Raw genomic sequence first — 72089 nt, 5'->3', positions numbered from 1 at the left:
TTACCACTTCCATTGATCTTAACCGCTTTTGGCCGTGACTTCTCAGTAGAAAAAGTATAGAAATCTAAGATTATCGAGGAATTTGAGAAATAATAAGCCTATAACACACCTCAGATATTGTTCTGCCGTTTGTGCATATTATATTTGCATGAAATATCTTGATTTTTAATCCTATTAATGTCAAAATCAGACGGGAAAAATGAGTACATTTTATATATATATATATATATATATATATATATTGTGACGATATTGAGATATGTCACTATCGTATTAATAAAAATAAAATAATTTAGTGGTTAAAATTTCAAGAAAAAACGCAAAAAAACGATATTGAGATATGTCAATATCGTATTAATAAAAATAATTTAATGGTTAAAATTTCAAGATGCGAAGGAATTAAAACGATCAAGTGAACCGTCACCATGACAATGACGACGAGAACGACGAGTAAAACACACAATATATACTTAAAATACGGAAAAATATAATCAGCGTAGTGATGTAAGGAGCGCAACTTCGAGAATTATCTCTGTTGTACATTTGTCTTTCTTTTTCTTTTATTTGGAGTTGGTATGCAACATATATATATATATATATATATATATATATATATATATATATATATATATATATACACTTGTGCCCGATATTATTCATACCCCCCCCTTTAAAATTGAGTTTATTAGGTTTAACTTTGTAAGAATTTATTGTTTACGTCCATATTGATACATATTCTTAATAAACCTCTTCTGATCATTTTCGTCATTTTAGAATCTCGGGATACTTGTAATAAAAGAAATATACAGCTATTTATAAAATCTGAAATGTTCAAAAATAATCATACCCCCTTATTTTTTCAGTATTAATCGAGTTTCTGACTGTTTGTTTCTTGTTTGATTCTTATTTTGAATGCTTTTATACAACCTTTGACTAATTTCATTTCGTTTTTTGCATTTTTCAGAAATTAAAATGATATCAACTGAAAACCAATAAAAGAATAAAAATTATTAGAATTGGGAAGAAAAAAGAGCTTAGTAATGATCTTAGGACTAAAATTGTGAATTCACATAAGGATGGTTTAGGTTACAAGTCAATTTCCAAGAAATTTGAGGTCCCTACAGCAACAGTACAGAGCATCATCAAAAAATTCCAGAGCCACCACACAACAAACAACTAGATTGGTAGAGGAAGGAAAAGGAAACTGTGTGCTAGAGCCACCAGGAATATTGTAAGAAGTGTTAATGCAAATCCAACCACCACTACTAAGGACATTTTAGAAAATCTGGAGTCTTCTGGCATAAAAATATCAAGGCAAACATTGCAAAGGACTCTGCATGAAAATGGTCTGAAAGGAAGAAGACCACGAAGGACTCCACTGCACACCGGAAAACACCTTGCAGCACGTCTAAAGTTTGCTAGGACCCATGTGAATTCTTCAGAGTCCGTTTTCTCAAGTATTTTGTGGACTGACGAAACAAAAATTGAATTGTTTGGCCATATGGATGCTTCTTACGTTTGGAGGAAGAAAGGAGAAGCTTACAACCCAAAGAACACCATACCCACGGTGAAACATGGTGGTGGTAGCCTAATGTTTTGGGGCTCCTTTTCGGCTAGTGGTCCAGGTAGTTTGATCAAGATAGATGGAACCATGTAGAAGGAGCAATATTTGGAGATACTCCAGAAAAAACATTAGACAGGATGCGGCGAAGCTCCATTTAGGACCAAACTGGGTCCTTCAACAGGATTATGATCCAAAACATACTGCCAAAATAGTCCAGAAATTGTTTGAGGATAATCAAATTAATGTTTTGGAATGGCCTAGCCAGAGTCCCGACCTGAACCCTATCGAAAACCTCTGGCACATATTGAAAACTGAGGTTAAAAAGCGGAAACCTAGAAATTTGAGGGATTTGGAGTACTACTGCATTGAAGAATGGTCAGAAATCAGTGTTGATGCTTGTAAAAACCTTGTTGATAAATATCCAAAACGGTTACAGGCAGTTATTAAGAATAAAGGGCATGCTATTGACTATTAGTAAGAGAGGTATGAATAATTTTGAACTAGTGCCATTATTGTTTTTCTTTGTATAATGTTTCAAACTTGCATAATTTATTTATTTGTTGAGTTTAAATTAAATGCTTATGCTTGATTTATTGTTTGAAATCCCTTTAAGATTGTCTACCTTCTGGTTTGAGCAATATTCTTATAGAAATCTCAAAGATCCGAGGGGTATGAATAATATCGGGCACAAGTGTATATATATACATACATACAAAAAAGAAATGAAAAGGAAAAAGAAAATAAACAGTTTTGAATTTATATTTTTATTCATATACAAAAAAGGATAAAGGAAATGAATTTATATATACATATATATATATATATATATATATATATATATATATATATATATATATATATTATCATTGTTTGAAATTTGTATATATTAACTATTCGTTCTTTGATTCTGTTCATTATATATAAAATAAAAGGATATACAAAAAAACAGAATATATATATATATCTACATGTCGAATTGGCTGTCTTTTCATACATGCTGAAATTTCTTACAGCGATAGACCAGCTGATTTCTCAATACGTCCATTCATTCATCTGACATCTATTTTATAAAACCACAAGCCTAGAGTTCGTGTTTAAAATGGAAAAGAGCAGATAATTGTTACTCCCATTTAAAATGTTCTTTGGGCAGAGGAAGTCAACAAAATATGGGCTGGCACGTAGCTCCTTGCGTCCTTCCACGCAAGCCTAGTAAATCAATTTATCATGATCGGATAACAAAGCTAACCCCAGAAGGGGCACGTCACACTTATGAAAACAACAGTTCGAAAAAAAAAGCATTTTGGAAATAAGTAATTCTCCTTCAATAAGGTATTTTCTATGCTGAGAATTTATGTGCATGAGGCACGCAGTCATGTTGGTGATTTCAAGTCCCACAAGACAGAGTCGGGCAGCGATGATGTCTATTCATAGAACATCATCCTGAACTTGACTGGACTAGTTTGATTTACGCGCGCAAAAACTTATATACATGTGTTCTAAAAGATTCCAGACTATTTGTTGTATCACTATGCGTGGGATGTGACATAGTTCCTTTATCGCATGTGTGTGAATGAGCAAATTATGATGTACGCTTGTGTGTACTTCATGCGCATGCATATTGAAAATGGTGATTGCTATGAAATGTCTCTACCAAAGATTTGCTCCGGCCATATACATAACGGTCACTACAGCCTAAAGTTAATTTATTCCACCCCCCCCCCCGCCCAAGCTGAAAAAATATCGGAGAATCAGTCTACCAGGGCCATCTCCTCGCTTGACTAATTCAGCTAAATTTTTAAGTTACATAAATTCATTGTAAAAATCCTTAGAAATATAAATATTAGTTTTCTGGGTATATTCCAAAGATAATTAGTAAACTCCTAAGATATTAAATTAAATTTTAAAAAAACTATTTGTACAAAAAATAGCTTAATTAATAAAATCAAGAGATTCTAGTTTCTCTAAGCAAAAATGAATGAAATCGCAAAGGCTTCAAATGACGTCAAGTACTTAGAGGGTGGAAGGGAGTGCTGTTTTTCATCCAGCCTGCATATATTCTCAACGTAAACGTGTGTATATTTTATCATTTTTTACTTTAATTACATTGATATGTTCCTACTTTTAAATTAAAAAAATATATTTTTCAATATTACATAAAAATCATGCCGAAAGTTTTCCGTTCATTTAAGCAAGGTAAATATTATAATCTTACATATGAAAATTATGCGAAACATATAACTTCAAAAAAATATTTTCAAGATTACATAAAAATTATGCTATGCCGAAAGTTTCACGTTCATTGAAGTAAGGTAAATATTATAATTTTACATATTAAAATTATGGGAAACATAATCTAAAAAAAGTAGAAATATTTTTTCAATTATAATTTTGTGTTAAAATATTAAATAAAAATTCAATTATCATATTGGTAGTCCGAGAAATTAATTTTTCTTTAAGTTATATTAAATCTGTTGATACGGACGTTAGTGGCTTTTTTTAATGTTCCTGAAAAAATAATCTTTTTTATTACAATTTACAATGCTTTATTTTTAAAAGATAGCAAAAAAACGTTTTTTTTACAAATGAAAACCACAACTTTATTAAAGGTGCTGTTTTTTGTTTAAATAAAATAATACATTTCCACTAAGAATCGAAAAAATAGTGGGTTCGTAATCAGTATTTGATAAATACTGCAAATGTCATTAAATTCATTAATTTCCTGATTTTTGGTGAATTTTAATGTAAAGAGAGCGGACAAAATATTTATACATGTTCATTCATCGGCCATTCATTTTGCACGGTATCACACACACAAAAAAATGAAACTACCTAACATATTTTATTATAGTAATAATAATATTGTTCTTTTTTATAATAAGTAAAAGAAAAAAGTACAAACAGAAAAAATTTTACTCAAAGTTTTAATATTTCAACCAAAGCGTATTTATAAAAAAACAGATTAACAAATTTTGATCATTGTAAGACGAACAAGCAATCACTTTTATCAAGTAATTCTTCAATATTTAGTTTTAATTGTTTGATTAGACTGAAATATTTTTTGAAATATTTTTTAATTCGTAACTAAGCAATGCAACTAATAACTCGTAATACCTATCTACAATGTGTCCATCGGAGCTGCATTATAAGTGAATAATATATCACGCATAAGTGCATTCCACACTATTCGTTTTAATTATCACATCCAATTCTCTGCATCAAAGAATTATAAATATTGTTTTGGTTATGGTGATAAAAGCGCGCAACAGTTGTCTCTATTGTAGAGAGAAGTTTCTGTTGAGCATTTATTTCCCTTCTCTAAACCAACAATGTAACGACGTATACAATCTCTGCAAGGAACTGCCACCCATTGAAAACACGCACAGAAAACTCTGGTAAAACACTAAGGAGGGACATTAATACAGTAGTTTTTGAAGTCGCTGTGTTTTCGGTCTTTGTGCGTTCAAGCACTGTCTTCTTTCAAAGCCTCTTGTCTGGATTTTAGTGTTCGCTTAGATTTATCGATATTGGATTCAAACTTGCCTAGGTTTGTTTTTGCTGTTCCTCCACCAAACGTTTACACTGTAGAGCTGTAGATATCAGCACAAGTGTAAAGCCACGTCTATTCAGCATTGTAGGCTACTACAAGTCTTTAAGATCGCTTTCGATAGCATAAACGAAACATTTGCTCAAGACAGTATTAACTATCAATTGTTTGGTTTTACTAAACAAATTTATTTAGTAGAACAGGAATATTAACGTAATGTCTAGCAAGATGACGAAAGGGTGAAACGACAAATTTTTCGCCCTAAGAAAACAATACTACAGATTTACTTGAAAACTTTTATTTGAAAGATCAATTCAGGTAACTTGATTATGTACTAAAGTTGACATTCAATTCGCCTCAATTACTAACTTGATGTGGGTCTGTAATTGGGGACATACCTTTTTCCACAAACATCAATGGGAGCTCGGCGAATACTCGGCGGATGGCTATGATCAGGCTGGCTTTGTTGCGGTGGAAGGTCATGTTGGCGATATTCTCGACATTTGACCAAATGGAATAGTCCAGCGGCTTCATGCCGGGGAATGAGGGGGAACTTTGAGAAGGGTACAATGTCTTAGCACTCCTTCTTAAACCAAGCTCGAATCTCTCTAGACTTGGAGGCCGGCGCCGAGTCTTGCTGCGATACTTAGAATCTGCCAGCGGCTACTTGACTTCACAAGGGGATCACTACACTCTTAAGCACATCCAGGTACACCTTGGTGACTTTCAAGCTGATTTCGAAAATGTGAGATCGCATGATTTAGCGCTCACTTAAAACCACACCAAAGACCAAAATCGTAGATAAAAACTTTGTTTTCGTCACCCTGGGCATGCCCCTGTTATACCTGGCAATCCAACGATATATTTTGTGGGTGCTGGCAATGGCCCCGTTGTCATAAATTGCATCGGTAGGAAGCATTAGTTGTTAAACATTGTGTTACTTTCAGACATGTTAGAATGTTTCTATCGGTCTTGAGATTTGTACACAATTGGTCACCTAGTAGATGGTCTGCAACAAAAAAAATGAATCATGTTGTTTTTTCTATGGCGCCAATTTTATCCTTTATAGCGACACCGTTTTATCGTCTTGATGGCTATTTTCACAGCAATCTATTAATGTAAACATACTGGCAAGAATATTGGGGTTGTCAATTATTTTTTAACTTAATTTACGGAAACTGGACTATTCATATTATTTACAGAAACAAGAATCCCACGTGATGTTTACGTTTTTTGATTGTTGTTGTTTTTACATGAAACAAAGTAAGATCTCTCTATCTGTCTTTTTATTTATGGGTGGTATTTTGGAAATTTTTTTAGTTAAAAATATAAACAATAGTTTAAGTGTATTATTATATAAAAACGTATATCAATTTCTATTAGAACTTTTAAAAAGAGGAAAAACAAATTTTTACTTGAGTAAATTAAAATTTTCTATTTAAATAAGCATGCCCTTTATGTTCAAGCAAATTTTGATACAACGAAATCATTATAATTCGTGTGATCCATATATTTTTTGAAAAGTAGAGAGAATTAATAATTGCGTATTAATAGTTATGCATTTGTTAATTTTAAGAGTTCAGTGTTCTTACATATGAATGAAGATGCGTTTAAACTTCAATCACTTTATTCTTCTTTTAAATATTTATGTATTCTTTTAGTTTAAAAAGTACATTTTTATTTTGTTCAGATTATAATTCAATAATTATCATTGAACCAGTTTCATAACACTGTTAGTTATTTTTCCATAGGTTTTTAATTAAGATTTGAATGAATTTTTGTTGTTTTTTTCAACACGTGTCACTGTAATGTTGTTAGTATCTCATATATATTTCTTTGTTTAAGAGATTAACCTTGTTCTGTCATTTTTTGATTTTCCCCTACCTACGTCAAGTTTCCCGAGTAATTAAATCGATCATTTTTCTTATACAAATGAAATCCACGTGAGAAAATGCTTTTATTGATTCATATAAATATTAACAAAACTAAATTATTTATCCTAAATGTTCCATCTATGATTAATAAGAGAACAAAGGTATACATTGGTAAAAGAAGTTTATGTTCAAATTATTGAGATTTTTTAACTGAGAAATAGTACAAACACATTATGAAAAATTTAACAATTTAAACATGATAATCAAATTAGAAAGCTTTGTGATATTACAATATATATATATATATATATATATATATATATATACATATATATATATATATATATATATATATATATATATATATATATATATTACATGACGATCTAATTAAAACGCTATTACAATAGTTGTAGAGAAAGTTAAAATCCAAACTATTACACAGCGGAATAGTTAAAAATCTAATTGAAAATACATAATAAAAAATTACCAAACAATTGAACCATGAAAATACAATAAGAAATCATGGTTATATGACATTAGTTGTAGAGAAATATTGTCAAAATATCGATGTTATCAACAAGCTATTTAATATATAAATCATTATATAAATGTATAAATATTTTTTTTAGAAATCCAAATCACATTAAATAATTATTCAGAAAGAATTTTAAGGTCAACATGTGTGTAGCATTTGTAATAAAATCCAAATCACATGAAAATAAAATGCTTTAGCACATTATAAATCGTGATGAGAATATTTAATTAATAAAATATGTGCAATATAAAATATACAAGGTTTAATAATCTCAGCAAACTTTGTCGATTGTAGAAAATAAGAAAAATTAATAAGGGTAAAAATATACCCTACTTCTCATCATGGTAAAAATACAAACATACCTAAAGAAACTAATATTAAATGAGGTTACTTCCATAATTTTATATTCACTTTCATCCAACTTTCTCGGATTACTGTCAGCAAACTGTCTCCTTTTTAGCTATTATTCCTAAATTATTCAATTACGATTTAACAACCACTCCGTACCCACAAGTTGACTTTTCCCACTTTCAGATTCCACCCGTTGCCCTATTTATAAGAAAAATAATTAAAACAATTAACTTAATCACCAACCACAAATGGCTTTCCTAATCAAGAATTTTTAATATGTTACAAATGCCATTCATCCAACGATTGTTCATTCAAAAACAAAAACTTTAACGAACTACTATCTTCACTCGCATTCCATCTGTACACAAGAATTTACGCTTATCATGTACAACGGTGTTTGATGATGATTCTCTAACAGTATTTACAAAGCAAAATATTTCTCTATTTCTCAGCTTTTGAACATAAACGTGTGTATAGCATTTGTAATAAAATCCAAATCACATGAAATTAAAATACTGAAGAACTTTATTAATTGTGATGAGAATATTTAATTGAAAAAATATGACAATTAAAACAACAAACCGAATAACCAACCACAAGAAATCTTATCGTGTACAACTGTGTTTGATGATATTTTTCTAGCAGTACCTACAAAGCAAAATATTTCTCTATTTCTCAGCCTTTTCATCTTTTCTTATTATTCTCAACAATGTGAGGATCACAACAATTAATGACAATTTCTGTCCTCATCTGAGAGACAGCCCTGACCAAAATGCTTGGCCAGCTGGGTGAATGATGTTGTTCTGTTGGCTCTTGTCTCTTGATGTTCATATACTATTGAGAGGGTGTCATTCTGGGAGCTTCTCAGATACTGACCGGTGCTCACAATAGTTGCCCTATGTTGATGATTAATCTCTGAGAGTCCGAGACCTCCTTCTCCCCTGGACAAATACAGCCTTGGTAGACACTGATTTCTGTATATTATTTTATGAAGCGTTAGTAGCTTCCGTGTCTTTACATCTAGCTGGTTGACGTATTTTTGTGGTCAGTCAATGATACCAAAGCTGTAAGTTATTACTGGCATAGCAAGCTGGTTTATGGCAGTAATTTTATTTTTATTGGTGAGCTGGGTCTTGCATATTTTCCTCACCCGACGTACAGATTCTTTACTAATCTTCTCCCTCATCTTGGCATGTCGTATGTTCTCGTTTTCCTCAATGCCAAGGTACTTATAAGACTCATGCTCTTCTAGATCCCTGATGTCGATGTTTTCATTAAGCAGCATATTTTCTGTGTGGGTCTTCTTCCCAGCTCTGACTGTACATTTGGCACATTTATCCAGACCAAACTTCATTCCGATGTCACTGGAGAATGTGTGTACTACCTGCAGAAGGTGGCGCAGATCGGTGTCAGAGCTAGCATACAGCTTTAGATCATCCATGAAGAGCAGATGGTTTATTCTCTTGCTTGGATCTCGATGGCGTCCCTGACTCAAATTGTAGGCGCTCGGATTGTTATTCAGGAGCTTGCTTAGTGGGTCTATTGCCATACAGAAGAGTAAGGGAGATAAGCTGTCACCTTGGAATATTCCCCTCTTTACTTTTACTTCAGGGATGATGGTTTTTCCTCCATTGTGATTTAATGATATTGTAGTTTTCCACATTTGAAGGTGAGCAGCTAGTGTTTCTCTGATTACCGGGTGGACTTTGTATAACTTAAGGCACCGAAGTAGCCATGAATGTGGCACGCTGTCAAATGCCTTCTGATAATCAATCCATGCCATGCTCAGGTTTTTGTGTATCTTCCTACAGTCTTCTAGGACGGTCTTGCTGAGTAATGGCTGGTCTTTGGTACCGAGGCATTTTCTTCTGCATCCTGTCTGCTCTTTTTCAAGGTAGGTCCCAGAAGATAGATGGTCATATATACCATCGGCTATCAGACCAGAGAAAAGCTTGTAGGTAGTTGTAAAGCAGCATATTGTATTTATTTGGCCGTTGTGTCTCCTTGGTCTTGGGTATGAGGCTGCTGTCCCCTCTGTCAGCCAGGGTGGTGCTGCTTCTTCATCTCTTAGCATCATGCTGAAGCAATCACTGTAGTGGTGGTGGAGTGCAGTCAATTGCTTCAGCCAAAAGTTTTGGACATTGTCGATGCCAGATGCTTTGTGGTTGGATAATTGTGCCAGTTTTCTTGTTATCATACCAGGAGTTATGACTGGTTCTGGCATCTGAGGCTTGGTTTCATTGAGCCTAATAATATCTTCAATCCACTGGGCCTCTTGATTATATTTGCCTTTGGCTTCAAATAGAGGCCCCCAGTAGTTTTCCAGGGAATCCTCTGCAGGGGGACTATCTACAGTAATGGTGTCCCTTATCAGCTGCCTGTAAAAAGTCCTTTGGTTTGTTTTAAACTGCCTATTTTGAATCTGGGAGTTGATCGTGTTCTCCTGGTTTTTAATTCTCTGGGCAAGTGCTGGTATTTTTCCTACCAACCCCCTAGCTGTATTATGTAATCCCTCAATTTTCTCATGGTGGTATTTGGTACAGAGTTTTTTGATGGTGGTATTAAGTCGACCCTGTACCATGGGATTTGTAAAGAACTTTTTTATTTGGCTTAGTTCTTTCCTGCAGAGGTTCAGTTGTTTTTGCAGCTTGGTCTTGCAGTGAGGTGTTTGTCTAGAGACTCTGGGCCCTATTTGATGATTGTGATTGAATGTTCGAAGGTTAATTTTTTAAATTTTTCTGTCAATATAGAGGCCAGCTGCATATGTGATATGGTTGAGTTCTGTGAGCATTACTGTTGTTGGAATTAGCCTCTTGAGAGCGATGTTAACATTGGCTATAACAGTCTTTGCTCTTCCAGCTGCTTGGACCTTGGACAAACGTGGTCTGTCCTTCATTCTCATATACCTCACCTCCTCAATTGTGTTGCTGAGATCCTCCTCCAAAGCTAACTGTTCATCATCTGCTTCTGGGAGTACACATGATGGTGGTGGATGTCTTTGTGATTGTGGCGGTGATGCAGGTGGGTGTATCCTGGTAGGTGATGTAGATTCCTGTGTTGGTGTTTGTTGGGTTTCCAGCAGAGAGTTTGTGAAGGCAGGTGTCATGTCATGCAGAGACTCAAGTGACACAGGAGTTCCAGGAGAGCTGGGAATGTGCTGGGATATTTGGATGGGTTCTGATCGTAAAGTTGGTGGTTGTTGTTGGAGTAAGTCTATTGTGGGAATTTTTATTGTTCACCAAAAGAGTTGTTATTTTTTTAGACATGTAGTCTAGTTCTCTTGTGGTGAACAATTCCAGGCTGTTATATCGTTGTGATGAAAATTTCCCTGGAGGGATGCTTGCTTTTCCAGGATAAAAATGGAAAAAGATCCCCCTCCAAGTTGCTGTTCTTTCTTTCTGTTTTTTATTCTTTTGTTTAGCATAATCCGGTTCCCATATAAGTGTCCACCTCTCTTCCCTTTCCCATACAACCTCCTGTCGAAGTTTTATTTCCTCATCCTCTACTTTCTGGTAGTCTTTTTTACATGAATAGAGCTTTCACTGATGAGTTTTCATGTGTTTGACTAAACTTGATTTCACAGAACAAGTATATTCACACACTTCACAAGAATGTGGCTTTTCCCCAGTGTGAGTTCTCATATGTTTCAATAAATTTGATTTCACAGAACAAGAATATCCACACACTTCACAAGAATGCGGCTTTTCCCCAGTGTGTATTTTTATATGCTTCACTAAATGTGATCTTACAGAAAAAGAATATCCACATACTTCACAAGAATGTGGCTTTCTCCAGTGTGAGAACAAGTATATCAAGACCCTTCACAGGACAATGACATTTCGCCCATGTGCGTTCTCATATGTTTAACCAACGACGATTTTACAGGACAAGAATATTCACATAATTCACAAGAGTGTGACCGTTCCCCAGTGTGGGTTCTCATATGATTAACCAATGATGATTTTACAGAACAAGAATATACACATAATCCACAAGAAAATGGCTTTTCACCAGTGTGAGTTCTCATGTTTCACTGATGTTAATTTTTCAGAAAAAGAACATTCACATAATCTACAACGATGCGAGCGTTTCCCAGTGTGAGTTCTCATATGACTCACTAAATTTGATTTTTTAGTAAACGAATATCCACACACTTAACAAGAATGTGGCTTTTCACTTTTTTTTATTTATTTTACTTCAGTAAGTTTTAAGAGATAAAGGGGATAATCCCTCCTGGATCTAACACTTGATTCTGTTATGACTTAAATCTATATCCGAAGGCTCTTTTAAGAATAGATGCTGTTCTCTTTATGACTGCTATTTGTATTTCGTTACAGCTTGGTCTTCCAGGGATTGCTTCTAAGTATTTATGGAGATTCTTTTTTATTAACCCAGTTGCTCCTATCACAACCGGTATAATGTTTATTTCTTTCAGAGACCATGTCGTTTTAGATCATTTTTAGGTCCTGATATTTTGTTATTTTTTCCCGTTCAGCTCTGTTAAGGCCAAAATCATTTAGGACTGTAACATCGATAATGAGCGCAGTTCTTTCAGGCTTGTTCCATATTACAATATCTGGCTTGATGGCCTTGTCTTTTATGTATCTCCCCGCCTGTATGTCTTTGTCATAGAACACAGTCATTTTCCATTTGATGTTATTGGTGGTGGTTCATGTTCCCAGATGTTCCTCGCTCTGTCAAGCTGCATCTCTCCACAGATTTTCCAATGAAGGTACTTACATACTTTGTTGTGGCGGGCAGTGTAGAGGCCATCTGCCAATAAGATTGGGCATGCAGACATTAGGTGGCTTGGACTCTCAATTGCTGAGTGGCAAAACCGGCATTGGCCATTTGCTTGTAGGCCAGCCATTTTGTTGAATCCATTTGTGAGTAAGCCTTGGTCTTGACTGGCTACAATGAGTCTTTCTTCATCAAATGGAAGTCTCCCGCTCTTGAGCCATTGGAGTGAAGCATCCCTGTCTATATATTCCTGTTTAAGCTCTTCCAGAAACTTTCCTGCTCTTTTATGTTGTTCCCATCCTTGCTTTCTTGTGTCTATTTCGATTTCGGTGTATTTCTTTCTCTTTTTTCTTGCAATCTGTGTTGCTGGATTATCATATACCTCGGCAGTATTTTCCAGTATGACACCCCCAAAGTTTTCGGCAAGCTTTGTTACTGAGGTTTGTTGAGGTAGACGTTCATGGTGGTCCCTCACTATTTCTATTGTCATATCTGTTGAGCTTTTCACCAGTGTGAGTTCTCATGTGACTCACTAAATGCGATTTTTCAGTAAAAGAATATCCACACACTTCACAAGAATGTGGCTTTTCTCCGGTGTGAGTTCTCATATGTCTCACTAAATTTGATTTTTTAGTACACGAATATCCACACACGTCACAAGAATGTGGCTTTTCTCCGGTGTGAGTTCTGATATGACTCGCTAAATTTGATTTTTCAGTAAACGAATATCCACACACTTTACAAGAATGTGGCTTTTCTCCGGTGTGAGTTCTCATGTGAATCAGTAAATTTGATTTTTCAGTAAACGAATATCCACACACTTCACAAGGATGTGGCTTTTCTCCGGTATGAGTTCTCATATGTCTCACTAAATTTGATTTTTTTGTACACGAATATCCACACACTTCACAAGAATGTGGCTTTTCTCCAGTGTGCGTTCTCATATGAATCACTAATGTTCCTTTTTGAGTAAAAGAATATCCACACACTTCACAAGAATGTGGCTTTTCTCCGGTGTGAGTTCTCATATGTCTCACTAACGTTGATTTTTCAGTAAAAGAATATCCACACACTTTACAAGAAAGTGGCTTTTCCTTCATATGTTTATTCATATTTAAACTAAATTCTCCTGGAGCAAGATTATCACTTCCAAGTTATACACAAATTTTAATCTGGAGTTGTTGATGCAATTTAGATGCTAAATAAATTTCAATTTGTATCACTTTATTTGATAAGAGATATTTCGTTGTGTAAAAGTTAAAATATTATCTTTTATAAACAAGCAGATTTTTCTGAAATGTTAAATTCGATATCTTATGATTTATGAAAAAATTAAACAAAAATTTCACAAATTGAAATATGTGTGATGTTCTTATCACTATTTGCTAAACAATCCAGATAAAATAACTCTTCACACATATATGTCTAATAAAGTTGTCTGCTGTCGTTTTTGTTGTCAGCCACGCAAGGAAATAATTGTGTATAAAATACTGTTTAAGGAGAAGGATGGTCCCTTAATATTCATTAAAAACATTCAAGCAGGAACATCTGCAAATAAAAAATAAATGAAATATTTTAATATGATTGTTTATTTTAATCGCGCCAACAAAACAGAAACATTACTTTATAAAACATTAAAAATCACAGAAATACACACTTAATTCACATTCATATTTTTTAAATGTAAAATACTATTCATGGTATTGTGTAATAGATAAAGGAATTATGCAATTATAAAGTAAAATAAACAATAATATAGTCAGAATATGTAGAAACAATAAACATATAACTACCATACTACTACTGATAATAATAAAAATATATTTCTAACAATAGAAAAATAAGTGTTTAATACAGGAAAAATGATTTCAAATACTCAGCTTTCGTTTTAAGTCGTATGAGTGCATTATTATCATTCCCATATTTTATTATCCAAATGATAAAAGCAGTATAATAATCGATTATCACAATTTCATTTTTTTTAATTAACGTCTGATAATGCATATTTGTATAAAAAAAAATTCACCGAAAGTTGTGAATTTGGTACCTTACCTAACCTTACAGAATTGATAATCTTAGTCGTTATTTTAATTTTGATTAAAATATTGTTTAATTTTTGAAATTCAAAAAATTGTTACTAGCATTCAACAAATTAATTCATCCACGTTTTTAGTGTATTTTTATTATTTATATATTTTTATTTTCTTTATGATTTTTCATCAGAATAATTTTCACCTTCTAATAGTATGAATTAGTAAAATGTATTAATGTTGAAATCTTTCTCTCTATTTTTTTCATTTTTCTTCATCTTTTTCTTCTAGGGAGTGGAACAGTCAACCAGATGTGTACTATTTACGCCTATTTTAGTGAGTCAAACCAATAGATCTTTTTAGGGTTCTAACCGTCCCTTTCAGTGAAATCGTTTGTATTTCACTTGCACTTGGTAAACCAGGTATGTTAGCTTAAAGCTTAATATGAATTTAAATATGACCTGGTAAATGAGTTTATTCAACTAATGGTCTACGAACTAATCTTCTTTCATTCTTCTGCATATTAATGTTGTATCTATAACCAGTAGATATTTTATTGTCGGTAAAGCTTTCTACTTCGTTTTAAAATTACGTTTCCCTTAATCTTTTCTTACTGGATTTTGTCTTTAAAACATTTCTAATCAGCTTTAAAATTACGTTTCCTTTTTGAACCAATAAAAAAGTGAACATTTTCTTCTTTGATGAACTGATGAAAAGTCTGATGATTTGATTGGTTTATGCAATGAAACACGTAAAAGTGTAAATCATTTTCATTGAGTTTAATAAACCGTTACAATTTTAAGATATTGATTATATACATTATAAACGTATATCTGTTTTAAGGAAAATGTGCACATGCGTGTGTGTGTGTGTGTGACAATCTTAATGTAATATTTGCCATTGTTATAGTGAGAGAAATATATCTAGGTTCATCAGAAAACGCCTGTTTCTTGCCTTCCTAAAGCAAATGTATATACTGTATATACTTGATATAGGAATATGTAAATTCAGCAAAACTCTCAACACTTTCTAAAAAGAGGCTTATTTAATGCAAAAAACGAAACTAATTCTACAGTAAAATCTGTACATTTATTTTTTTATTAGTTTTACTTGTTTTCCATATATATTTCTAAAATTTAAAGCATATTATTCAAATTTATAAATTGTTTAAGGATATCCGTTTATTGCTAATTCATTTAACATGGAAATTGTTACTACATGCGTTTAACTCATTAGCGAGTTAATATTTAATCTTTAACTATTGATTAAAACAAAATTGTTATTAAATATTTTTTAATACATAATTAACATAGTAAGGATATTAAATAGCCTACCTAAACCTTGCTAAAAAATTACATAAGAGTATACTATACGTCTACAAAGCTCAAATTACTATATGTATTATGTATTGTTGCCAAATATGGCTTCATGCAACTACCAAGACAATATTTGTCTTAGAATTCTAAAAAAAGTCTCAAGTATACGCTCTGCCGCAACGTACTTACTCCTGATCCATCGGACAACCATAAAAATCCAACCATTCTCATTTGTTAATGCTTGTAAGGCTTCTATTGTATGAGACGAAAATAGTGAAAATTGGGGTTGGAATGTTTTATCTGAAAATATTTGTTCATTCTTAATTCATCTGAACGTTAAAATTATTTGCAATCATAGACGTCTAACTTATAAGCGAGTTTAATGTTTTATATTTAAATCTTAGTAAGACAATATATTTAAATTATTAACATATAACAAATATTTAACGTAATTATATTATTTTGATTTTTAACTAAACATTTTATAACAATACAACTACGACACATAGATTGATATTTTCTCTGCTTGGGACAATTACATTTTTTATTTCTTGTGTATTTCTCAATGTGTCAATCCTATTATTCCAAACCAATGAAGAAAAATATCTGTTCATCTCTAATTCAGCTTAACATATTTTTTTAAACTTAATCACATGTAAGATCAGCACATTTAATAATAAATCTATAAAAATGGTATTACATTTAGAAAGTTATTTTTTCTATTTTTAAGGAATATATAAAAATGGTTTTATATTTAAAAAGTTTATTCTGTTTCCTATTTTTTAGGAATATAGTTTTTAGAGATTCAATAGTGAATTGTTACAGGCAATGAAAACAGACGCAATAGAGTTCCACAAGTCTACAGCTTTGAATAGAAAGGTACTGGAATATGATGATGTATTATAACGAGGTACCTGAACAGAGAATTGATGAAGAGTAACACTAGATCAACAAGTCAAACACGTTTTAAATTATTATATTTTTTAGAGTCAGTGAACATTTTACCTTTGCAATTTTATATACCTAGGTTTCGTTATGTTTTTTTTACAAAGGAGTCACTAATATAAAGGCCCTGATGCCACTCGAGCATAAGGGTTAATAAGCATACAGTGGTCAATGGAACACTGTTGTAGTGTAATGTTATGATCCTATAGGCTGTGATAATAGCGTAGTATCTGTTAACTGTGGCAAGCGGGGTCAATGGTCAAAACATTATTGTTATTGTATTCTTATTAATTGATTTGAGCGACAGATAGTCGCTGGATCAGTTATTATGATTAGAAGAATAAAGAATTAAATTGCGGAAGAAATGATTGACATGTGAATCGCAAAAGGAATGTGAAAATAGAAAATATATGAAAACATTATTTTGGTGTTTTGAATAAACAAATAACTAGCTGTGGACATTGGGTTGGTCTGAGACACGTAATTAGGTGACGTAAGAGAACACGTGATGTTGTTAGTTTTGGAGAGATTAAGAGAGTTGTGGATTTACCACAGGAGCGGACAGACTAGACAGGGGTGGACAGACAGCTAGGGAGCTGTAAGAATAGAAAATGTAGACTAACTGCAGATCCTGTGAAAACCATTTGAGACAACTGTAATAAATTTATATTATAAAATATATAAAGAGGTGTTTTACTGGTTTCACAAATAAGAACAGATGTCTCAATTATATGATGCTGATCGCTTCATGGTTTGTCACGGAGCAGCGGGAAGATACAGAAGAACTCTTCAAGAACAAAAAGGTATGAAGCATATATTATTCTTCTTACATATGAACTGTAAAAATATCCCGTGTGATAAGTCTGATACAACATGATTCAGTTTACACGTCAATATCATGTCCTCATACATACGATTTATATGTTTATTATCTGTCTGTACATACATACGATTTATACGTTTATTATCTGGCTGTACGTACATACGTACGATTAATACGTTTATTATATGTCTGTACATACATGCATACGATTTATACATTTATTATCTGTCTGCACATACATACATACGATTTATACGTTTATTATCTGTCTGTATATACATACATACGATTTATACGTTTATTATATGTCTGTACATATATACATACATACGATTTATACGTTTATTATCTGTCTAATAAAAGAACAATATCTTAAATCCACTAGATAACACATTACAGGTTTTAATATATCATCTCCTCAAATATAAACCAATATACAACAGTAGTTATTGTTAGTGGAAAATTGGTAATTACTTAAGGGAAACGACTCATTAAGAACATGTTTAGGTTGGACTTGAAAATGACCATATTATAGTCAGCTGGAAAGCAGGAAAATGGAAGAGTTCCACAGGTGTGCATTTTAAGAAAGAAACTTTGTTCATGGAATCTATGTTTATGTTTAGGCACAGATAAAGAGTGGGGGAAATTATTGATAGTTTTTTTTTCAGCTAGACAAGTTTGGCGAGGGGACTATAGATAGACTGGAGATCAGACGAGCACTTGCCATGAAAATAATGATAAAGCAGAGACAAGCTGTGAGAAAGGGCCTGCAGGGAAGAGAAAATGGCATCCCCAACTAGGGTATGGGGTCTACTATTAACTCTGTCAAGGCAGGGAACATGTTGGAATAGATACATTGAGATAATTGCCAAGACTGCTGCAAAGAAGGTGGGCTCTCTCTACCCTGCTAGAAAGTTACCTACACTTGAAAATATCCTATACCTCTACAAAGCAACAATTCGCCCATGTATCGCGTATTGTTTTGACATTTGGGCTGGTGCATGTGCTACTAGTCTCTCGCTCCTGGGCAAGGTTCAAAAGAGAGTCACCAACTTGATAGATCCTGAACTGTCATATAAGCTTCAGCCGCTGTCCCATCAACAAAATATTGTATCCCTTTGCTTGTTTTACAAGTATTTTAATGGCATATGCTCTGAGGAACTACAAGCTCTTGCACCCGCTTAATGAAAATCCCCCGACAAACCTGACAAGCAGCAAAGTCCCACCCCAACACAGTGGAGATCCCTAGATGTATGAAAGCATTCTATTCTAATAGTTTCTTCCCTAGAACTGTTAGACTAGGTGTAGACTTTGTGAAAAAATATTGAATAATTCCACTCCTTGTCTCTCCAAGCTTATAACTACTCGAAAAATGTAATTAAACGCCTAATCTTTTTTTCAATTAAAGGAACAAGGACCAAGGTTTCAATTAAAAAAAGAAACAAACAACATGTTTAAAAAAAAGGTGTTAAACTTCGGACTTAACAGGTAAATTTCTAAAAAAACACTACTTTTTTGTTTTAAATTTGAATATATTATTTATTGATCTTTTATCTTCAATTTATGATATATAACACTTGGATGAGTAAATTAATTATTAACTTTTACAAAGACATTTCAAAATAAGGGGCGTGAATTAATTCGACCCCTGTCTTTCCAAGCTTATAACTACTCGAAAAATGTAATTCAACCCCTAATTATTTTTTTTTAATTAAAGGAGCAAGGACCAAGGTTTCAGTAAAAACAAACAAGCAAATTACGTGGTTTAATAAAAGGGTTTTTAACTTCGGACTTTACACGCCAATTTCTAAAAAACACTACTTTTTTGTTTTAAATTTGAATACATTATTTATTGATCTTTATCTCCCATTTGTGATATATAACACTTTGGTGAGTAAATTAATTATTTACTTTTTAATAGACATTTCCAAATGGGAGGAGCGTGAATTAAAAAAAAAAACGTTTGTCTAAAATATTATATTCAGTTTATTTGAAAGAGCATAAAATTTCACATTGATTCTGAAAATATCGTAAAAATAGAATCAATAGAAAAATTTTGATAGATTTTTAAAGTTTAAAAATTGAAAAATACTGAACTCGTAAAACTCAATTAATTTCATTACTGTTTTTTTTTAATAAAAAAATATTTCTATTACTTTTCATACAACTTTAATGGTTTATTTTGAAAGTATAATCCATAAAGAAAATAAACAACCCACTTTTAAAGGAGAAATTACGAGTTTTTTTTAAATATTTTATTCGCAGTTTCGTGTTAGGGGTGTCAAAAATTCCTACAAAAATTCTGATACACCTACTGCTTGACTTAAAAATTCTATTCTGGCTTCCTGCTTCCCCATCTGTACTGACATGCAGAAGTTCAAGTGTAATGTAAACAAACATTTTGCTGCTCAACTCCCTACATAGTGTCCCTGCAACTTAGGTCCCTAATAGTAGCCCCCTACATCAAAGTGCCAATGTGCCGTGTTTTGTGTAATTAAAAATAACGGGTAAAACCAAACAGGAAACCCATATAAAAAGTAAATTTATTGGACTTAAGGAGTCGGAGTCTGATAATAAATTCTGACTCCGACTCCTAGTACTCTTAGAAATGCAAATCGAATCAAATTATTGTGTTTATGATAAACATTATGATTTAGCTACATAATAGATAATTGTGGACATAAAACTACATCGAAAAGAAACAAAAAAAAATCTAAAAAAAAAAAAATATGCTGGTTGTGATCGTTAATATTTAAAAATTATTTTGTTCTATATTAAGTTTCTGTTAATTAGTGATGCCCAATAAATGAGGGATCATTTTATGTAAACTTTATTGAATAAAATTATCCTTATTCGAAAATCCCAAATATTGAATAAAATATCAAAATTCAAACAATTCTCTAGCGACATATTAGATAAATGTGGACAGAAAACTCTTTCTAAACACACACACACACATACACACACACACACACACACACACACACACACACACACACACATATATATATATATATATATATATATATATATATATATATATATATAAACAGTTTCGTGTTCAGTTGTTTAACAATTCAACCAACTTCGAATCAAATTATTGTGTTTATGGTAAACATTAGGATTTTCGCAGAAATTACGTAAATTTTACTTAAATAAACACATTTTTACTCACGAAATCCATATATATATTTTTTAATGGATTGCAATAAAATTAAACATTTTTTTATGTTTAATATTATTTTAAGAATCAATACTTTTTAGGGAGATTGCAAAAAAAAATGTTTCAAATTATTTTAAAAGTTATTGAATGGGATTTTTTAAAAGCGTAAACAAATAACTTACATTTCATATTGGATTGCAATAAAAAAAATGAACTTATTTTAATATTTAAGATTATTTTAAAGTTGTTGAATAATATTGTTGTAAAGTGAAAAAAATAAACTTACCTTCCATTCCAGCAATTTTATACGAAAAAACAAAACGTTTTTCTTTTGTGTCCAACGCAGAAGATTTGTTTGTTAGGATTTCTTAATATAATCTTTAGTAAATTGATACAAATTTTGTTTTGTGTGTCCAATTCATTAAGCAATTAAATATATGAAAATATAAAAGAATCAAAATTAAAAGACAGAAAACACGATTTAAACGTGAAATTATTATAAGAAGAAAAAATTAACTGCTTCAGAACAAAGAACTTATGTTCATCATAAAACGGTGTAATCATTATTTTGTTCCTCGTTTAAAAGATTGAACATTTCATTATTATTTGGATTAGTCGAACTACTGTTTACATCCAAGATGAGAACAGTAATCCAAATAATCCAAATATAAAAAAATGCAAAACTGAATATTTCACATAAACAATTCAAAAAGGAAGGAATTGAACAAATAGCGAAGTCAATCAAATAACAAAAACTAGATTTGAACCAACAAGAAACAAAACAATAATCACATGATTACATTATGAAAATTGCGACTTATTTTTATCAGATTCGATTCCGTTAACTTTATGATAATCTTAACTTATAATTCCAGACCTGATGTTTTACATGCAATCAGCATCAAAGGATTACCAATGGAAGTGTAGTACCTGTTTCTAGTTTGTTTGCACATTTCAACGATGTGTCGCGTTATCATCATTCTGGCTTTACTTGTCATGTTTTACGCCCTCCCATGTATTACCTCCTCTTTTGATAAAGAAGTAACGCAATGTTGTAAAATGTCCTGACTCGCAGATGATACCCATATCAAGCACTCTTCAGCCGATACTCATCTCTTTTATAACCAGAAGTAGAAGCATATATATATATATATATATATATATATATATATATATATATATATATATATATATATATATATATATATATATATATATATATATATTACGAGTTCACATTTAACTCTCGTTTTGTAAAGTACCTCCCCCACATATTTATCAGATGGTGCGATTTTATTGAATTAAAAGTCTAATTTCATTTTTTTTTTAAATACCTTTTAAAAGGTAAACCGGGTGCCAGGGGGAGATAACTCCAATCACCGCTTAAAGAATGTCAAATTTTGAGAAGATTTCTTTGAAACATGAGAAGAAAAACTACTTAGATAATTTTTTCATTTATTTTACAAAGTTTTTGTGTCCTTTTTTTTTCATCCGTTTTTCATTTTGTCCTTTGTTAATTATTTTTTCGTTTAAAGCCACCCCTTACTTGTGTCCCTAAATAGCCAAATGGCGATGATGGATCGGTTACATTAAATTGTGATTTTCGTTTGTAAAAAAAAAAAATTACTTGATCAAATTAAGTTACTTTTTTCGGAGAACTTCATTCCATAACGGATACGTATAATATAACTCTTTTTTTTTTTTCACTTTTTTCATTTTTTTAATGTCTTGAGTAACTGTAGATTTAGAAGTGTAAGCCATGTTTAGTTTCATAAAAGTTTCAGATGGTTCGTTGTTTTAAACAAGTCTTGAGAGGTGACTGGTTTGCAGTAGACAGAACAGTTTCCGATGGTTCGTTGTTCTAAACAAGTTTTGAGAGGTGACTTGTTTGCAGTAAACAGTTCCACCGAGCAAAATATTCTTACCGTGTCGAGACGGAAAAAATACAATATGTGTAATTGCTCCAGAAAAAGTTAAATATTTATGAAGCAAGTCTGGTTTCTGATTGGTTGGTAGCAGAACGTGAATTAATTCGATTCGTCAGTTCCTAGCAGTATCGTTTATAAATAGAATCGTCCGACTGTGTGGGAGCATACCCCATTATACTTCTTGTCTGATGGGATGTGTCTCCTAGCGGCTTCGGCTGCAGGGAGACAGGGTAGTACCAGTCAAGGATTCGTCACTTGACACTCAGCCCAACAGGTGAGGGGCCGGGAACCGGCCCAGCACCTGTTGGACTGAGGTACACCGCCTGGGTAATACCTAGGAGGTCCACCCTCCCAGGCCATGCCACCGGGCTTTCCGGTGGGGCAAGTTTATTGCTTGCTGCCTGAGGCGCCCCGACCGGGGAATGCCGACGGGGTTACTCAGGCAATTTTTAAAATTGCAGGAGTGCCCCTTCTTTAGGGGAGCCTGCGGGGTCCCCACTTTCCGGCCTTGTGCCACATTTTGCTGAGGTGGGCAGCAAATAAATATCTACCCCATTATACCCCTGTATGATGGGATGTGCCTCCTAGCGGCTTCGGCTGCATGGAGACAGGGTAGTACCAGTCAAGGATTCGTCACTTGACACTCAGCCCAACAGGTGAGGGGCCGGGAACCGGCCCAGCACCTGTTGGACTGAGGTACACCGCCTGGCTAATACCTAGGAGGTCCAGGTCCACCTTCCCAGGCTTTGCCACCAGGCTTTCCGGTGGGGCAAGTTTATTGCTTGCTGCCTGAGGCGCCCCGACCGGGGAATGCCGACGGGGTTACTTAGGCAATTTTTAAAATTGGAGGAGTGCCCCTCCTTTAGGGGAGCCTGCGGGGTTCCCACTTTCCAGGCCTTGTGCCAAATATTGCCGACGTGGGCGGCAATTAAATAACTACCCCATTATACCCCTGTATGATGGGATGTGTTTCCTAGCGGCTTCGGCTGCAGGGAGACAGGGTAGTACAAGTCAAGGATTCATCACTTGACACTCAGCCCAACAGGTGAGGGCCGGGAACCGGCCCAGCACCTGTTGGACTGAGGTACACCGCCTGGCTAATACCTAGGAGGTCCACCCTCCCAGGTCTTGCCACCGGGCTTTCCGGTGGGGCAAGTTCATTGCTTGCTGCCTGAGGCGCCCCGACAGGGGAATGCCGATGGGGTTACTCAGGCAATTTTTAAAATTGCAGGAGTGTCTCTTCTTTAGGGGAGCATGCGAGGTTCCCACTTTCCGGCCTTGTGCCACATAATGCTCATGTGGGCAGCATTTAAATATATACCCCATTATAACTTTGTTGTGATGGGTTATATATGATGTGGGCAGCAATTAAATATATACCCCATTATAACTCTGTTGTGATGGGTTATATATGATGTGGGCAGCAATTAAATATATACCCCATTATAACTCTGTTGTGATCGGGTATATATGATGTGGGCAGCAATTAAATATATACCCCATTATAACTCTGTTGTGACCGGGTATATATGATGTGGGCAGCAATTAAATATATACCCCATTATAACTCTGTTGTGACCGGGTATATATGATGTGGGCAGCAATTAAATATATACCCCATTATAACTCTGTTGTGATCGGGTTATATATGATGTGGGCAGCAATTAAATATATACCCCATTATAACTCTGTTGTGACCGGGTATATATGATGTGGGCAGCAATTAAATATATGCCCCATTATAACTCTGTTGTGATGGGTTATATATGATGTGGGCAGCAATTAAATATATACCCCATTATAACTCTGTTGTGATGGGTTATATATGATGTGGGCAGCAATTAAATATATACCCCATTATAACTCTGTTGTGATGGGTTATATATGATGTGGGCAGCAATTAAATATATACCCCATTATAACTCTGTTGTGATGGGTTATATATGATGTGGGCAGCAATTAAATATATACCCCATTATAACTCTGTTGTGATCGGGTTATATATGATGTGGGCAGCAATTAAATATATGCCCCATTATAACTCTGTTGTGATGGGTTATATATGATGTGGGCAGCAATTAAATATATACCCCATTATAACTCTGTTGTGATGGGTTATATATGATGTGGGCAGCAATTAAATATATACCCCATTATAACTCTGTTGTGATGGGTTATATATGATGTGGGCAGCAATTAAATATATGCCCCATTATAACTCTGTTGTGATGGGTTATATATGATGTGGGAAGCAATTAAATATATGCCCCATTATAACTCTGTTGTGATGGGTTATATATGATGTGGGCAGCAATTAAATATATACCCCATTATAACTCTGTTGTGATGGGTTATATATGATGTGGGCAGCAATTAAATATATACCCCATTATAACTCTGTTGTGATGGGTTATATATGATGTGGGCAGCAATTAAATATATACCCCATTATAACTCTGTTGTGATCGGGTTATATATGATGTGGACAGCAATTAAATATATGCCCCATTATAACTCTGTTGTGATGGGTTATATATGATGTGGGCAGCAATTAAATATATACCCCATTATAACTCTGTTGTGATGGGTTATATATGATGTGGGCAGCAATTAAATATATACCCCATTATAACTCTGTTGTGATGGGTTATATATGATGTGGGCAGCAATTAAATATATACCCCATTATAACTCTGTTGTGATGGGTTATATATGATGTGGGCAGCAATTAAATATATACCCCATTATAACTCTGTTGTGATGGGTTATATATGATGTGGGCAGTAATTAAATATATACCCCATTATAACTCTGTTGAGATGGGTTATATATGATGTGGGCAGCAATTAAATATATACCCCATTATAACTCTGTTGTGATGGGTTACATATGATGTGGGCAGCAATTAAATATATACCCCATTATGACTCTGTTGTGATGGGTTATATATGATGTGGGCAGCAATTAAATATATACCCCATTATAACTCTGTTGTGATGGGTTATATATGATGTGGGCAGCAATTAAATATATACCCCATTATAACTCTGTTGTGATGGGTTATATATGATGTGGGCAGCAATTAAATATATACCCCATTATAACTCTGTTGTGATCGGGTTATATATGATGTGGACAGCAATTAAATATATGCCCCATTATAACTCTGTTGTGATGGGTTATATATGATGTGGGCAGCAATTAAATATATACCCCATTATAACTCTGTTGTGATGGGTTATATATGATGTGGGCAGCAATTAAATATATACCCCATTATAACTCTGTTGTGATGGGTTATATATGATGTGGGCAGCAATTAAATATATACCCCATTATAACTCTGTTGTGATGGGTTATATATGATGTGGGCAGCAATTAAATATATACCCCATTATAACTCTGTTGTGATGGGTTATATATGATGTGGGCAGTAATTAAATATATACCCCATTATAACTCTGTTGAGATGGGTTATATATGATGTGGGCAGCAATTAAATATATACCCCATTATAACTCTGTTGTGATGGGTTACATATGATGTGGGCAGCAATTAAATATATACCCCATTATGACTCTGTTGTGATGGGTTATATATGATGTGGGCAGCAATTAAATATATACCCCATTATAACTCTGTTGTGATGGGTTATATATGATGTGGGCAGTAATTAAATATATACCCCATTATAACTCTGTTGTGATGGGTTATATATGATGTGGGCAGCAATTAAATATATACCCCATTATAACTCTGTTGTGATCGGGTTATATATGATGTGGACAGCAATTAAATATATGCCCCATTATAACTCTGTTGTGATGGGTTATATATGATGTGGGCAGTAATTAAATATATACCCCATTATAACTCTGTTGTGATCGGGTTATATATGATGTGGACAGCAATTAAATATATGCCCCATTATAACTCTGTTGTGATGGGTTATATATGATGTGGGCAGCAATTAAATATATACCCCATTATAACTCTGTTGTGATGGGTTATATATGATGTGGGCAGCAATTAAATATATACCCCATTATAACTCTGTTGTGATGGGTTATATATGATGTGGGCAGCAATTAAATATATACCCCATTATAACTCTGTTGTGATGGGTTATATATGATGTGGGCAGCAATTAAATATATACCCCATTATAACTCTGTTGTGATGGGTTATATATGATGTGGGCAGCAATTAAATATATGCCCCATTATAACTCTGTTGTGATCGGGTTATATATGATGTGGGCAGCAATTAAATATATACCCCATTATAACTCTGTTGTGATGGGTTATATATGATGTGGGCAGTAATTAAATATATACCCCATTATAACTCTGTTGAGATGGGTTATATATGATGTGGACAGCAATTAAATATATGCCCCATTATAACTCTGTTGTGATGGGTTATATATGATGTGGGCAGCAATTTAATATATACCCCATTATAACTCTGTTGTGATGGGTTATATATGATGTGGGCAGCAATTAAATATATACCCCATTATAACTCTGTTGTGATGGGTTATATATGATGTGGGCAGCAATTAAATATATACCCCATTATAACTCTGTTGTGATGGGTTATATATGATGTGGGCAGCAATTAAATATATACCCCATTATAACTCTGTTGTGATGGGTTATATATGATGTGGGCAGCAATTAAATATATACCCCATTATAACTCTGTTGTGATCGGGTTATATATGATGTGGACAGCAATTAAATATATGCCCCATTATAACTCTGTTGTGATGGGTTATATATGATGTGGGCAGCAATTAAATATATACCCCATTATAACTCTGTTGTGATGGGTTATATATGATGTGGGCAGCAATTAAATATATACCCCATTATAACTCTGTTGTGATGGGTTATATATGATGTGGGCAGCAATTAAATATATACCCCATTATAACTCTGTTGTGATGGGTTATATATGATGTGGGCAGCAATTAAATATATACCCCATTATAACTCTGTTGTGATGGGTTATATATGATGTGGGCAGTAATTAAATATATACCCCATTATAACTCTGTTGAGATGGGTTATATATGATGTGGGCAGCAATTAAATATATACCCCATTATAACTCTGTTGTGATGGGTTACATATGATGTGGGCAGCAATTAAATATATACCCCATTATGACTCTGTTGTGATGGGTTATATATGATGTGGGCAGCAATTAAATATATACCCCATTATAACTCTGTTGTGATGGGTTATATATGATGTGGGCAGCAACTAAATATATGCCCCATTATAACTCTGTTGTGATGGGTTATATATGATGTGGGCAGTAATTAAATATATACCCCATTATAACTCTGTTGTGATGGGTTATATATGATGTGGGCAGCAATTAAATATATACCCCATTATAACTCTGTTGTGATCGGGTTATATATGATGTGGACAGCAATTAAATATATGCCCCATTATAACTCTGTTGTGATGGGTTATATATGATGTGGGCAGTAATTAAATATATACCCCATTATAACTCTGTTGTGATCGGGTTATATATGATGTGGACAGCAATTAAATATATGCCCCATTATAACTCTGTTGTGATGGGTTATATATGATGTGGGCAGCAATTAAATATATACCCCATTATAACTCTGTTGTGATGGGTTATATATGATGTGGGCAGCAATTAAATATATACCCCATTATAACTCTGTTGTGATGGGTTATATATGATGTGGGCAGCAATTAAATATATACCCCATTATAACTCTGTTGTGATGGGTTATATATGATGTGGGCAGCAATTAAATATATACCCCATTATAACTCTGTTGTGATGGGTTATATATGATGTGGGCAGCAATTAAATATATGCCCCATTATAACTCTGTTGTGATCGGGTTATATATGATGTGGGCAGCAATTAAATATATACCCCATTATAACTCTGTTGTGATGGGTTATATATGATGTGGGCAGCAATTAAATATATACCCCATTATAACTCTGTTGTGATGGGTTATATATGATGTGGGCAGCAATTAAATATATACCCCATTATAACTCTGTTGTGATGGGTTATATATGATGTGGGCAGCAATTAAATATATACCCCATTATAACTCTGTTGTGATGGGTTATATATGATGTGGGCAGCAATTAAATATATACCCCATTATAACTCTGTTGTGATGGGTTATATATGATGTGGGCAGCAATTAAATATATACCCCATTATAACTCTGTTGTGATGGGTTATATATGATGTGGGCAGCAATTAAATATATACCCCATTATAACTCTGTTGTGATGGGTTATATATGATGTGGGCAGCAATTAAATATATGCCCCATTATAACTCTGTTGTGATGGGTTATATATGATGTGGGCAGCAATTAAATATATACCCCATTATAATTCTGTTGTGATGGGTTATATATGATGTGGGCAGCAATTAAATATATACCCCATTATAACTCTGTTGTGATGGGTTATATATGATGTGGGCAGCAATTAAATATATACCCCATTATAACTCTGTTGTGATGGGTTATATATGATGTGGGCAGCAATTAAATATATGCCCCATTATAACTCTGTTGTGATCGGGTTATATATGATGTGGGCAGCAATTAAATATATACCCCATTATAACTCTGTTGTGATGGGTTATATATGATGTGGGCAGCAATTAAATATATACCCCATTATAACTCTGTTGTGATGGGTTATATATGATGTGGGCAGCAATTAAATATATACCCCATTATAACTCTGTTGAGATGGGTTATATATGATGTGGGCAGCAATTAAATATATACCCCATTATAACTCTGTTGTGATGGGTTATATATAATGTGGGCAGTAATTAAATATATACCTCATTATAACTCTGTTGTGATGGGTTATATATGATGTGGGCAGCAATTAAATATATACCCCATTATAACTCTGTTGTGATGGGTTATATATGATGTGGGCAGCAATTAAATATATACCCCATTATAACTCTGTTGTGATCGGGTATATATGATGTGGGCAGCAATTAAATATATGCCCCATTATAACTCTGTTGTGATGGGTTATATATGATGTGGGCAGTAATTAAATATATACCCCATTATAACTCTGTTGAGATGGGTTATATATGATGTGGGCAGCAATTAAATATATACCCCATTATAACTCTGTTGTGATGGGTTATATATGATGTGGGCAGCAATTAAATATATACCCCATTATAACTCTGTTGTGATGGGTTATATATGATGTGGGCAGCAATTAAATATATACCCCATTATAACTCTGTTGTGATGGGTTATATATGATGTGGGCAGCAATTAAATATATGCCCCATTATAACTCTGTTGTGATCGGGTTATATATGATGTGGGCAGCAATTAAATATATACCCCATTATAACTCTGTTGTGATGGGTTATATATGATGTGGGCAGCAATTAAATATATACCCCATTATAACTCTGTTGTGATGGGTTATATATGATGTGGGCAGCAATTAAATATATACCCCATTATAACTCTGTTGTGATGGGTTATATATGATGTGGGCAGCAATTAAATATATACCCCATTATAACTCTGTTGTGATGGGTTATATATGATGTGGGCAGCAATTAAATATATACCCCATTATAACTCTGTTGTGATGGGTTATATATGATGTGGGCAGCAATTAAATATATACCCCATTATAACTCTGTTGTGATGGGTTATATATGATGTGGGCAGCAATTAAATATATACCCCATTATAACTCTGTTGTGATGGGTTATATTTGATGTGGGCAGCAATTAAATATATACCCCATTATAACTCTGTTGTGATGGGTTATATATGATGTGGGCAGCAATTAAATATATGCCCCATTATAACTCTGTTGTGATGGGTTATATATGATGTGGGCAGCAATTAAATATATACCCCATTATAACTCTGTTGTGATGGGTTATATATGATGTGGGCAGCAATTAAATATATACCCCATTATAACTTTGTTGTGATGGGTTATATATGATGTGGGCAGCAATTAAATATATACCCCATTATAACTCTGTTGTGATGGGTTATATATGATGTGGGCAGCAATTAAATATATGCCCCATTATAACTCTGTTGTGATCGGGTTATATATGATGTGGGCAGCAATTAAATATATACCCCATTATAACTCTGTTGTGATGGGTTATATATGATGTGGGCAGCAATTAAATATATACCCCATTATAACTCTGTTGTGATGGGTTATATATGATGTGGGCAGCAATTAAATATATACCCCATTATAACTTTGTTGTGATGGGTTATATATGATGTGGGCAGCAATTAAATATATACCCCATTATAACTCTGTTGTGATGGGTTATATATGATGTGGGCAGCAATTAAATATATGCCCCATTATAACTCTGTTGTGATCGGGTTATATATGATGTGGGCAGCAATTAAATATATACCCCATTATAACTCTGTTGTGATGGGTTATATATGATGTGGGCAGCAATTAAATATATACCCCATTATAACTCTGTTGTGATGGGTTATATATGATGTGGGCAGCAATTAAATATATACCCCATTATAACTCTGTTGTGATGGGTTATATATGATGTGGGCAGCAATTAAATATATACCCCATTATAACTCTGTTGTGATGGGTTATATTTGATGTGGGCAGCAATTAAATATATACCCCATTATAACTCTGTTGTGATGGGTTATATATGATGTGGGCAGCAATTAAATATATGCCCCATTATAACTCTGTTGTGATGGGTTATATATGATGTGGGCAGCAATTAAATATATACCCCATTATAACTCTGTTGTGATGGGTTATATATGATGTGGGCAGCAATTAAATATATACCCCATTATAACTCTGTTGTGATGGGTTATATATGATGTGGGCAGCAATTAAATATATACCCCATTATAACTCTGTTGTGATGGGTTATATATGATGTGGGCAGCAATTAAATATATGCCCCATTATAACTCTGTTGTGATCGGGTTATATATGATGTGGGCAGCAATTAAATATATACCCCATTATAACTCTGTTGTGATGGGTTATATATGATGTGGGCAGCAATTAAATATATACCCCATTATAACTCTGTTGTGATGGGTTATATATGATGTGGGCAGCAATTAAATATATACCCCATTATAACTCTGTTGTGATGGGTTATATATGATGTGGGCAGCAATTAAATATATACCCCATTATAACTCTGTTGTGATGGGTTATATATGATGTGGGCAGCAATTAAATATATACCCCATTATAACTCTGTTGTGATGGGTTATATATGATGTGGGCAGCAATTAAATATATACCCCATTATAACTCTGTTGTGATGGGTTATATATGATGTGGGCAGCAATTAAATATATACCCCATTATAACTCTGTTGTGATGGGTTATATTTGATGTGGGCAGCAATTAAATATATACCCCATTATAACTCTGTTGTGATGGGTTATATATGATGTGGGCAGCAATTAAATATATGCCCCATTATAACTCTGTTGTGATGGGTTATATATGATGTGGGCAGCAATTAAATATATACCCCATTATAACTCTGTTGTGATGGGTTATATATGATGTGGGCAGCAATTAAATATATACCCCATTATAACTTTGTTGTGATGGGTTATATATGATGTGGGCAGCAATTAAATATATACCCCATTATAACTCTGTTGTGATGGGTTATATATGATGTGGGCAGCAATTAAATATATGCCCCATTATAACTCTGTTGTGATCGGGTTATATATGATGTGGGCAGCAATTAAATATATACCCCATTATAACTCTGTTGTGATGGGTTATATATGATGTGGGCAGCAATTAAATATATACCCCATTATAACTCTGTTGTGATGGGTTATATATGATGTGGGCAGCAATTAAATATATACCCCATTATAACTTTGTTGTGATGGGTTATATATGATGTGGGCAGCAATTAAATATATACCCCATTATAACTCTGTTGTGATGGGTTATATATGATGTGGGCAGCAATTAAATATATGCCCCATTATAACTCTGTTGTGATCGGGTTATATATGATGTGGGCAGCAATTAAATATATACCCCATTATAACTCTGTTGTGATGGGTTATATATGATGTGGGCAGCAATTAAATATATACCCCATTATAACTCTGTTGTGATGGGTTATATATGATGTGGGCAGCAATTAAATATATACCCCATTATAACTCTGTTGTGATGGGTTATATATGATGTGGGCAGCAATTAAATATATACCCCATTATAACTCTGTTGTGATGGGTTATATTTGATGTGGGCAGCAATTAAATATATACCCCATTATAACTCTGTTGTGATGGGTTATATATGATGTGGGCAGCAATTAAATATATGCCCCATTATAACTCTGTTGTGATGGGTTATATATGATGTGGGCAGCAATTAAATATATACCCCATTATAACTCTGTTGTGATGGGTTATATATGATGTGGGCAGCAATTAAATATATACCCCATTATAACTTTGTTGTGATGGGTTATATATGATGTGGGCAGCAATTAAATATATACCCCATTATAACTCTGTTGTGATGGGTTATATATGATGTGGGCAGCAATTAAATATATGCCCCATTATAACTCTGTTGTGATCGGGTTATATATGATGTGGGCAGCAATTAAATATATACCCCATTATAACTCTGTTGTGATGGGTTATATATGATGTGGGCAGCAATTAAATATATACCCCATTATAACTCTGTTGTGATGGGTTATATATGATGTGGGCAGCAATTAAATATATGCCCCATTATAACTCTGTTGTGATCGGGTTATATATGATGTGGGCAGCAATTAAATATATACCCCATTATAACTCTGTTGTGATGGGTTATATATGATGTGGGCAGCAATTAAATATATACCCCATTATAACTCTGTTGTGATGGGTTATATATGATGTGGGCAGCAATTAAATATATACCCCATTATAACTCTGTTGTGATGGGTTATATATGATGTGGGCAGCAATTAAATATATACCCCATTATAACTCTGTTGTGACCGGGTATATATGATGTGGGCAGTAATTAAATATATACCCCATTATAACTCTGTTGTGATCGGGTAGATATGATGTGGGCAGCAATTAAATATATACCCCATTATAACTCTGTTGTGATCGGGTATATATGATGTGGGCAGCAATTAAATATATACCCCATTATAACTCTGTTGTGATCGGGTATATATGATGTGGGCAGCAATTAAATATATACCCCATTATTACTCTGTTGTGATCGGGTATATATGATGTGGGCAGTAATTAAATATATACACCATTATAACTCTGTTGTGATGGGTTATATATGATGTGGGCAGCAATTAAATATATACCCCATTATAACTCTGTTGTGATCGGGTATATATGATGTGGGCAGCAATTAAATATATACCCCATTATAACTCTGTTGTGATGGGTTATATATGATGTGGGCAGCAATTAAATATATACCCCATTATAACTCTGTTGTGATCGGGTATATATGATGTGGGCAGCAATTAAATATATACCCCATTATAACTCTGTTGTGATCGGGTATATATGATGTGGGCAGCAATTAAATATATACCCCATTATAACTCTGTTGTGATCGGGTATATATGATGTGGGCAGTAATTAAATATATACCCCATTATAACTCTGTTGTGATCGGGTATATATAATGTGGGCAGCAATTAAATATATACCCCATTATAACTCTGTTGTGATCGGGTATATATGATGTGGGCAGCAATTAAATATATACCCCATTATAACTCTGTTGTGATGGGTTATATATGATGTGGGCAGCAATTAAATATATACCCCATTATAACTCTGTTGTGACCGGGTATATATGATGTGGGCAGTAATTATATATATACCCCATTATAACTCTGTTGTGATCGGGTATATATGATGTGGGCAGCAATTAAATATATACCCCATTATAACTCTGTTGTGATCGGGTATATATGATGTGGGCAGCAATTAAATATATACCCCATTATAACTCTGTTGTGATCGGGTATATATGATGTGGGCAGTAATTAAATATATACCCCATTATAACTCTGTTGTGACCGGGTATATATGATGTGGGCAGCAATTAAATATATACCCCATTATAACTCTGTTGTGATCGGGTATATATGATGCGGGCAGTAATTAAATATATACCCCATTATAACTCTGTTGTGACCGGGTATATATGATGTGGGCAGCAATTAAATATATACCCCATTATAACTCCAAAATATTGTAACAGTACAAGTGCCAATTAATGAAATACAAAACTGATTTAATTACATAAATATGTTTTTGGTTTAGTGCTTTGGTTTGAATTCTAAAAGTTTTCATTCGTTTGTATTTGTTCTCATTGAAAATATTATGAATGTATGTTGTTCACATGTAAACGACCTTGACATTATATATTACAGTAAAATATAAGTTTCGTTAAGAATTGAGTTTTTTTCTTTTAAATGTTGGTAAGTTTAAATGATATTTTTTGTTATGGATTATTGTTATTAATGAATGGAAAAGTTGTGATATACTGATATTGGTGAGAATTTTATGGAGATATTTTAGTTTTTTATTATTGTTTGTTGGTGGTAAGTATACGGGTGTGATAGAAAAACAGTGGTGGACACCGCAGGGGTTTACAGTGATCATTTTTTGCGCAGAGGCTGTTCTTGGCCTTAGGGCCAGTAATTGAAAAGGAAGTAATAAGTTCTGGGTCAATGTGGGGACAACCCTTCATATCGGACAAATACTTTTTACGTCAATTAGTTTGGTCAATGTTGGGGAACCCCTTCATATCAGACAATTGCTAATTTTTTACCCCGCCAGAATGCCCCCTTGGGGGAGCTGGTTTTTCTTCCCCACACTAAAAAACGGCCTTGTGCCTAATTTGCTCAGTGGGGAAGCAAATAAATAAATACTGGTGATCATTAAGGTCGTTCCCCAGAGCGAGGCCCATCCATTGCAGTGGAATTATTTGAAATCCAGATACTTATGTTATAATATTTTGGAATATTCTCATAGAAAATTACCCTAAATCTTAGTTAGACAGCAAATAAATAAATTAATTATTTTAAAAACCTTTCTTTGCGGGAAATTTAGTCACTGAGTCCTGTGAAGGTTATCCCACGTGGTTCATGTTAATAAGCCTAGAAAAATCAGGACATGAAAAAATAAAGACAAGGAAATACTTTTAAGAATAAAAAAAATATTGACATTTTATTGAGGGAAAAAGAAAGCATAAGGGTTGGGAAAAGAAGGCAGCAAAGCTGCAAAGTTCAATTATTGAGAAAATACAGTTTATATGTTCACCAATTCGACTGCCAAAAAATGTCCTTATGGCAATCACTAAAGGCTTAATTAACACTAGAGAGAGAGTACAGAAATAAGAGAAAATTAGAATAAGAGAACTTACTGCGTAAAACAATGATTTCGTTTTTTTTAACCTTTCTTTTTTTATCTTTATATATATGTGTGTGAGTGAGTCCTTTTTTTACATATATATTTTCTTCACGCCACTCCAAATCGATCTGTCCTCACTTCAGTGACAGAATCCTTTAAAGTTCTTTTGAAAATAATCCTTGAATTTGAAAACTCAACGTTGTTAGGTAAAACCTCCGTTCGTCCTTCTTGTCAGATGAAATTCTCACTGGTAACAACATGGAAAGACATTTCGGTTTCCACACGCCGACATTAATCGCATCTCAAGCGTCCAGTTTATAGATCAATTCTTCTTAGAATTGATTCTTTCTTTTCGAGTCAACCAACTTGATTTGACTCTTTCTGAAACTCATTATTCATTCCTATGAACAATGAAATAACTTTTACTATTTTTAAGACTTGAATGTCTGAGTAGGACCAGAGTTCGTAACTTGCGTGTTACCCTCGTGGAATCTCTGTCCAAAACTGACTTTCGCTTGTTGAATTTTCGCGGGAAAAGTATCTCAATTGTGGCGTGATTCTTTCAGCAGCAGCAGCAGCAGCAGCTCGTTAGAGAGACGTAAAGTTAAAGAAGGAAAGAAGGGAGGAAAGATAAAAGACAACGACGAAAAGAAGGAAGAAATTAAATTTCTGACAATGTCCGTTCATTAGTTAAATGTGCCGAATTGTTTTCATATCAAGTTTAGATTATATTTGGGTAAAATCCATTGAGAGCGTATGGTGATTATATGAAAAAATAAAGCTGTGTACGCATTGTAAATGTTTCTTTTCTGTTTCTTATAGTATACATTAGTACATTAGGGGTCATTTCGAGTTAAAAGTTGTTTTTACTGCACTCATCTGAACTAGAGAAAATCTGATTAAAATGTGTATGTCTCGTCTAAATAACTAACGATGAATATCTAATATGGCCGACCAGACAGGTGATCAAAAAGTCAGATCGAGCGAACCGGAAAACGAAATGAAATTGACAACTTCTAAACAAAAATGAGTAACTTTTTACTTGACTAAAAAAAAAAAAAAAAAAAAAAAAAACTTACTCGGCGAGAACACGACTGCTTTTGCTTTAATAATTATTTTTTAGGGTTTGAATTACTGTACACATAGATTCGAAAAAGTTGTCAAAAAACAAATATATAACAAATAAATGTTATCAAAGGCAAGGTAAGTTACTTTTACTGTTATTTTTTGTGTTTTTATTTCATGTAACATGTTTATTCAGCTCGCAAACCATACAGTGTTTACCGATGTATTGGAAAATTCCAGATGGAATCTGACTCTCTTTAACACGGTAAGTTTGGGAAAAGGTGTTATAAATAAAAAAAAAAAACTGGATAAAATACTGTTAGAAACTCACTCAATATATGTTACTGTGACATAGATCGACATATATTCGGCGGTTTTTTTTAAACAGTATTTTGTCTAGTTTTTTATTTATAACACCTTTTCCCAAACTTACCGTGTTAAAGAGGATGTGAGGCGCCATCTTGAATTTTCTAATACATCGGTAAAGACTGTATGTTTTTCGAGCTGAATAAACATGTTACATTGAATAAAAACACAAAAAATATATCCAGTAAAGTAGAAAAGTAACTTATCTTGCTTTTGATAACATTTATTTGTTATATATTTGTTTTTTTGACAACTTTTTCGAATCTATGTGTACAGTAATACAAACCCATTTTTTATTCAAACATAACAAATAACAATTTCAATTTGGCTTGAACTTTGCGGTTTTCGGATTATTTTTTTATTTTTATTATTGTTTTTTAGCCGGATTTAACTAACAAACAAAACAAAACAAATACAATTTTGGTGCTTGTGCACTCATGTTACCGTTATTTTTTATGGTTTAAGTGCCTTCTCAAATGCTTGAAGTGTTTCTAATGTTTTTACCTATAACTATAATCTCTGGCAAAAAACTTCCCACCCCACTCTCCCCAAAAAAAGAAACGGCCAAAAAATATCCAACAAGAAAATAAAACATAAAATAACCCGTTCAAGCAAAAAAAAAACAAAAAACAAAACAAAACAAAAACAAAAGGCCAGTTGTTAATTAGGTCCCATTTCGTTTTCCTGTACACTCGATCTGACTTTTTGATCACCCGTCTGGACGGCCATATTAGATATTCATCGTTAGTTATTTAGACGAGACATACACATTTAAATCATGATTTTCTCTAGTCCAGATGGGTGCAGTAAATAAACTTTTAACTCGAAATGAGCCCTAATGTACTAATGTATAACATAAGACAAAGAAAAGAAACATTTACAATGCGTACACAACACAGCTTTATTTTCTCATAATCACCATTCGCTCTCAATGGATTTTACCATAAAATATATGAATATATAAAACTAATATTTATTTATTTGGATTAGTCGAACTACTGTTAACATCCAAGTGTCTATTGAGTAAATTCGTTTTATTGTTTATTTTTATAAAACAAGATTTCTTTTTTTGTTTTTCGTTTTTTGTTGGTTTTTTTTGCGCTGACGAACTGAGTAAGTCACGCGTGTCGAAGTTGCTTTGATTAATTAAACACTTTACGACTAAGACAATCATGTTTACAATACAGTGTGCCAAATAATTGTCTCAGGCTTTAATTAGACGTTTAATTTTTAGTCGTGAATAATTAGTAAAATCAAGACACGAACTAATAAAAAAAAAACTTGCTTATGTTTTACACACATTGTTGACGAAAAAAAAAAACGGAAATAAATGACACACAGAATTGGGAAAAAAATCATATTAAAAGTATCATAAAAAATCATATCAAATAAAAATTTTCTTTTTTGAAAATACTTTTTTTATTAATTTGAAAATGCATTTGCCAAACATAACTTCTTGATTAAAATTTGAGTAAATTCATTTTATTGTTTTATTTTGGACCAAGTAAAGAATAGAGACCCTGTAGCAGAAGACAACGACCGGCGTACATTTCAAGTGGCACTGGTGGTTGGAGCATAACGACATGGCGTTTGGTTGTTTGTAAACATGTCAAATAGAAGACATGTTCGAATGTTTGCGAGAAAGATTTTTTTTAATATATTTACAAAACTTTGTAAAATTTAAAAGAAAAAAATATATTTACAAAACATATTTTGGTATACCCATATTTTTAATTTAAATATTTACACAACTTTTAAGGATGAAAACAGAATTTTTTTTTACACAAAACTTTTTAATGTAAGTAACAAAACAAACGTATTTAAACAAAATATATTTAAATAAATGGGTGTCTTTCTGAGTGCGTTTCTTTTAAATATATACGTACTTTTTAATAATAATAATAATAATAATAATAATAATAATAATAATAATAAATAAATAAATAAATAAATAAATAAAAAGAACGAGCTATATTAATTACAAAACATTAAAAACTGAGATTATAACTGAAAATTCCGGACGCTGATCTCTCCTGTCTATTAAAATACATAATTAATTTTTTTTATAAACTTATTTAAGCCAAACTTTTTAATGGCAAAAACAAAATTTTCGTTTTAATAAAACATCGTTTATTTGCCAAACACAACATCAGCTAATTTCATTCACAATTAAGTTGAGAGAATTGAGTCTTTTTCACAGATAATTTACAACATCCGCCTCCCCTGAAATGATTATTTTGTCAACCGAATAAGTCAGAATGCATAGTTCAACTTGTTTTAGATGTCAAATTTCTTGGCTTATGGCTGGTTTTCAACCAATGCAAACGAATTCTGGTGTGGAGACTGTTAGAGATCTATATCGAAAAAAGACACTTTTAGAAGTTGAAAGTGACAGCAAGTCGGATTTCTTATTCTTACGAGATTTATAGGTTCTGGAAACGACGTTAGTGATATTTACATGCAGATCAGATAATATCTGGACGTTAGAAATGATGTGGATGATATCCTGGTCGAGAGAAACGGGCTGTTTTGTGGCGTGTATCGAAATAGGCGACTGGGAATAAAAAAAAAAGAGGATGTCCTTACACAAATCGATGGTTTTCTGCTCAAAAAAAGCGGGGGGGGGTATCTGATTTTGATTGCATTATTGAGGTGAGCGCGTACGCAAACCCATCACTTAGAAATAGTGCACCGGAGTCATCCACATTTTGGACGATCTCAAAGATGAAACCAACCGCAGTGCAATGGAAGAGTTCCGCTCTGGTGGAACGACCATAATGATCACCGTTTAATCCTCTGCAAGGTTAATATAGGTATTTATTTGCTTCCCCATGAAAGCAAATGTGAGACAAGGTCGGTCTTAATGACAAAAAAAAACATTTCCCTAAGACAAGGTAAGCATATTTTTTTTGTTACCACAACTGTTTTTATATCACACTCTTATACTCACCACCAAATAGACATTAATACAAACTAAAATACCTCCATATATTTTGGCAAAATTTTCATTCATCAATAACAACAATTCATTACAATATATTTACTATCATTTAAACTTACCAACATTTTCACTAAATTCTTCAATTCTGAAAGAAGCTTACATTTTACCCTACTATGATTCAATGTCAAGGTCGTTTAGAGATGAACAACATAAATTCACAACAAACACAAATCCCGATGGTCTGCCTCATGAATTGTATTTGAGATTTTCTCTCATGTTGATACTGATTCTGATGAATATTCGGTTGCCGAGGGTTTCTTCCCAAATCAATTCAAATGCGGAGGAAAACGGATAGGTATTGCAGGAAAGAATTAGATGATTACGGACCCATAACAGCTAAGCACAAAGCTAAAGATTCCGACCAAGTTTTTATCAAATCAGTTGCAGGTTGTTATCGGTGACTTCGTCGAACTAAAGCAAAAGTATGGCGTGAATGACAAGCTTCTGGGATTGACTTTTACTCTTGATTTGAAATGGAACACGTACATCAAGTCTGTTGCCAAGTTAGCTGGAAAAATGGAATGGTAGGATCCTATTACCGCTCCAGAAGATATCTCACTGCTGATGCAATTCTCTATCTATATAAAAGCCAAGTACGTCCAAGGATGGAGTACTGCTGCGACATCTGGGCAGGAGCTGCTAAAAACAGCATATCCTGCCTTGACAGACTACAAAATAGACTTTGGGGATTATTGGGCATGTCCTTTTCTCTTCCCTGCAACTTCTCTCCCGCAGAAAGACGTTGCGAGCCTATTTTTTCTTTTATCGTTATTTCCACAACTGGTGCTCGTCTGAGCTCCAATCTCTGCCCCCCTCGCCAATCTTTCACGAAAAACACCAGTCTAGCTGAAACCACTGTTAATAATTTTCCCCACTCTTTATCTCTGCCTAAATCAAAACGTAGATTCCATGAACAAAGCTTCTTTCTTAGAAATGCACACCTGTGGAACTCTCTTCTGTTTGGTTGTTTCCCACCTGACTACAACTTAGAAGTCTTTACGTCCAACATAAACAGATTCCTGATAAACCACCCCTTAAGTAAGACATTTTATCAAATCTCCATTACTAACGATTACTACGATATTATCCCATTGATTACTGTACACACAATAACCCTTATCCCCAAGTGGCTTCTGGACTTTGATAAGTGGTGACAACCCTGTAAAAAAAAGAATGGGAGATCGATTTAAAAGAACCATACCGTCTTAGAGAGATTCATGAAAGACGACACGGAAGCTGCGCTGATAAATTTAGATCAGTCCCAAGCTTTTGATTAGGTCAACCACTGGCATCTATTCTAGTAGCAACCAGATTCAAACAGGACTTTTACAAATGGATCTCCATATTGTACCGGGTGTCAATGGCAGCGGTATATGTAAACAGAAACATTCAAAATCCTTCGCCATCTCTCGGTTTGTGCGTCAGGGCTGCCCACTGTCTCCTCTGCTTTACGTCTTTGTGTTGGAGCTGCTATTTCACAATCTAATGCGTGATGTGGAAAGTCTGGTCCTGCCTGTGAAATTGCTCTACCGGCTGAGTTGAAAGCCAGGGCCTCTGCATTCGCTGATGACATAACCGTTTTTGTGTCATGATTCAAGGACATCGTTGGACAGTGCTAGTGGGTCTCATACATTATAAAAGAACCACAGGTCAAAATGAACCGCAGCAAGTCAACAGATTTGTGGTTGAGGGCCTGGAGGGGAACCGACACCCTTCCTGTTTCCTTCAGCTGGACGGACGGTCCGGTTTGGATCTGCGGCGTGTTGTTCAGACCAGGTTTCCAGCTAAAAAACGAATTGGTCTGAGGTAAAATAAAAAATCAAAGCCGCTATCGACTCGTGGGCTTGAAGAAAAGTATCCTTTAAGGGTTGACTGGAGTCATGCGACACCTACATCTTTATGCTCATCCTTTAACGACTGACTGTACTTCCTCTACTTGCAAACTATCTAAAATCCCTATAGAGCGAGCTGTCCTTTTTTCTTTGGGGCAAGGGGAAACATTGGGTTCACATACCAGTCTATGTTCAGTATCCGTTTGAAGGAGGCTTGGGGCTGCCAAACTTGATGTGTCAATGAGATGCCGAGAGGCTGGCTTTTTTGACAGTGAAGTCTGCATGGGACGCTGTACTCGAGACCATTTTCCCAACCTCATCTTTTACCACATGGTCGAGGTACATCAAAAGCCATGGAGCAACATACAGATCTTGAGAGTGTAAAGTCACACAAAAGAAACTATCAGGGTTCAGAGACCTTTCACGACTTACAAGAAATGAACTCCAGAAGGAACTAGTGAAAGGAAGCCACCGATGACCTGCTCGTCAACATATGGAGAAGATCCGCTACCAGTCGAGCTTGGCGCCAAGTCCAAGTCATCTCAACAACTTCAAGTTTTCCTTGACCTAGAGGTTTCCTACATCATCCACGGCACTAAGCAACCATAGGGCAGGGAGAAACTAGTTGTGATTCTCGTGATCCTGGCCATAGACAGAATGGTGATATAAACATTGAGACATCATGAGGAGGATGAGATTGAATTTTTGCGGATCAGGACTTGACTTCTATCTTCAAGTACAAGCTTAAGGTAAAGATCAGATGTTACAGGAAAAGATTACTTCCAGCAACCTGTGGTCGAACATAGACAAAACAAGTAAATCATGCATGGTCTCCCGTGAGTACACAGTGGACGAGACATAAAAATGACTAAGTTCAGCTTCCACCAAATGGACGTCAAATCCTGGGGAAAATTGGCAAATGGCACAGTTTTATGCCTTAGCATATGTAAATTTGAGTTATGTACCATGCAGAAAATAGTTTTTACTAAATCCATCATTTGCCAACCTCCCAAAAGTCTCCAAGGCCTTAACATATTTAAATTTGAGTTGAGCATCCTGCAAAACTGCTAAACAGACATAAACAGATAATTTTGGACAAATATGGTAAAATAGTCCCAAATATAGAATGTGTTTATTAGCCCTAAAAGAACCACTGGAACACACCCAATAGTTATCGTGAAGTATAGACAAACAAAAATAGAAATCAGTTTTGAGAAAGTTTTATAAAAATCAAAGGTCTCAATTTATTTAATAAGCACAAAAGTGTCAATTTTAGTCATGTTAACCTAAAAGGTAACCGTCGGGGGCAACCGGAGTTTTCTCGAAAAGCCGTTCTGTTATTTTTTTAATCATATGCTTAATGTTTGTGCAAAATTTAAAAGAAATTCCAAGGCGTGGATGTAAAGGCGAAGGGACAAGGGTGTTAGGGGACCAATAATGAGTCGGTGCAAAGGTAGAGGTGCCAATTTGGAGTTTGTGTTTCCCGCCTGACCATGACCCACACAGTGTCAAATCTTGCCAGACTCTGGACTCCTAAAATGCCTAGATTAACTTCTTAGCTAGCCGAGCTAATGGCCCTCTCCAGCCGTGATAAGAGACCTCAAAGAATCCCTCATCCACACTTTTCTTTTAAGTCCAGGGCCACTATAATAAGTGATCCTTCCTTCAAGCAACTTAATATACACTCCGACTCCCTTTTTCTTTCATCGCATCAAGAATTCAACCTGCTTGTAAAATTTGATGAAACTTTTGTTTATCTTTCAAAACTTTTTTATCTTCCAAAACATTTTATCTTGGAAAGATAAAATGTTTTGTTAAATGAGTTTAAAATATAGCAATAATAAATAAATCAGGATATAATAAAATGGAAAATATTAACTTGATACCAATAAAATGTATTGTTTAATGATTTTCAAGTATAACAATTATAAAGAAATCAATATATAATAAAATGGAAAATATTAACTTGATACAAATAAAATGTATTGTTTAATGATTTTCAAGTATAACAATTATAAATAAATCAATATTTAATAAAATTGTAAATATTAATCTGATACAAATAAAATGTATTGTTTAATTATTTTCATTGTTGAAAGTTCTCAGTAAGCACTGTGATTGAGAATCCTTGGATTTGACGTTCTCAGTAACATTTCCATTTTTAAACTTTTTATGTACTGCCCCATGCTTATTATGATGACATGTTTATTTTACAGTGAGACATAGACTTTATTATTTTCATGCTACACACATACTTTGAACAAATATGGTTTTTGTCATCTGTTATTTTTTAACGCATTATTCACGAAAAATTATTAAAATAGTGGATGGATTTGTTTATTTTAAACATTGCATGAAATCAAAATGTTCAATCTTGGAACAAATATTTAATTTTTGAATGTTTTTTAAAGTTTAGATATTGTCAATTTTAAGACGTGTATCTGTATTCACAGCAGGTCTTCCATAAATTTTATTTATGAATTTTTATAGATTTTATTAGTCCATTTGCTCTTAAAACAATCGTTGTAATGTTTATATCTTTTTAGATTTTGTCGTTTTTAACAATTTTATACTTCCTCTTGTTGTATTTTATGCTTCGCTGTTGTGTGCTCATGACAATATTCATTAAGAATGCTTTCACCAACCATTGTATTATATTCTCTGCTTTCATTTGTTTCATAGTTTAATCACACACGAGTCTTTTTATTGTGTTCTATGTGATACTAATAAACGAAAATTTATCTTCTGAATAAATGCAAATTGTTACACTAAAACGATACACATATTTCGCAAGAATATTCAACAACTTGTGTGTCTTTTCTTTCATTAATTAATAAAAAAAGAATATGCACACATTGTTCACGTAATTGACTTTTTCGCTTTGCACTTATGTGGCATTTTCTGGGTGTGAGTTCTCATATATTTCACTAAATTTGATTTCTGAGAACAAGAATATCTAGACAAGCTGCAAGCATATGATTTTTTACTTTTTTTATTTTACATTTGTTAGTTTGTAGAGATCAAGGGGCTTCTTCCTTGGGATAACACATGATTCTATTATAGTTTAAATTTACATCCGAGGGCTCTTTTAATCGCATATGTATAACTAAAGTTGATTTATTCGAAAAAGAGTATTAACCCACTTCACAAGAATATGGGTTTCCCCTTTTTTGTTTTATTTTACTTCAGTCGAAGTTCTAAGAAATCAAGGGGCCCACAATCTGGGGCTAACACTTGAACTCTATATGAGATACATAGATATTCGATCGTACAATGTAAGTTCTTTATCTCTCAAATATATATGAGATACATAGATATTCCAGTGTTGCATTAATGTTCTTTATCTCTCAAGCACTGAGTTAGTAAAGAAATTTAGAACATAATTTTCCTCTCCCCAATTAACCATTTTTATACGTTGTAGTATAGCTTTCATGTTGGTCTCATGGTCTTACTGGATTACAGGACAAGAATTTTTCTAATCTGGTGGAGTATCCAGCTTCGTGCTATTACTTGAGGAAATATCACTTGGAGAAGGTGCACCACTCCTCGGAAAAACTGTGGGGTAGCCGTAGTGAGATCTTTCCCTAGTGTGAGTTCGCATATGTATATGTTTTGTATGTATATATGTTTTGATTTTTGAGAACAAGAATATCCACACACAGGAGTGTGGTTTTTCCCTTTTATGTTTTATTTTACTTCAGTCGAAGTTCTCAGAAACTAAGGGGCCCACAACCTGGGGCCTACACTTGAAGTCTATATGAGATACATAGATATTCGATCGTACAATGTAAGTTCTTTATCTCTCAAATACTGAGTAAGTAAAGTTTTCCCCAGTGTGAGTTCGCATATGTTTCACTAAAGTTGATGTTTGAGCACAAGAATATCCACACACTTTACAAGAATGTGACTTTCCCCTTTCCTTCCTTTTCTCTCCAGTGTGAGTTCTCATGTGTGTCACTAAACATGATTTTTGAGAACAAGAATATCCACACACTCGACAAGAATATGGCTTTTCCCCAGTGTGAGTTCTCATGTGTGTCACTAAATGTGCTTTTTGAGAATAAGAATATCCACACACTTCACAAGAATGTGGCTTTTCCCCAGTGTGGGTTCTCATATGTTTAACTAAATTTGATTTTTCAGAACTAGAATATCCACAATCTGTACAGGAATGCGGTTTTTTCCCAGTGTGAGTTCGCATATGTTTCACTAAAGTTGATGTTTGAGCACAAGAATATCCACACACTTTACAAGAATGTGACTTTCCCCTTTCCTTCCTTTTCTCTCCAGTGTGAGTTCTCATGTGTGTCACTAAACATGATTTTTGAGAACAAGAATATCCACACACTCGACAAGAATATGGCTTTTCCCCAGTGTGAGTTCTCATGTGTGTCACTAAATGTGCTTTTTGAGAATAAGAATATCCACACACTTCACAAAAATGTGGCTTTTCCCCAGTGTGGGTTCTCATATGTTGAACTAAATTTGATTTTTCAGAACTAGAATATCCACAAACTGTACAGGAATGCGTTTTTTTCCCAGTGTGAGTTCTCATATGCTTCACTAAGTTTGATTTTTCAAAACAAGAATATTCACACACATTACAAGAATGTGGCTTTTCCCCAGTGTGAGTTCTCATATGTCTCACTAGATGTGATTTTCGAGAAAAAGAGTATCCACACACTTTACAATAATGTGGCTTTTCCCCAGTGTGAGTTCTCATGTGTGTCACTAAATGTGCTTTTTGAGAACAAGAATAGCCACACACTTCACAAGAATGCGTTTTCATGTTGCTGACCAAAGTTAATTTTCTGAGTCTAAACTATAACTGTTATCTATTGTTACTTTTTTAAGAGATTTTTTGTGTTAGACTTTCTTGTACTTTAAAAAAAACACACTGTATTTTAAACATATTTTTCTGCAATTCAATCTCTTCATTATTTCACAGTAATGTGTGGATTTTAACAGAATTTCAAAGGATTTGTTAAATAATATCCAGTAAAATAAATGTTTTCAATGATGTTACTGCAGTCTTCCACATAAATCAATACTTTTCCATGTAATAATGTTTTAAGAAAATCATCCAATAGATACGTTCAAGCATGAACATCTGTAAATTAAAGAAAAATAAATAAATCAGTAGTTTTAGTATATCAGAATTCTGTTTGTTTATTGTTGTCAAGATTAATTTTATTCCAAACACATAGTAAAATAACGGGATATTTTATATCAGCTAAGAAGCTGTTGCTACAGACATTTATTACGATATGATATATCTTGGAGAAAATGTTATCTAGTACTTTTTATAATTTTTATATTTGTACGGAAACATGCGCTCTCACAAACAATATATATATATTATTTTTTTTATTTATATTTGTGGGAAAAGAAAAAACAATCATACAATCAAATGATAAATACACAAGCACACACGCATATTATTTTTCCAGAGTAAAAAAAACCTTAAAAGTAAAAATGATTTAATTTCCACAGGGTTGCTGATAACTCGCAATTTTAACCTGTTCTTCGCATTTTCTGTTATGATCAACTGGTGATATGAATGCATGCTAAACAATCAAATTTCAAAATGTTACACAACAACATGTTACAAAACAACAAATGCATGTTACATAGCAACAAACTAACAATCATGGTATTGCAAACAACAGCGATTTAGTGATGAAAAGAATAATTAATGTTCCAAAAACACAAGTAATTAATCATTCAAAATGATAATACCGGAAAACTAAACACGTTATAAGAACCAGTAAGCAACTCTAAACTCTACAACATTCTGAAGGATTGTTTCTAGTAACTGCCAACTCTCATTTCGCCATTCACAAGGTAAGAAGTTGAAAATATATGCATATATACACATATATATATATATATATATATATATATATATATATAGATATAAATATGTATATATGATGATGATTGCAAGTGAAAGTCCATGAGCCGAAAATGACTTTAGCAAAATTCACATGCTCGAATAGACATGACACTGAAGACGGTCAGTGGTATAAATACATATATATATACATGCACGTATACATACACATACACACATATATATATAATCCACATATATGCATACATACATACACATTACATAATATGCATACATACACATACTTATACATACATAAACATACACAAGACGGTCATTGGCTTACAAATATATAAACGCAAATATACATATATACACATACACATCCGTAAACATACACCCATATATACATACACACTGCATAATAAACATACATATACAAACACACATATATATACACATAAATACACATATATACAAATTCATGAACACATATACATATACGTACACATATGCACATATATATACATACACTTACCTACATATACATACACGTATACATATACATACACGTACATACATATGCACTCATACACATATACATACACGTACATACATATGCACTCATACACATATACATACATGCACATACACATATATATGCATGCATACACATACACACATCTACATACATACATACATGCATAAATACACACACACATATATATACACATACACACATGCATATGCATACAAACATATATACACACATACGTATATGTATACATATACACATAGATATGCACACATATACATACACATGTACATAAACATACATATACCTATATATACATATATACAGAGATACATGTAATGATGGTAGATCAATTATTACATGCTTCCAGCATTTCAGGCCTACATACGTCACTACTTTTCCATCGCAATAGGACCATTTTTTATAGACAAATGCCTGAGGGAGTATCTATACAAGATGGTGTTACAGAGGTTTAGCTTTGTACGACAGCTAAATCTCTCTTTCAGTTCAAAATGTTGACATCCAGCAACAAGCTTAGTGTGTTATAGATTATTGTATTATTGGTGTGTGTAGGTAAAAGATGTCTGTTTATGAGAGAAAGGTCTGGTGTGTATAATATTTTATTATTATTTATTCTGGAAAATATTTGTGTGGCTTTTCTCTTAGCATTCAATATGAAAAGCCACACAAATATTTTCCAGAATAAATAATAATAAAAAATCATACACACCAGACCTTTGTACGGCAGCTAAATCTCTCTTTCAGTTCAAAATGTTGACATCCAGCAACAAGCTTTGTACGACAGCTAAATCTCTCTTTCAGTTCAAAATGCTGACATCCAGCAACAAGCAAGAGCAAGATAGCCAGCAACATGTCAACATGCAGACCAGCTTAATGCGGGTACTGGTCTCTCGCTTTATGTTTTTTTTAACTCAGAGATTGGCTTCTCCTAGAGTGGTTGCCTTCACCACGGCTTATGGGAGTTCTCTACACCCCGGATACACATGGAAATAAACACATGCGTACATACAGATGTACGTCAACATGCATATGCATGTGCACACACATGCAAACATAATCACATAGAGGCACACAAATATGCATATACACACATATGCATATACATACGTATACACACATATACATATAAAATACACATGAAGGAACATTCCAAAAGTCATAAATAGTAAGTAATCAGCGACTGGACCATTTTTGTCCCTTTTTCCTTCCTGATCTTTTTCTTCTTTTTTTAATAAAAAGTTTGTTCTAGATTCATACTTCTGCAGCACATGACAATAATGTTGACAAACTCACATAATTTTCCAAATAAATCAACGTATGAATCGACAAGAATTACACTCCCACTGAAAATGATTTAAAGGCGCTTGTATCCTCGTCGATTCGTACAAACATTAAACATGATATGAGTAAAAAAGTAACAGAACGGATTTTCCGGGGAAAATTTGGTTGCCATCCTAGTCATGCCTTTTTGTTAAAATGGATAAAATTGACACTTTTGTGCTTATTAAAAAAAAATTGATGCCTTGGATTTTTATAAAATTTTCTGGAAAGTTATAATTTACTGATTTTTATACAGTTTTGGTTGTCTATACTTTGCAATAATTCTTGGGTGTGCCCCAGGGGCTGTTTTAGAGCTGATAAAAACACTCCATTTTGGGGACTACTTTACCATATTTGCCCCTAATTGTCCGTGTATCTCTATGTATTAGCAGTTTTGCATGGTGCTTAACTCAAATGTAAATATGCTAAGGCCTTGGGGACTTTTGGAGCTTAATGGGGGGGGGGAGCAAATATTTGATAAATGACTATTTCTTTTTTCCATGGTACATAACTCAAATTTACATGTGTTAAGGTCTTAAATTGCACCGTTTGTTTGTTTTCACCAGTATTTGACGTCCCTTGGGGACTTTGGGGGCTAAATGGTGTGGGGAAGGGGCAAATGCTGAACTTAGTCATTTTTTTTTTATGCCTCACTCATAATGGACCATGCATGCTTCACTTGTTTAAATTTCAACTTTAAATTATTTATCCATTTCAGTTTCTAACCTTTAACAATCACAAAGGGGGAGGTGCTTTTGCATCTGTCTCCTCAAATAGGGGGGCATTGAAGGTAAGTAATATTTTTTTATAATTTCAAATGAAAATTCCCCCTCATTGATAATAATTTTAATATTTAGAAAGCCAGTCATAACATAAAGTAATGCATACTTTCACCCAACAATTTAATTAAAAAGTGTCATTTTATAGTTAAGACTAAAATAATAATAAAAAAAACATTATTAAAAATAAAACAAATATATTACAAATAAATGTTAGTAAAGACGAAAAAAACTTTTCTAGGAGAAGCCCTTGTGTGTGTTATACTTTCACCTAACAATTTAATTAAAAAAATGAGCTATTTTATTGTTTAGGCCAAAATAACAAAAAAAGTATTAAAAAATAAAATCAATATATTACAAATAAATGTTAGTAAAGACGAAAAAAACTTTTCTAGGAGAAGCCCTTGTGTGTGTTATTCTTTCACCTAACAATTTAATTAAAAAAATGAGCCATTTTTTTGTTTAGACCAAAATAACAAAAACAAAAAAGTATTAAAAAATAAAATCAATATATTACAAATAAATGTTACTAAAGACGAAAAAATTTTTTCTAGGAGAAGTCCTTCTGTGTGGTATACTTTCACCTAACAATTTAATAAAAAAAAGAGTCATTTTATTGTTAAGATCAAAATAACAAAAGAAAAGTATTAAAAATAAAATCAGTATATTACAAATAAATGTTACTAAAGGCGAAAAAACTCTTCTACGCAATTGGATAAGTTTTTTACATTGTATACTTATTTTAAAGCGTTTATTTACTTTGAAAATTTATTGATGAATTTACGTTAGAACAAGAAAACATGGCTATGACCATTTTTAATTTATTTTCGATAATAAACTACGCTTAGTGAAATGATAAAGATTTAACAGTATTTGTTTCTACATTAAGTTTCTACTAATTTGTGATGGCCAATAAAATGGATACACATTTTAAGTAAAGTTTATAAAAAAGAAAGTGATGCCAACATTTGCTAAAATTTAAAATATTGGATAAAACAAAAAATGAAACGAAATTTTTATCGAAAGACAGAAAAATATTTCTTTTAAAATCTTAAAACAATTATCGAAAAGAAAAACTCTTTTGTGCTTAGTTGAAATTATTGTACAAAATTCAAAATTTTATGTGTTTAACCTTAAATATGTATTTGGTAATTACTATTATTTGTTTAGAAATCATAATTTTTACTTTAATAAACACATGTTGTACACAATTGAAAAATATATGTTTAGATAGGCACCGCCAAAATTGGGGGGGGGCAGGTCAGTACTTTTTGACGGACCGTCTTTTTAAAAATCTACCAAAAATCAGGTAATTATCCGATCAATACGAAATTTTCAGCGATTATTAGGAGAAGAATGAACTTTATAACAGTGTACTTATTTTTCATAAACGATATTTATATATATTTTTTTGTTGCTTACAAAACCCCCCCTTGTTTTGAAGTGGGAACAAATATGCTTAAAATAATCATCTGAAACTGAACAAAACATATTGTGTTGTTGTAAGGGACAGAATTATAGATAAAAAAAAAAAAAAAAAAAAATTGTTTGCATACCTTATTTTGACGTCTGAATATCAGAACTTCGATTGTGTTTAATTATCCCGCTTTTGAGTTTTGAAGTGTGAAATTCGGTGAATATGTTAAGTAAAATAATTAATTTAAGTTAAGCAAAACAAAAAAATTTTTTTTTTAATATTTATACGAAAAAAGCCATTTTAAAATTTTTGATAAATAAATTAACAATTTTTTTTTAGCGAGCCGAATAATGCATGACCATTATTAAACAGGGCATGCTTTGAATAATTGATATATAAAAAAAAAATTCGATAAATGTTGTGCCCTTTGTGTTAAAAATAGCATCATTTTTTTCGATCCCGTTTGAAAACGTTTGCCGCCTTTCGACTACGGTGGACCAAACGCGCTGAAATAATTTTTTTTTATTCTGCTTTAAATTGCCCCCCCCCCATTTTGGGGAGTCTGGCCCCCACACACATATACATTAAAAACCAAACTCATACAAATGGTCACCCATCTGGTACTGGCCAGCCTCAGCTTTATAATACATTGAAATTTTCGTCACTGAAAAATAAGTTTTTTTGGCCTGTTTGGTCTTCCATAGTTTTCTTCTTATAATCCGCAAACGTAAACAGAGTCGATCTCGACTCTACATGAACGCGAAATATCTGGTTACCTATATGAATAAGTGGAATTATTTGAAATTCAGGTACTTATATTATAATATTTTTGCATATTCTCTTAGAAAATCATCCTAAATCTTAGTTAGACAATAAATAAATAAATTAATTATTTCAAAAACCTTTTTTTTTTTAAATATTTAAGTACGTTTTTTGTGCAAGACAAAAAATGTCAATTGTTAACTTTTTGGGAAAATTTAACATTTAAAATTGGATTAAAATAGTAGAAAAAGTTTTACATTATTCTGTTTTCTATATGATAAAATTCAGGGTTTTATCTTTCTGGAAAAAAAAAAAGTTACTCAGAAATAATGGATTTTAATAAATGTAATTTAGTTTTAAAAAACAACAACAACTTCATTTTGCGGCCATTTTTGGCGGTGCCTATGTTTAGAGCCTTTTTTTATTTTTAATGTGAGATTAATCCTAGATTAAACCGTCTATTCCAAAGTATGGCGAAATCGATTTTTTCGCCCGACTGCTTTTGTTTTTTATATTTAAAAATATTATTGAGTGTAATTTTATTTGAAAATTTATTGGATGTAATTTTTTAAAGTTTATTTTAAGTGTATAAAGAACAAATATAACTTACCTTTCATTCGGGATGAATTCGTTTTTCTTTTGTGTTCAAAACAGAAAAAGGTGTTTTGTTTGTTAGGATTTCTTTAGTAAATTGATACAACTTTCGTTTTGTGTGTCCAATCCATTAAGAAATAAAATATATGAAAATATAAAAGAATCAAAATTAAAAGATGAAAAACACGATTTGAACGTGAAATTATTTAAAGAAGAAAATATCAACGGCTAAACAACAATGAATTTAGGTCATCGTAAAACGGTGTAATCTTTATTTCGTTCCTTGTGTAAAAATGCCCATTCATTAGTTAAGTATGCCGAATTATTTTCCTATCAAGTTTAGATAATATTTGTCAATATTTTAGGCTTGTCGCGATTTTTTTTAAAAATTTATATTTGTATATATGATTCTTAAAAAATGAAAATATAAAAAAAACAGTTTTTTTTATGACTGAATGTTAGGGTTTCTTTAGTAAATCGATACAACTTTTGCTTTGTGTGTCCAATTCATTAAGAAATAAAATATATGAAAATATAAAAGAATCCAAATTAAAAGATGAAAAACACGATTTAAACGTGAAATTATTTAAAAAGAAAACAACAATGAATAAGGTCATCGTAATAACACGGTGTAATCATTATTTCGTCACTCGTGTAAAAATACCCGTTCGTTCATTTAGTTAAGTGTGTCGAATTGTTTTCCTATCAAGTTTAGATAATATTTGTCAATATTAATATGGCTTGTTGCCATTTCTTTTGTAAAGTTATTTTTGTATATACGATTCTTTAAAAAATTTATATTTGTATATACGATTCTTTAAAAAATGAAAAGCGGGGTTTTTCTATGACTGAACGTTTTATTATTTATTTGGATTAGTCGAACTACTCGAACGTCCAGGATAAGAACATTAGACGGTGTAACACTAATTATGAACCGTCAAGAGTTATCGAACCTACCAAAGCATAACTGCAATACTGCCAACATAAGTCTGTTTAATCCAAATAATTCTCATATTATAAATATTTCTCATTTAAAACTCAGTGAGAGGAAGGAATTGTACAAACGACAATAAGTGACACAAATCGATTTGAACCAAGAAAATAAAAAAAAGGTACATTTTTTAGATTAGGTCCACCTCCACAATTTTCTTTTAAATGACAACTTTGAAAGTTTTCGACTATGCTGAATACGGAAATCGCATTGAAATTTTGCAGAAATAAGAGGTTATCGAGATATAAAAGTTGTATTATTCTTTGGTGGGCATCTTTGTTACACGCGTGTGCGCGCCATAAACAAATCTACGCATGTAACAATAATATTTCTATTACTTTTTATGCAACTTTAATAGTGTACTTTGGAAGTATAATCCATAAAGGAAATAAACAACCCACTTTTAAAAGAGAAATTACGAGTTTTTTTTTTATATTTTATTCGCAGTTTCATGTTAGAGGTGTCAAAAATTCCTACAAAAATTCTGATACACCTATTGGTGTGGTGGTCAATACTATCCAGAAATAAAATATTACATACTCGGTTTTTATTTCTGTGTGCATGCAAACAAGTTTTATTTGTATAAAAAAAAACTTTATGTAAATAATCCTCATGTTTAAATATTCCCCATTAACAAGTCAAATAAGAGGAACGAATTGTACGAATTAAGGCAAATAATAAAGATTTATTTGAAGCAAGAAAATAAAAATATAACCACATGATTAAACTATGAAACTTGCAACTTATTGTCATCAAACCCGATTTGATTAGACTTACAACTCAATTCATGTGTACCATGTTTCGCTTAATCATCAGTCTGGCGAGATAAATGGAGTCTTTACTTTCAAATTCATCCTCGCGTGGTAATGACGACGTGTGCTTTTCGGTCATTTTATTTGTTTGTTTGTTTTAGGTCAGAATACCCCTTTTAATTAAGTAGCTGTTTCCATATAAAGCGTTAAAAAGTTAAATGTGCTTTTTTATCTAAGAGAGTCACCATTTATCAAGGCCAGAAGGCTTCCCGAGGATAAGAGTCAAGGAATGTAAGGCGTTAGTGTAGTAATGGTTAATGGTGTAAATTATGTAGAATTTGATTATTTATGTGGACGGCTCAACAAGAAATTGTTTACATTGGATTTGAAGGCTGACGTGTTGTATTCAGCCAGCAGAATAGTGTTCCACAGCCGAGCAGTTCTGAGAAGAAGCTTTGGGCATGGAATCTGCGTTTAGATCTTGTTGTAGCAAGTTGAGTGGTTGTAGCTAGTCGAGTGATATTTGTGAAAAATTACCAAAGGGGTATCTTATATTGAAGGTCGGTCGAGAAATTGCAATAAAAATACTGATAGAGCAGGGATAGCCTCGAAATGTCCCTTATGTGAGAAAGAGGCTGCAGGGAAGCAGCAAGGGGCATCACTTAGTAGGATTTTAAACTGGGTTTGAACTATATCAAAGCTTGATAGGATGCGCCGAGCATCACCCACTCAGATGTGCCTACAGAACTTCATCTTAAGGTGTGGACTCTTATAATGATTGCCTCTTCAGTGAGATACCTACGAGTGGTATAGTAGTTCAACCATTTTTCTAGCGATCTTGACAACAGATTCGATGTATGTGTTCCATTTATAGATCAGGAGTTAAGGTCAGTTCTAGAAGCTTGTAAAAACATGGAGCTATATCAAGACGAGAACTATTCATTCAAATTGGAAGTCAGACCCATTGTGTCCAGAGCCATTGTTTTCATAGCTTGGTTTTCGATTAATTAAAATTTCCCTATTGCACTACGTTCTCAAGATAAGGAGAGCGAAAATCAGAAAGATCTTGGTTATTGCTGGCCTATGAAGTGTTGCCATAGATTGTGGTGCCGTCTGCACAAAAATGGAAACCATATTGCATGTCACTGGGAATCAGGTTATTTTGGGAGAATATCTGTGCAGAATCGTGAACTCATATAAAACACTTTTTCATATTTTTTTTTTGATTTTTAAACGGTCAAAAGATTTATCTGTAAAAATATGTTTTGACAGTGAATTAAAATAAAAGTTCTTGGTTTGTATTGCTATACCTTTTCTGTTTATGAAATAATAGCAACCATGTTTCACTTATCATTATTGCGTCAAATGAAAGTTTTGATGAGAGGTATAGTTCGGCTGACTCTCATGGGTTGCATCAGGCCAGGCAGTATTTTTTTTCTTTTCAGATGAAGATAGTTAATTGTCAAATGATGTGGGCCTGAAATTATTGTTGCTCATGTTAGAGTGTGATCACATGTAATTTATCTTTTCAATGTTAATTTGTCTTGTGTTTCATCTTTGCAGACTCGTCAACAATGAAATATGCATCTGTCATAGTCAGATTATACATGGATGAACGCAACAATTTGTAACAATGTAAATAGAATTTCCAACGAATTGATACTGAGAAATAAAAAAAAAACAACCGATGTCTCACTAACAATAGAGATGCGTATTGGTCTCAATACACATTGAATTTACTTCAGCTATTGTGATCGTATTACCAATGGTAAACCACTTTGCAACGACAGTTTCCAGGACTATACAGCGTCGAAACACTCATTCCCAACACCCTGAACTCACATACTGCAGAAATATATATTGTCCATTATTTTTGTAAAAAAAGTGGGGTAACATGCCAGAAGACTAGGATCAGACGATGTCACAGACCTTTCAGCTACCAAATAATTGTTTCATAATAGAGGAGCCCTATATTAATGGCGAGTGAGTTAGCTAGTGTGGATAGTGTCGATTTTTAAAAATGCCACACTGAGTACATGTCATGGTGACATGGAACTTCGAAAACAGAATAATCTTAGATGGGTAACACGAATTGTTAAAAGTGTAAAGTGAGAGGGCAGATGAGTTTTCGGGATGAGAAAGAAAGTTCTAAATCAGTCTGCTTATTAAGACTTATTAGTGAGACAGCCAATAATAGGAGTCTGTCGATGGGAATTAAACTGAGACATCGATTAATGCGAGTTGGTCTATGGCAAGCATGCACTGCAGACAGTCAATAATGCAGATAACAACCTTTGATAATCACTAAGTGATAAATGATTATGCAGAGAACATTGATCACTATATCCACGAATTTAATTTAGAAAAAATGAAAATAATTAGCTAAAATATCCGTAATGTCTCTCATCAGTGTGGTAAATTTTGTCAAGAAATAAAATATTACATATTCTGCGGAATGTTTTTTTTCTGCATGCAAAAAAGTTGTATTTGTATAAAACCACTGAATTGTTAATGAGCATCTCCCCCCCTCTCTGGCTTTCTTACTCTTTCTATTTTCTCTCTGTGTGTCTCTATAAGAGAATAGAGAGAGAGAGAGAGAGAGAGAGAGGTGAGTAAACGTGGAGGTAGACACGTTTACCAGAACCAAAGGTCAGCTGACCAAATTACGTATGTGTGACGTGGTTGGCTAGATCTGAGAGATTTGATTTGAGCTTTGAAGAAGACGGAGTTTTTCCGTGGTCTCCCCCTCTTAACTGGGGAGGGGGGAGACGAACGCTGACGTGTGTGAAGAAGAACCACACAAGCAGATTTCACTTTACACCTGCTGCAGGACCTCTGGGGAAAGTGAAATAAAATCTATAAAAAAACATTCATCGTATTGGAGTGATAAATCTTCGTCAAACAGGTATCAAGTCTCCCTCCAGGATGAGAAATTTCCAGATGGTTCAACAGCGAGAAGCAGAGGTAGGTTCAGAAATTACATGTCACACACACGATTCCCTTTATGATAATCAAACACACAACCATTTATATTAGAGACAATCATACGCACACGGAATCTTTGATGTTATACAGTGTATACACCCAAACGTAAAAAGTGCCCCTAAATGAAGAACTCTATATAACATATTCAAATGTAACAAAAGCTCAATTTGGTACCCCTCAAGGATAACCTCGATGATAACGAATATATAACAGAATTAAATATAAGTAAATATATTAGGTTGTTGCAAAAACAATATCGTTTTCACACGTGTTACCCTATATATGATTGATATGCACAATTCTCGAATTCAACATCTTGAATAGTGTCATTTATTTGTTATAATAGCTCTAATTATGTTGAGCTTACGTTAAATGATTATTATAAATAAAATGTGAAATATAATTAAAACATATATATATGTGTGTGTGTGTGTGTGTGTGTGTGTGTGTGTGTGTGTGTGTATCTGTGTATGTGTATGGTTGGTGAAAGCACAATATCGTTTTCACACATGTTACATTTATATATAATTTCTGAATTAATTGGATATATATATATATATATATATATATATATATATATATATATCGCGATGTTATATATCATTTGGAAACGCGTTTTTCGCTCTTTCGAATCGTGTTATTTGTTACCGTTCGCAACCTCATCATACATTTTAGCAGGTTTTTCGATAGCATGGATAAAATTCAAATCCGCACGATTTTCTTGTTCCAGTTCAAACTAGATCGAAAAGCTGCAGAAACAGCTCATGATATAAATGATGCATTTGGCCTAGGAATCATAAACGAACGTGTGGCGCAATAGTTGTTCGAGAAATTTTGTAATGGTTACAAGAGCCTCAAAGATGAAAACAGTCGCGGCTGGCCGACAGAGGTTTATAACGAACACTTGAAAACCTTAATTGAAGCCAATCCTTACAAAACCATGCAAGGAGTTTTTGTTTAACCCCAGGACGACCACTCAACAGTTGTTCACCATTTAAAACAAGTAGGGAGTTTCTGCCAGACAATTTATTCTCTAAACTATTCTGATTACCTGACTTAAAACCAACAATTAAAAAAAAGCTCCAAAATGTGTTATATTCTATTATATTACACAAAAAAAAACAGGTTTTCATTTCCACTAAGATTTAAATTAAAAAAATAATGAGTTTAATATATTCTATGATAATTATTTGATAAATACTGAAAATTTTATTAAAACCATCTAATTTCCTGGTTTGGGGTGAGTTTTTAAGTAAAGGGAGGGGTCAAAATGTTTATACCTTTTGAGCATCGCATTCATTTTGCACGTACCTATTGTTAACGTTAGTAAACGGACAATCGCTAAAACCTAAACTCAAAACGTTTAAAAAGTTATCTCTTCGTGCGAGTAATTAACAAGTAATTAGAGGTGAGTAATGTTCTGTTATGTATCGCTGAGCAACACAACACTAGGTGTATCAGAATTTTGGGGGAATTTTTGACACCCCTAACAGAAAACTGCGAATAAAATATAGAAAACTCGTAATTTCTCTTTCTAAAGTGGGTTATTTATTTTCTGTATAGAATATGCTTCCAAAATAAACTATTTAAGTTGTTTAAAAAATAATAGAAATATTATTTTTCGTTTTTTAAAAAACAGTGTTTACAAAGTGCGTGCGTGCGCTCTGGGAGCCATTTTGTAACGTAGTGAAATCTATTGATTTTTATGAGATGAATATTTTTCAATTTTTAAACTTTAAAAATCTATCAAAATTTTCATATTCGTTCAATTGTTACGTTTTTTTCAGGGTGAATGTAAAATGTTATGCTCTTTCCGATGAACTGAATGTAATATTTTAGACAAACGTTGTTTTATAAATTCACCCCCCCATTTTGAAATGTCTATGAGAATTTTAATAATTAATTTTGGTTGACACGTTCTATATATCACAAATTGAAGATAAAACATCAATAAATAAAATACTCAAATTTAAACCAAAAAGCTATCACTTCTCTGTAAATTTACCGGTAAAGTCCAAAATGTAAATCCTTCTTTTTTCGATAACCACGTGTTTTTTTTTTGTTTTTTTACGTGGAAGCTTAATTTTTGTTTAGAATTTTCCAGTCAATATTTTTCGGTCAGTGTATATTTTTATATTTAATTCCTGGTTTCCTTTTTTCGATATAAAAAAAAGACGAAACTATATAATGCAGATTTATAGTATAATAAATAAAAAAATTCAGGTATTTCTTTAAGATATTAAAAAAAAAATTTACATTTCATATCTTCGTCATCCCGTAATCCGTGTAAATCCAAAAATGAAAGGACCCAGTTTTCATGTACGATAGCATAAAGGCGACAACATTAAAAAAAGGACGATAGGTTATCTCCCTTTAGAAGTCAGACGGAACAAACACTAAGCATTCTTTCAAGCAGACTTATTTACTTGTCTTTAAAGAAATTTATTGGAATAATGGTGAGTTGTTTTTTTTACTACACGTACTTTTTTTACTTTCTGTAACTGATGAGAAAAAAATATATTGAAAAACTTTTTATTCTGGAATTTAAATCTGTCTAAAGAGAATTTATATTTTCTTATTTTGTTTTAAATAAAATTATTTAAACTTTTATTCTGATTTCAAAATGTACGCTGGAAAATTTTATTTATTTTCTTGTTTTAAAGACATTTGCAAACTTATCTTAATTGTTTTCCCCTGAATTTAAAATAAACTCAATTTCTTTTTTATTTCAATAAATTCAAATGGAATTTCTTTGTCTTTCTGCTTAATTTCTCACATCTTTGAAGAATTTATAAGAAATTATTTGATTAAAATCTTACTTACATTGGAAAATAGGAAATGTCAATCCTAAAGTGTTCTGTTTATATTTTTGATATATACATAAACCTTCGTTTATTTTATACAAAACGGAATAAAAAACTTATATTATAAAGAAGACGTGTTTTGGTTTGTTATTATTGTTATTATTACATTAAATGTTTGTTTAATCATATAGGGTAAATATGAAGAATTCCACCCTTTATTCATATAGGGTCAATATGAAGCCACCCTCGAAAATTCCTTTAAAATTACGGCCAAATCTGTTCATTGCAAAGTGGCCATAAAGTGGGTGCCCATTTGACGTCACATCATTATAGAAAAGTGACCCCCCACTTTGTGACCGTTTGTAAAATTTTTTATCTTGGAAACTACTAGTTTCGTGTGCCGTATATATAAATGGTTATTTCCGTTTTCAGCGCCTCCGAAAACCTTTAAAAGTGGAAAATTTGAAAGAATATAATCCAATATCGAGATTATTAAGGTTTCTGAATTAGTGTTTTTTTTTACACTTATAGGCTTCCGTACATAAGAAAGTGATAATCTTAACATCCGGTGTCTTTACAACTTTCTTGAAAGACACGCGTTGTCGCGATGTGTGTTGGAAAAATCCTTCCATTTAAAAAATACATGGATTATAATACATAAATATGAATAAATTCTCATACAGGAAGATTAAAAGAAAGCATATCTTACTCATGGAGCAGGTGAGTGATATTTTGCCGTTTAAAATATATATCGTAAGATTCAACTATGTTATTTGTTCGACATTCCGTGAAATGTTAAGTGAAGAAATCGAAGGAAAAATAAATAAAATTGTTTATTTCTCTATTAAAGCATTTATATTAAAATTTGGTCTTTGCTCGTTTTATTGAAATAAAATTTACGGGTTTAAATTACGTTTTCATATTGTTATAATCTGATAGAAAGATAGGTGTCTATTCAAAATGGCGACTCGGCTGAAAATTCCCCCAAAATTCTGATACTGCTAGTGTTATTCCTTCTTCATGGCAACCACCAACACAACAAGCCCACGTCAGTTGTGCTTTTCAACTAAGGACGACAATTCGTGATGTGCTTATTAATGACTCGAAATTGCTAACAGATTGTGTCTGTATGTGAATCTAATTCATAAATATTTATTTTATATTTTCAAATAAAGAGTCTCATTTCTTTAAAAAAATATTTTTTATAATTTTGTTATAAAAAATTGCAAATAAAGAAAAAATGTTATTTTTATCTTTATAATTTTGTTATTTTTATTTAGATCTTACATATTTGTTTTTTTACAATTAAGAAATTGCAAATAAAGAAAAAATGTTGCTATGTTTATTTTTTTTCAATATTTGCTTTTTACAATTTCAATAAATCGCCTCGAAAAAAAGAGGTTATAATATAAACGACCAAAACACAAAGACAAACTAAGTTGATGTTTTTAACTAATAAAAATCTATTTAAATCTAATTTTCTTTTGAGTTTTCTTTAAAAGAAATATCACGATTTTATCATATTAAAAGAAAATAATATATGTTTGAAGAATGTTTAATAGAAAGTTAGATTTAAATTTTCAATTAAATTCAAAATTTAAACAAAGATCAGTAAAGTAACAATTCTTTTCATTTAAAAATAAACATTAAACAAATCTCTTTAAATGTTTTTGAATATATTTTGTCTAAATCTGCGTTCGAATGATTTGGTATAAGAATATGCAAAAATATTAGAACAAAAATTCATTTATGATTAGTCGATAATGTAATTAGCGATACCATCTTGTATTATAATTATTTTCATGGAAAAACCTGCAGCTGTTACAAGAACTAAGCTAAAACTGTTTTGTTTTTTAATATTTATTACAAAAACAATTTGTGGTTATAAATATTTTAGTGTTTATTATTGAGAGTTGCATCGTGAGTGAAAGAGATAAAAACAACCAGAAATTCTGTGAAGGAAATACAAACACGTGTGGAAAGACAAAGAAGAACTCTTTATTGAGACAAAAAGAAAAGGGGGTTGTGGGATTTTTACAATCAAAGACAGATAATCATAAGAGTAGTTATTAGAATTTCAACACGAGTTGTCCGACTTTTAACATTAATATATTATTTCCATTTTTTTTAATATACTTTCCTCAGGAAATTTTTTTTGCTTATTTTATTTCAAATAAATTCCATTATTTTCAGGATAGATTCATTTTTAATGTCATGAAAGAATTTTCCATTTCCTATTTTATATTTAAAAAGAAGTGAACCAAGTTAGCTTTCCTCAAACCAGATTATGCTGTATGTTTGCCAATGTTGTAAAATATAGATTGTAAAATTTATTGTTTTTTTACGGATCAAATATTTCATTGAATTTCGTTTTAAAATGATGAACACACGATCGATTTTGTGCTACTTGTAATGCTTGATTTTGTCTCATCATGTCTTTGGTTGATTTGAATCGTGTGATATCAACAACCACGATGACAACAATCTTATTCATTTATTTGGAGCGTTTTGTTTAAAATGAGATTTGTGTGTATGGTGAGAAAATTGTAGCGTATACCTGCCCCCATAGTCCATGTTTTTTTTTGTATTTTCAATATTTGCTTTTTACAATTTCAATAAATGGCCTCGAAAAAAAGAGGCTATAATATAAACGAGCAAAACACAAAGACAAACTAAGTTGATGTTTTTAACTAATATAAATCTATTTAAATCTAATTTTCTTTTGAGTTTTCTATAAAAGAAATACCACGATTTTATCATTTTAAAAGAAAAATAATATATGGTTGAAGAATGTTTAATAGAAGCTTAAATTTAAATTTTAAATTAAATTCAAAATTTAAACAAAGATCAGTAAAGTAACAATTCATTTCATTTAAAAATAAGCATTAAATCTCTAAATGTTTTTGAATATATTTTGTCCAAATATGCGTTCGAATGAAATGGTATAAGAATATGCAAAAATATTAGAACAAAAAATCATTATGATTAGTCGATAATGTAATTAGCGATAGCATCTTGTATTATAATTATTTTCATGGACACCTGCAGCTGTTACAAGAACTAAGGTAAAACTGTTTTGTTTTTTTATATTTTTTTACAAAAAACAATTTGTGGTTATAAATATTTTAGTGTTTATTATTGAGAGTTGCGTCGTGAGTGAAAGAGATAAAAACAACCAGAAATTCTGTGAAGGAAATACAAACACGTGTGGAAAGACAAAGAAGAACTCTTTATTGAGACAAAAAGAAAAGGGGGTTGTGGGATTTTTACAATCAAAGACAGATAATCATAAGAGTAGTTATTAGAATTTCAACACGAGTTGTCCGACTTTTAACATTAATATATTATTTCCATTTTTTTAAATATACTGTACTGACCAAAGATTTAGGCCACAAAAGCAAAATTAATACTACCATTCCCTTTTGCATTATATTAAACCTTCCTTTCCATACAGTGAAAAAGAGACAATTCTGATTCTTTGGCCTTCCTCTCGCCGGGTTGCCCTGCTTGCTGACTCGTCCCCCACCGCCTGCTATCGTCCAGAGAGACGAGGGTAGGTGTGGGTGTCCTTTTTAACTACAACAGTCAGAGAGTTCATGCGACTAAGTCCAGTACGCATGCGTTTATAAAAACTGCTACATAATGTATCTTACCAATGTTTCGCAGTGTTAACTATATATATATTATATATATATATATATATATATATATATATATATATATATATATATATATATATATATATATGTATATATATGGAAAGAGAGTTCACTTAATAGACGTCCAATATTCAGAGTTCAAATTAAATCCCTTTCTAGTTTATTTTTAGTAGATTTATTTGTGTTCATAAAAGTATCCTCATTTCAGAGACGTTTAAATCGTAATAATTTTTAGGGTAATCCGGCTTTCCTTTTTTTAGCAAGCTTATAATGATGAACTTAGAAATGTTTATGCTTAAAGGTTTGTGTTTAATGAACGTAGAAATGTCTATGCTTAAAGGTTTATGTTTAATGAACGTAGAAATGTCTATGCTTAAAGGTTTGTGTTTAATGAACGTAGAAATGTCTATGCTTAAAGGTTTATGTTTAATGAACGTAGAAATGTTTATGCTTAAATGTTTATGTTTAATGAACGTAGAAATGTCTATGCTTAAAGGTTTATGTTTAATGAACGTAGAAATGTCTATGCTTAAAGGTTTATGTTTAATGAACGTAGAAATGTTTATGCTTAAATGTTTATGTTTAATGAACGTAGAAATGTTTATGCTTAAATGTTTATGTTTAATGAACGTAGAAATGTTTATGCTTAAATGTTTATGTTTAATGAACGTAGAAATGTTTATGCTAAGTAATGAACTTTGAAACGTTTCTGTGGAGTAATGGATTTTACTTAATGGATTAACATGGATTATATCAGATGAACAAACTACAATTTGGTGTGCACATTGCCACCAGAATATTTTAAAAGGGAAATAAACAAGAGGTTGAAAGCATCCGATTTTGCAAAGTGTGTGTGGATGAAATCTTATACTAAGGAGTGTGTTCACTGTTATGGATAGAAATTAGAGAGAAATTAAAATACTAACTTTATCTCACAGTCATTTATCAACAATACAGTTAAATCAGGAAAGCTGGCCAAACGAAGCGATTAAAGAAACCGCAGTTTTATCAACTCATTTTTATCCATCTAAGCATATTCCATATAGACTAGGAGATGTGATTTCTCAGAAAAGATGAGGAAATTTTTATTCACTTCTTCCGATGAAAGGTAATTCTTCGTAGCTAAAGTTACGTATAACAAGTAAAACACTGAAACAAATATGAAGAAGCAACAAAAAATAGATAAAGGATAAATCTATTTTATTAAATATAATGATAGAAGGAAAAGTTTGTGACCTTTAAGGCTGCCAAAAATGTCCATCTGTCTTACAAGGTTTCTAGTATTTGATATTAGTAGATGTCCATTTAAAGTTAACAGTTACTGAAAATAGTATTGCTGTTGAGTAAAACAGTTGCTGCTTTACAAGTCGAGAATTAAAAACATTCATGAACGCCAGCTTTTTACTATCTTTAAATGAAGGGCGCATTGAATGCACGTTCAAGGAAACACTTAAAACAATGGAAACAAACCAAATGCAACTCTCGAAACCAAGATGAAAAGATTTTTCTTTTTTCTTTTAGAACGCCAATGTTACCAATATACCATTAAATAGAGAATGCTTTGACGAATCGATATCAAAAAGCAAAAAAAAAAGAAAACACAAACAGTTGTGGAAATTATTGTTTCTGCAAAGTAGGTCTTCCAATTCAGACAATGAAATCCTGAATTATGAATGTTTAATTTTCCACTTTTTCACTTTAAACTTCACAATGGTTGTTTCTGCAATTTATTCGACGAATCGATACCAAAAAGCAAAAAAAGAAAACATAAACAGTTGTGGTAATTATAATTCTTCATTGTTTCTGCAATGTCGAAAGAAACAGCAAATATTCCAATTCTGACAATGAAAACCTGAATTGTGAATGTTCAATTTTTCACTTTTTTTCCGATTTGAATTGTGCAATTCGTTTAATATTATACATTTTACAAAAAACATAAACGCCTGTGGAAATTTTAACTTCACGGTGATTGTATCTGAAATGTGTTACTTACCTGAGATCCCCTGGACTATGGTGGCAGGTGCACGCTACAATTTTCTCACCAACATTTAAAATCTCATTTAAAACAAAACGCTCCAAATAAATAAGATAGTTGTCTTCGTGGTTGTTGACATCACACGATTCAAATCAACCAAAGAAATGATGAGACAAAATCAAGCATTACAAGTAGCACAAAAGCGATCGTGTGTTCATCATTCTAAAACGAAATTCAATGAAATATTTGATCCGTAAAAAAACAATAAATTTTACAAACTATATTTTACAACATTGCCAAACATACAGCATGATTTGGTTTAAAAAAACTAACTTGGTTCACTTCTTTTTAAATAGAAAACAAGAAATAGAAAATTATTTCATGACATGAAAAATAAATCCATTATGAAAATAATAGAATTTATTTTAAATAAAATCAGCTGAAAAAATATCCTGAGGAAAGTATAATTTAAAAAATTGAAAATATATATTAATGCTAAACGTTCGACAACTAGTGTTGATATTCTAATAACTAATCTCATGATTATCTGTCTTTGATTGTAAAAATCGCACAATCACCTTTTCTTTGTGTCTCAATAAAGATTTATTCTCTCTATCTGTCCGCACGTGTTTGTATTTCCTCATTAGAATTTCTGATTGTTTTTTAATCTCTTTCACTCACGATGTAACTAACAACTATAACACTTAAATATTTAGAACCACATATTTAAAGTTTATGTAAAAAATATCGAAAAACAAAGCAGTTTTAGTTCTTGTAACAGCTACAGGTTTCCATGAAAATAATCATAATACAAGATGATATTGCTTATTAAATTATCGACTAATCATAAAAAATGAATTTTTGTTCTAATATTTTTGCATATTCTTATAGCAAATCATTCGTACTCATATTTACACAAAAATAACTTGATTCAAACACATTTTGAACAATTTTGTTTAATGCTTATTTTTTAAGTGAAAAAATCATTACTGATTTTTGTTTAAATTTAAGCCTCTACTCAATATTTTTCAAAAATATATTATTTTGCTTTTAGTATGATAAAATCCAGATATTTTTTTAAGTGAAAAGATGTATTACTTTACTGATATTTGTTTAAATTTTAAAGTTCAAATTTAATTTAAAATTTTAACTTAAGCTCTTATTAAATATTCTGCAACAATATTTTATTTTGCTTTTAATATGATAAATTCCAAGTATTTATCTTTATAGAAAACCCAAAAGAAAATTTGATTTAAATAGATTTTGATTAGTTAAACATCAACTTAGTTTGTATTGATGTTTACGCCGTTTATATTATAGCATTTTTTTTGTTTTTAGAGGCGATTTATTCAAATTGTAAAAAGCAAATATAGAAAATCTAAATAAAAATAACAAAATTATAAAGATAAAAATAACTTTTTTTTCTTTATTTGCAATTTTTTATAACAAAGTTATAAAAATATTTTTTTAAGAAATGAAAATCTTTATTTGAAAATATAAAATAAATATTTATGAATCAGATTCACATAACGACACAATCTGTTAGCAGTTTTTAGTTAATAATCATCACATTCCGAATTGTCGTCCTTAGTTGCAAAGTACAAATGACGTGCGCTTGTTGTCTTGATGGTTGCGATGCAGAAGGAATACCATTCCCTCTGAATGTAACACTATAAAAACAAGTTATATTTTCTAGTTATAATATGAAATAATATTTGGTAATGAGAAAATATATCCATCAATATTGTTTAATAGCATAGTGTCTCACTCGTTAAAGCTATGAAATTTGTGTTGCATTTTACTAACCATGCTTCTGTGGGTTCCTGTTACCTCCAGTGATGATTTTGTTAATCAGAAAGTTGTTTATATTAATTTATTTATTGCGATAGGAAATTCGAATCTCCTAACTTCATTATCAGCAATCACTGCCATCCGTAGTTGTTGTCATCTCACCACATTTTGGCCAAGTAATCTTCTTACGAAGGGCAGAGGAATAGTTGGCCGAAACGTCGTGAAACAACATCTAATAAAGACGAGATAATAGTCTGCAAAAAAAAAACTAATATAAATAATACTCATCTTAATAATGAATTCCAATTTAAATAATAGAGAAACTTGTTGTTGGTACGAAAACAATTCGTCCTGCATTCTGATTGTTCTTCTGCAGTTACACCCCAGACAGTATATTTCATTGAAGAAAAAGCTTTTATATTGCAGGAAGAGAGAAGATTCGGCTGTTATTGTTAAGGAGTAGTATCTCACTGTTATGGCGATGAGGTCTGTGTCACCTTTTATGAGACATGTTTGCCTTCAATCGACAAATTGATGAAAAACCGATTCAATTGCTATGAAATTATGCCAGTTATTCATCCAGGAATTTATAGGTATTTTATGCATCGATTTTTTTTGTATTTTATTCTATGCATCGATTTTTATACTGTAAATCGTAACGTAAATTGTAAATGTGAACCGTATCATCAACCGTTGTCATTTCATACAATTATAAATTATGCATCGATTTTTTATACTGTAAATCAATCCAACGATATAATCAAGATTTTATTGTTATCTTATGCATTCCAAACGAGATATTTTAAAGTTTCTAGGGAGTAGTCCCTCGCTGTTATGGAGATGAGGCTTGTGTTGCCTTTTATGAGCCATACTTGTGTCGCTTGCATCCCTGCTTGGACTTTCCAACACCCTTATGTTATTTTCATGCTTGTCTTTTGTCTATATCGATTTCTGCCTTTTTGGTTGGTAATTCCCTCTAAAAATAAAATTGACACACATGAAAATAGACGAAATAAAAATTATTTGGTAAAAATGCCTTCCACGCCACACAAGAAATGTTAACGTTATACAAAAATGCAAAATAAAAAAAAACTAATATATTTTGTAAAACAATCGAAATCAGTGTAGATCACCCCCCCCCTTAATTTTTTTTACCATTACGTTTGAACAATTATTAAAAAATATTAAGAAATTCTTAATTTTTTTTTTACCATTACGTTTGAACAATTATTAAAAAATATAAAGGAATTCTTAATTTTTTTGCCATTACGTTTGAACAATTATAAAAAAATATAAAGGAATTCTTAATTTTTTACCATTACGTTTAAACAATTATTAAAAAATAAAAATGAATTCTTAATAGTAAATAGCTACCCTGTTGTTCTTGGCCTTCGGGCCGGGATCAAATTGTAGTAACTGTTCTGCAGATGCTGCACTTAAGGTAATTTGTCCCAGTCAATGGAGGGGAAACTCTCTATACTGGGACAATTAACTATTTTTGGACCCAACCAGAGTACCCCTTTTGCCTTTTTTTCGGGAAGCTGGTTTAACTCCACATAAAAAACGACCTTGTGTCACATTTTGGTTTGGGGGAAAGCAAATAAATATTAATAGTAAATAGCTAGGATCCCAGTCAATGGGACAATTACTATTTTTGGACCAATAATAATAATAATAATAATAATAATAATAATAATAATAATGTAAATAGTTAGGATTTTAAAAATTGGGGATCACTTTTCTATATGAATTTAACGTAAAATGAATACCCCTTTAAGCAGTCACCGAGGAGACACTGAATAGATTACAGTTTTTAATTAGTGTGGTTGAATAGGTGAATGGGTGACTTATATCGGTTTTTGCTTAACGGTTATTTAAAAACGTATCGGCTATACTCCCCCTCGAAAAAGAAAACAAAATGTGACACAAGCATTCTCTCCTTTTCTCCTATGCCATAAAATTTAGACACTACGAACGATTACATGTCGTGTTGATCACTAACTGGCCACGATATGGATGCGCATTTTACATTAAATTCATCTTGTTAAATGATCAAACACTCTAACATTTTAATTATTTAATGTTTATCAATTATTTCGTTGCAGATATTTTTAGTCTTTTGAAATATAATAACAAAAAATAAAGTAAATTTTTGAATTCGTAGATGATAAACTATGCTGTGTAGATTGTAAACATTTATCGATTTTTTTCCAACATTAAGTTTCTGCTAAATGGTGATGACCAATATAAATGGGTTCTCATTTTATGTAAACTTTATAAAACCATTAGCCCCTATTCTAAAATCTTAATAATTGTATAAAATATCAAAAATCAAACATTATCTTCCAGATACGTATAGACGGAAAAAGAATTGTATAAAATGTTCAAACAATTAAATATCGAAAACCAGTTTTTGACCAACTTTGAATTAAATGTTTTTTTTTATGGTAAATTATTTAGTTTATGGTAAACATTATTTTCTCAGAAATCACAAAATTATTACTTAAGTAAACAAATTTTGAGAGAAATCCAAATGTCAGATGAACATTTTACTTAAAATAAATACATTTGAAGTAAAAACAAATATCGAACTGAATATAGAATGGAATTTTTTTAATCAGAAATGCATAAATTTTATTCACATTTATTATAAAACACGATGGAATCAATACATTTTTTAAAATCTAAAATTCATAAATTTTATTCACATTTATTATAAAACACGATGGAATCAATAGATTTTTTATTAGATTGCAAGAAATAAAAATATTTTTTTAATATTTAAGATTATTTTACAACATATAGAATGGTATTGTTTAAATGTCTAAAAAAACTTACCTTTCATTAAGAGAATTCAATTAAAAAAGTGAAATTTGTTTTGTTTTTAGTAAATCGATAAAACTTTTGTTTCGTGTGTCCAATTCATTAAGAAATAAAATATATGAAAATATAAAATGGAAAGTTGTCAATTCTAGTTTTCTTCGTACTTTCAATCTGTTTTCTAGTTTTTTATTTGTTATTCTGGAACTTATCCACATTTTTTTCCATTCCAGATGTGATATTTGATTCTAGATGTTATCAGAATTTCTGGCTTTTTTTCATTTCTTCTAGGATCCAATTGGTCTCTAAGTCACTAGATCCCTTATCTTCAAACAGGAATTTCCAATACCCTTCCAGGTCTTGCTTTTTTAGTAACTTTTCCACAGTGATTTTCTCTCTTATAAGTTTCTGTAGAAAAGCATTGCATTACTTCTGAAGAGATTATTATGTTTGTTCTCATTTGCTTGGATCCT

The 72089-nt window shown here is 32.3% G+C and overlaps 1 protein-coding gene and 1 non-coding gene across 2 annotated transcripts; both read right to left on the bottom strand.

Annotated features, from left to right (window-relative positions):
• Positions 1–40392: 40392 nt before the first annotated feature.
• LOC145271709 (U1 spliceosomal RNA) lies at positions 40393–40556 on the bottom strand. The gene has a single exon (XR_013866100.1). It is a non-coding gene; the product is annotated as a U1 spliceosomal RNA (small nuclear RNA).
• Positions 40557–44658: 4102 nt separating this feature from the next.
• LOC145271377 (uncharacterized) lies at positions 44659–53958 on the bottom strand. The gene is made up of 2 exons (XM_080126917.1): positions 53856–53958; positions 44659–47688 (listed from the first exon to the last, which is right to left on the bottom strand). Exon 2 carries the CDS (start codon positions 47365–47367, stop codon positions 46375–46377), a length of 993 nt encoding a protein of 330 aa, XP_079983043.1. The 5' UTR covers positions 47368–47688; positions 53856–53958; the 3' UTR covers positions 44659–46374.
• Between the last annotated feature and the right edge of the window lie 18131 nt (positions 53959–72089).

Source organism: Euprymna scolopes, chromosome 46 (assembly GCF_053919585.1).
Source record: "Euprymna scolopes isolate OS-2025 chromosome 46, ASM5391958v1, whole genome shotgun sequence".
Taxonomy (NCBI): domain Eukaryota; kingdom Metazoa; phylum Mollusca; class Cephalopoda; order Sepiida; family Sepiolidae; genus Euprymna; species Euprymna scolopes.
This window is presented reverse-complemented; position numbering and strand designations above follow the sequence as displayed.

Bases quoted from the DNA above. Each gene is read 5' to 3' on its own strand.
- LOC145271377 (XM_080126917.1), bottom strand. From the start codon at position 47,367: ATGAAAACGCATTCTTGTGAAGTGTGTGGCTATTCTTGTTCTCAAAAA.